This window comes from Arvicanthis niloticus, chromosome 6 (assembly GCF_011762505.2).
Source record: "Arvicanthis niloticus isolate mArvNil1 chromosome 6, mArvNil1.pat.X, whole genome shotgun sequence".
NCBI lineage: Eukaryota > Metazoa > Chordata > Mammalia > Rodentia > Muridae > Arvicanthis > Arvicanthis niloticus.
Window position 1 is genome coordinate 5,297,765 of NC_047663.1, and position 52,518 is coordinate 5,350,282.

The window sequence follows — 52,518 nt, forward strand, 5'->3', positions numbered from 1 at the left end:
CATACAATGCACATGGAGGTCAGAGGAGAGCCTGAGGTCCCCACTGTGGAACGCTGGTCCTTAGGCTTGGTGGTGAGCACCGGACCCACTGAGCCACCCTGCCAAAGCTGTCACTTTTCGAGCAGAATTGAGTCCAGTTGGTTTGCTTCATAAAATTGATGAGAACACCTCCCCTGGTACTTGAGAACTGCAGGTACCTCAAGATTTAGGTTTGGACAGAGTTCTCCAGGAATTTGGCATCAAAAAAAAAAACAAAAAACAAAAAAACAAAAAAACAAAAAAACCACATGGGGCTGGTTATGTTGGCACACACCTGTAATACCAGCACTTGGGAGGCAGAGGCAGGATAGTGAGTTTCAAGCCAGCCCAGCATGAGGAGTGAGTTCTAGGGTAGCCTGGGATACGTGCCAAAACCCTGTCAAAGAAAACATGGTGTCATTCGTGATGAACACGTTAGCAATCTGGCCTAGTTAGGGCATGCCACTCCAGGGTGGTCATATCTCAACAGTTGAGACAGAACTTTGGCTTAGATGCAATTAAGCCTTGCATGTTCTTAGGCTGTCTCTCATTTCCACAAAAATGTGACCCTGGAACCAAGGCTAGGAAAGACAGGTTTGCCTTGACCAACCTTAAGTCTTTCCTCAGGTTGCAAGTTCAGCAGGAAGTGTCAGATGGCCAGGCCGTTTCCCAGTCAACTGCTTGAGACAAAAGCCATCACCCAGCAGGGTTCACACACCAGGCAATGAGACACACTCAGGAGACTCAGACCCCCCCAGTTGTGCCCCACTAAAGACAAATCAAGGACGAAGATCACCCTTCCCTTTGAGGAGGTTCTGGCATTGAACCCTGGCAAGACTGTGATGACCCTCCTCCCAGACCTGTGCCCTGCTGTCCTGAGCTCTGCTGCTTTTGCAGACCCCAGAAATGAGAGCCAGGATAAGGCTCACTCTAGTCTCCCCAGGTCCACACCTGCCTATTGTCCCAAATTCCAGAGTCACCTGCTTGGAGAACTCTATTTTACTATTAAACAATACAATGATACCGAGAGCCAGGCTGTGAGGCAGGGTTTTGGCATGTAGCCCAGGCTATCCTAAAACTCACTCTGCAGCACATGTCTGATGTGCTGAACTGCACAGCAGGCCTTCGAGAGGCACAGGGTGACTGCACAGGGTGACTGCCGGCCGTCCACTCAGCCGCAGGCCTCCCCTGGCCTCCGAGCCCGAGCAGCTCCTCTCTTCAATCTCTATTTTTCCTAGAGGCCTCCCAAGAAGAAAAGGACACTCTTCTTAAACAGTTCACATTTATTATTGTAACAATAAAAAAATCTTTTAAAGACTATCAGTATTGTATTACCAAGAGTGAGGTAATATGTTTACAAAACATTTACAGAATTTGATATGCAAATAATGGATTCGGGAAGGAGAGTGACTTAAGACACTAGAAACAAGGAGAGCCCAGGGGGGCGGAGGGGAGCAGCATTTTAGGAAGGTGCTGGGCACTGGGGGAAGCAGCTCTCAGAGCTGCACGGTCATTTCACAGTCAGTCTCCCCTCACAAGGCAGCCAGTGCCCTGGGGCTCGGGAAGCTGAGGGCCTGTGAGCGTGGAGTTGTGTGCTGTGAGCACTTAAAGATGCTCTCAGCTCTGAGGGGCTACACAGTGCCACTTCTGAATGGACTTAGGGGACAGCTCTTCAGCCTGGGACATGGCTGCGACTCAGATAGGTCTACAAACATCTCTGGGCACATGTGGGCTGTCGAGTGAAGCGCTTTCTTGAAGGCTGTCAGCAAAATCGCCATCTGGGACATGGAGAAAGGGAGAGGAAAAGGGAGAGAGAAGAGAGAAAGAAAGAGCAGGGGGGCATCTTCAGGTCCCTTCGCTTGGAGCTGGGAAGCCCTGACTGGAAGCAGCATGGGCATAGCTACAGCCCTGCTGTGCTCTATGCAAGCAGCCCCCATGCACAGGAAGTGCGTGCCAGTAGGGCCAGAAAGACCAGCAACCAGAGGCCCAAGCATGGCTCAGGGTGCCAGGAGCCAGGGGGCTCATCGGCCAAGCCAGGCTGCTGTAACGCCTCTCCTCATGCTGCTGACATGCCGCAGCCTCTACAGAGCTCTCAAATCCCACAGCCAGGCAGCCAGTACCTCAGAGCAGTGTCTACACAGGAGTCTGCTCCCGTCATACACTCATGGCCATTCGCAGTTGGCACACATCCTCAGACACTGTTACCACACACACACACACACACACACACACACACACACACACACACACAGATCCTACATTCTTCTCTGGAAATCAGCTACCTGCAACTTCCAGACAACTCGATCAGAAGCATGCTGTCCCCAGAAAAGCTGAAAATCGAGGATCTGCTCTAACAGCAGGCTTTGGGAAGTCAGGATCAGAAAAAAGAAAAACAAAAAACCCCCAAACTAGCCCCAGCCTCAGACCCCCTTCTATGAAACACAGACAGAACAAGCGCAGCTCTACGGCCCTCTCCAGGAGCACCCCACTCCCCCGTGCACACACACAGCACCTACAAACATACATACCCACAACATCCACCCACATTCCCAAGGTCACTGCAAGCCATGCGCCACCCTGGAGAGCACTGCTAGAGTTTGCACTGCCACACTTCCAAAAGGCAAGTGTGACCTACTGCTTCCAAACACCCCGCTGAGAGCTGAGGACCCTGAGTGCTAAGAGGACTGAGGACCCTAAGTGTTGGGAGAACTGAGGACCCTGGGTGCTGGGAGGACTGAGAACCCTGGGTGCTGGGAGGACTGAGAACCCTGGGTGCTGGGAGGGCACAGGGCAGCCCACCTGCAGGGAGGAAAGGAAGCACTCAGCAGAGGGAAAGAATTCTCCCCTCTCCCCTTCCCCAAGCTCACGGACAGAAAAATTTTGCTCTGAAAAATATCAAAAGATTTGAAGAGGAGGAAAGAGAAAGCAATGTTTAATGATGGCGGTGCTGTCGGGAGTCAAGAGGAGGAGCCCGGCAACCGTCCTGGGCCGAGAGGCCTGCTCAGGAGTGGGCTGGCTCTGCCCCAGGACTGGGTGCTTCTGCAGGCTGCCAAGTCCTTAGAGGAAAGGGACCTCAAGAGCTGTCCTGGATCCATCGGCCACCTCCACTAACAGGGAGCCGAGAGGACTCCGCTGCAGCTTAAGGGATGCCAGCCGCAGCTTCGGTCGTGGAGGAGGAGGTGGCGAGTCTCTGGAGGGTGTCCCACAACTCATTCACTAGTGGACAAGGTGGAGTTTGTTGGAAACATTTTTTGCATCAACATTTGAGACCAGTCAGTCTCTTACTGTAGATAAACTACTTTTCTTTCGAGAGCCCTTGTGCTCCAGTTTGATTTTGTGCACACTGTATACAAAATCTATGGCTATTGAGTTAAAGTTAGGGGTAGAGTTAAAACTACCTGTCAGGATCGTCTGGGGACCAGGTGACTAGTGACCATCTGCTAGCTGCTATCTAGAGGGAGGAGTCTGCATCCTGGGGTGGGCGGAGACACAGCGAGGCTCCCTCCGCACTAGGCACAGGCTCGCAGCACTACCTGGAAACCATGGAACTGGAGTGCGACTGGCTGGAGGAGGTGGTGGCGGCGCTGAGCTGGGAGAACCCGCTGTGGCTGGACTCCAGGCTGCTCATGGAGCCTCTGCAGATGGAACCCATACAGAACCAGGAGTGAGGAGCTGCCCGAGCACCCACAATGCCTGCTGGCCTCTATTCCTCTCCCCCATCAGCTAACAGGACTTGAAGATGGATCCCACTGGAGGAATCCACTTCCTGTGGTTTGCCCCAGGTGACACTGCACTTAACAAACTAACTCAGCATGTGCCACACCCCCACTCCGATGGCCCTGAGAACTGCAGACAGTGAACAAGTAGCCCCCCCCCCCAACGCCAGACCCTCCCTTTCAGGCACGAACCTGAAATCCTCAGAGCCGATCACCTCTGTGTAGTACATCACTTTGCATTTGTGGGAGGACACTTGCAGGGAGGCCAGCACATCGTCCACCCGGGGCAGGTTGGTGGCAGCGCAGGCCGGCATGCTGTGGAATTTCCATTGTAGGATGTAGAAGCCCGGCCACCTGGTCACATGGGACCCCTGCAACAGTGAGCAGCAGCAACTCAGGACATGGTGCCAAGCTCCAAGGGGAAGAGTGTCCAGAGAGCCTGCCATGAACAAACAGCCTAACACCTTCCACCCACTGAGGCAGCCTGTGCTATCTATCATCTGTCTCCACCCACTGAGGCAGCCTGTGCTATCGTCTGTCAGGTGTTGAGAAGGCAGCAACCTGCAGCCTCTAGAGATCACCAGGCTGCAGGTGCTTGGCCAGGCAGGGTCTGTCAGGAGGGTCTGTCGGGAGGGTCTGTCTCTGTGACAAGGATGTGTAGGTCAGGGGACAGCTTCTCTGCCACTCTCCTGTCACCTCCCTAGCACAGCTTTTAAGATAGGAGACTCCCTTTACAGTGCATGTGTCACAAACCAGATGCAGTGGCAGCTGGCTTCTTTTGAAAACCTCAGCTGGAGGAGAGCAGGTGGCCACTGTACGGTCAGCGGCATTGCAGGAGAAAAGTAAGTATCTACTGCCAGAGGTGCTGCGGCAGCCAGCACACAGAGAGCCACAGGGGCCAACATAAACCAGGGAAGTATAGAGCTGTCACAGCTTTTAGCAAGAGCTGACAGTGCCCTCTGCACTTCTTCCTCTTGCTTCTGTCTGTGTGACTTTCCTCTGGAGGCAAAGCCATGCCTAGTCATAGCTCAGTCACCTGAAACCCAGATGTGTCTACAAAGCACGTCTTCCCTGTCACCTGGCACTTGGGTGCGTGTGCACTTCTGGGGAATCCACACTTTACTACTGGTCTCGGGCTTCTCCTTCCTCTGTGCCCTTGGACATCCTGAGTCTCTCTGGCACTAGGTGGTCCACCTGTGCAGAAGCCACATGGGCTAGAGAGGCAGATAGCAGGACAAAGTACGCAGTAGTGCTGGCCTGTGGGCTTACCTGCACACTCTCGCCTTCTTTGCAGATCAGAGGAGACTCCACCATGCTGTAGTCCCGGCCCAGCTGCCAGACTTTGTCTATGAGCTGCACGTTGTTCCCTCCTGGAGAAGTGATGCTGTGGGCCCCGAGTGAGTCCTTTTTGGGTGGCTGGGGAGACCTCTTGGAGTGATAAATATTAAAGACGATGTCCCCTTTGCACACATCAAAATCCCAGGTGATCACGGAGGCGGCGTCCACAATCTGAATGAGAATCTGGAGAAAAGAGATCCTGTCATCAACAAATCTGCAGCACAAGGCCTGGCCACAGCTGGGGCAGGAATGGGCTCTCTCCAGGGGCTCTATGGTTCATATGTGTGAGCTGGCAGAGGGGCAGGACAGATCAAATAGGCAGTTCTCTTTGCCACAGGTCACCCAACCATCTAGCTGCCCACCTGCCAACTTATCCAGGATTCTATCAGTGTTCCCGCAAGGCGTCACTGGTGAGCCAAACTGTTAGCAGCTTGAGAGCCTCACTTCCCAACAAGTGAGAAAAGCGCACACGCATGGACATGGGACTCAGTGGCCCACCTCAGGCAGGGGAGCACTGAGCAGGCACAAACAGGAGGGCGGGGCAGAGTGCAGAGCACCGCGCTGGCTGCAGCACAAGGTGCTGTTGAGAATGGAGGCCCATAAGCAGCTGGAGAGATCAGCCGTGTCCTTGGAGTGACGGCCAGGGATGCAGTGTCAATCCCAAACCTGATGTGTCCAAGAGGGAAGGAGCAGGTCTGTGAGGAGGGTGTGAGGCTGCACTGCGGGAATGTAGGAATGGTGGTGCCACCACTGCCTTGCTTCCTCCGACCCTTCCATGACCTCTGAAGGTCAGAACAGCAGATCCAAGAGGCACAATGGCCCCTCTCAAAGCAGGAGGTGACACTAAAGGATGCAGCTTGTCTGGCCAGCCCCTTGGCCCCTGTGCTCCCAGAGCCCCGGGACTCTGACATCAGCCTTTGCCTGGGCAACACTGCTTCTGATGTGTGCTTTACTTACACCCCAAGGCAGAGCGACGCTTTTACTGTCTCAACAGTGACAGGTGCTTTTACTGTCTCAACAGTGACAGGTGCTTGGTGACTCACAAGAAACACAACAAGTCCCTGAGCCTTGCAACAAGATAAAACTGACAGCTGGCTAAATAAATAGTAAACAAGGGCCCCTACATAAGGAATGAAGTCAAGTGATTCTTGGGACAGTCGAAGAGCCAAGGTTCCCTGCACTGGACTGGACAAGGGAGGGAGGGAGGGAAGGAGACAGACAGACACATAGGATCTGCACCTGCCTGTTCTTAGCACAGCCCCAGGCGCACCCTTCAGCCTGTCTCTATATGCCTGCAGCTCTTGGGGAAGACACACCAGTTATGGAAATTGCCAGGCGGCTGAAGCCGGGTTGCCACAGCTGAAAGGCATCGAGGAGGCAGCAGCACACTGCCGGGTGGGCCTGTGCTGTCTATAGCACTGCCTCCCACCAGGAACACTGAGCAACACACCTGCCCTAGAGCGAAGCAAAGGCTGAGCCAGCAATGTCACACCACATGGACAGGCTAGAGGGACATGTCAAACAGGACCACTGTAGCTTCTGCACCTGTCGCCACACCCGTGTCAGCAGAAGGGAAACAAGTGGACTCATCTCTCCTCATTTACCAGACTGACAAACGGCAGCAAAGACAGAAACACAGATGACGAGACGAGTGAGCAAAATGTGTTCTATAAAACCATCCAACTAAATGCAGGGGCTGGAAACAACCCTCCCCAGGCAAGCCACGCTCTGGATCGGGTCAAGGAGCCCCATGGAATAGTGTCAATGGGCAAGTCTGCTCTCAAAAGGCTCTGGTCAAACAGAAGTGTCCTTCCGAGGCAGCCGTACCCGTCAGTGTTGCCATTGAGTGAGTGAGTGACTGACTGGCTGGCTGGCTGGTGGCATCAGTACCAACTAAACCTAAAGAACAAGACTAGAAAAAGAAGCCAGGCACCGAGAGACGCTCTGCCCGCCAGGTGGGGGGGAGGGCCTCTCCCATGGAAGCGGCCGCAGGGTGAGCAAGCACCTCATGTGGGGCTCCTTTGAACACGCTGGCAGACTGGTAGATGGTCTCGGTCCAGAGCTTCAGGTCTTCATTTTCCAGCTCCTCTGCAGTCCTGTACAAGGACTTGGGGACCAGTCCTCCCTCTGGCACGTCACACTAGAAGGAAACACGGCAGTGAGCTGAGCAGAGGATAGGCCGCCTCTCACCCCACACCCACCTCCTGGAGTGGCTGAGAAAACAGAACACTGGCAACGCCAGACTATCAAATAGTCTGTAGTACTTAGCAAAATATTTGCAAAGCCCACTTAAACACACGTGGTTTTACTCTGAATAAATGAGAACAAGCTGAAGCTGGTTTACCACAAGATTCACACTAATATTCATGAGGTCCGGAGCTCAGTTACTAAGATGATCTACAAGAGAACTAACAGAACCCGGACTGCACTGCAGGACAGTCAGTCCGTTAGCTTTCCTCCTGAGCCACAGAAACCACAGTCCCTGTGGGTGCCGCTTAGCAGCACAGCGCTGCCCAACATGCACAAGACTCTTGGTTTCATTCTCAGCACCACAAAAAAGAAGGAAAAACTTATAACCAAGATAAAATAAAGCAAACTTCCTATGTAACCCAGGCCTAACAACGAATCAGCTCAAAGTTAACAAGGGACTACTTCTTTTGAATTTACTTGAAAAAGCTATGTTGAATTAGAATTTATTCTTACTATAAATTTTCTAATTGACCTTAATAAAACAGACTCACATTCAGGTGCATAAAATCTAAGTATTCTCTAGATTATCAACCCAGAAGTCACTGCACAGAAAGGAAGGTTGCAGCCCTCAGCCTGCAGCACAGCACATGCCCCTGCAGTCACTAAAGTCACACACGCCTGCATGGAACAGCCTTGCTAGTGAAGCCTGCAATCAGCACTGAGTGCTGAGACCCGAGGGCTGTGAGTTCAGGGCCTGCCTAGCTACATACTGAGACTGTGTCTCGAGGAAGACAGACCAACCAACACCAGCCTGACCCAGAAGTTCAATGGCCTCTGTCCACAGGGAAGTCAAGAGTTTATAAATGACCTCTCTGACAGCCAGGCTGAGAAGCCACTGTGGAAAGTTTAGAACAGGCTCGGAAGGCCTCAGTTTGACTCTGACAGCAGGCATGGGTGCCACAGCCGGCCTGCCCTCCATCCTTGCCCCTGATCACTTGCTCTCTGTACTGCAATGGCATCTTCAATCTCCCTCATGCAACTGAAGCTCACCTCTTCTGTTTTCTAAATCCCTCCAGCCATTTGGAAAAATCACACTGAAAGCTCAACTCTTCAGCCAACCCTATGTGCCAATCCCAGGGCTCACACCTCGAAGACCAACATTACTGTCAAGTGTGACTAGAGAGCCTGCTAAGGACCTTGATTCCCTGCTGCTTGCATTCCTACTGTGTGCTATGGAGCCAGTCACATAGCTCTGTGGGCTTCTGGTCCCTGAATCCTCCTGTCAAGTACTGGGCACGACCCTGCATGTCCTAGCATCAGACCCCTGCACCACAGCCCCAGGTCTGCAAGCAGAGAGCTCTGGCGATTTATCCATTCCCTCGTTTCTTAGAACCCCAAACCTACAAATGGAGAAGCAACGCCTGCACTTTCCAACTCTGACTACCCCATCTGTTTACTTGAGTCTAGGAGAAATCCACCTTCAAATACAATGCAACACCGTCCTGCAAGTGTTTTCAAAGAGGAGGTGTAGTCACATGACTGTGAGGCCCAGCATTTGGATCCCTAGCACCTCTGTAAACACTGAGTGGGCAGAGGAGCCGACCTGGGATTCTATTCATGAGAACTGGAGGGAGAGATCCTGGAGCAAGCTGGCTACCAGACTCACCTCATTAGTGAGGCCTGATTCAAATGAGGACTCTGGAGACCAACAGAGTCAACCTTGGGCCTATACACTTAAACTCATGCACGCATACACACATAGATGCACACACTCATGCATACAGACACACACACTCATACCACATGTGTGGAATTCATAAGCACACACACCCCACAGAATTATGTAAAAAGCCGTAGTTCTGAAATGTGCAGCTCCTGATGCAGTTGAGATGCGAGTCACACAATGCTGTGTGAATAAAGGAAGCTGTGCGGGGATCCTGAGTGTCAACGCAGTGTACAACACCAACACCAACCCGGTGGCTCAGGCCATGTCAGTCCTGGGCCCAACGACAGTAGTCAATGAAATAAAGCCAGCAGCCCAGCCAAAAGGTCAGAAAACCTTTAGTGCTACGGTGCAGCGGGTACCTTCTTCCATACGTACCATGCACTCCCCACTCAGGAAATCAGGAATAATCTCTTTATCGATGTAATCCAGCAGGCCTCCAGGGCCCTGGTAGTCATTTCCTGCATAAATGAGGAACTTCCTTCTGGTGTTGTCATCAATAAATGGACTAACCTGCAAGTGACAGACACAACAGCAACTTCATCGGCTGAGCCGTGCGCTTCAGAGACTAAGCCTGCATGTGACACCATGTGTGGGTGAGGTGACAGGTGGCAGCTTTCATACTCTGAGTCTCCTGGCGGAGCACTGGGGCCTCAGGAGAGCCCTGCTCTATTTCCCACTGTGTATCCACGTGTTTATATGTTTTCTCCTGCTCAGCTGAGACTTCAGTGGGAGACATGAACCGAGCATGCCCTGCTGGCTACAGAATAACATCTAAACCCACCAGTGTCCAGAGGACAGGGAAGACCCTGGGAGCTCGGAGAATGAGGAGGCGGCCCAGCGTCTCCGGGTAGTTGGCTTCCACCACCTCGATGATGCGCAGCAAGGCTTTGACCCCTGGTCGCCACAGGTGGCGCATGTTTAGTCCCTCAAGGTCCACCAAGCAGGTCCACGAGCTACGGGTCATATGAAAAAATGGTTTATTAATGGTTTTAATTTTCTTCTTTTGATATAAAAGTCATTTAGAGCCATTCCCAAATATATAATTCTATAAAATTAAAGTGCTATAGACCCTTATTTATATCTATGTATGAAACACAGAACTCAATGGGACAGGAACAACACCTTTACTACAAGATGAAGTCCAGACAGACTACAAACTGCTGAAATCCCAGTGCTAGGGGAGCAGAGGCAGGAGGATCAGGAGTTCAAGGACAGCCTGGGCTAATGAGACCCTAGCTCTGAAACTCCAACTAAACAACTAAAGAGCCCCCTCAGACCTGCTCAGTGCTGAGCAGACTGGTGCCACCTCCCTGGCCTGTTGCCAAAGCAGACGGGAGGCATTTGATAGACTGTGAGCTACAGTAACTGCACCATCCGCAGACGGGAGGCATTTGATAGACTGTGAGCTACAGTAACTGCACCATCCACAGCTCTAGAGCTGCTTCAGGAGCCAACACCGTTCAACCGAGTCATGGCCCAGATGTCTCTTGTGATTTAGGTGGGCCATATATGTAGTGAAGATGACCCTGAACTCTTAATCCTCCTGTCTCTGTCTCTCAAGTGATGGAATTGCAGGCGTGAGCCATCGTGCCTGGCTTTTCCTCTGGCCATTTCACAACAGTATCCCACATGAAACTGGGTCATGAAAAAGACCTGGGGGTTGGGGAGTGAAAACAAAACAAAAACCCAACAGGAATTCCCTTGCAGTCTGGCTCCTAGGACTGCGAAGCCTGGCACCTCAGGGGACGAATTCAAAGCTTAGCACTGACCTTCTCCCTCGCTTTTTTCAGCCTTCTAGGACATGTGGTAAACAGTAATTATCAGATTGTGGTGCCAAAGACCAACGAAAAGTAGTTAATTTAGTTCCTGTTCTTTATATGCTGAAGAGACAAGGCCCCACCCACCTGATTGGCCGGCCAAAGACTTTGGTATTTTCCTCACACCGTCTCAGACCTTCTTCATTTATGGACAGAACCTGGAAGCAGAGGCCCGTGATGGCAAGTCAGTCTCAGAAGGCAAAGGTGACATCGGACTCCAAAGAGGGGACTTAAGACAAGATGACACGTGCACGTGGGACCTCGGGGACTCTCCTCACACCCACATGGCGACAACAAACATTTCACTTGCAGAGAATAAACAGGAGTATCAACAGCAGAGAAAGCAGGCAGCCCACAGAAATGACAGTTCACGCTGTCACCTGAGCAGGGAGCACTCATGTGCAGGGGCATTTGCAGAACATGCTCGCCTGGGACACTAGGAGAGGAGGTATGAGGGAGAGAGGGAGAGACACTGTGCCTGCGTGTGAGGGCAGGGCTGAGGCACAGGTACCTACAAGTCTACTCAACAAAACAAGAGCTGCAGATACTGGGGAGATGAGATTTGCCTTTCTAATTCTTAGTTTTCAAACTGAAAGGACAGATGCTTCTCTGAGCCAGGTGGATAGTTTATAGTTGACTTAGGGAGACACAGGGGTGGGATGGAGTCAGACAGCTCAGCAGTCTAGGAAAGAGGCCATCAGCCTGTAATGAGGAAGGGTAAGCAGAAAGAGATCTGAAGAGCTGTGACATGGTGACCGCTGAGTTGGAGGTGGCAGGAACTATCTATCTCCTGAGGCTCGTGCTGTGTGTCCTCCTCAGAAGCCTTTATGTGAAGCACCACACACTTGTCCGAGTAGCCAGCTGTGGAGCCTAGTCCTGCTAGGCAGTTTGCTAGCAACAAAACTGAGGCCAGCATTGGGCCTTGCACTCCCAGCTGAGCACTTACGTATCGCAGTAGGGCCTCTTCTCCGAGAGCTCGCACCAAGCCCTTGGTGTCCATCTGGCCCAGCCTGAGCACATACAGCGGCCGTCCATCTGCAAGGGAAGGCAGGGAGGAGGCCGTGGTGAGTGAGCGGCAGGACACATCTCTCAGAGCCCTCACAAGGGGCTAAGGAGGCCCCTCGACTGTGACACCTTGGGTTTGGATGCCTCCCTGTGCTCAAGATACACAGAGAGTTCTGGCTGCTCTGGGAGGACTGGCTTCTGTGTCAGGATAGTATGGTAGGACAGCACCTAAACAGATACCGAAGGCTTAAACCTCAGCTGACAGCACACCACAGGCCCTGGGGCTCATGCTGCTGCGGGGCCAGGCCGAGGGAAACTGAGCTGGGGTGCAGCCTGTCTGGGTCCCCGACCTGTTTGACCATGGGTGCTGCTAAGCTCAGTGGTCACTACAGGTGACATTATTTCTATGAATACACAGTTGTGTTTTTTTTAATTCTAAAACAATTTTCCTACAAATTATTTAAAAATTGTCAAGGTTTTTTTAGAGCCAGCCTTCCTCCCTAAGGATGCACAGGTGAAAACCCTGAAGTTCCACAGCCGGCGCTGCCACCTCACTCACTGGAGAACCTGTTATGACCGGCCAGAGTAGAGAAGATCTCAGCTCAGAGCACATGGTGCAGAAGTGGCCCTGGCCCTCCATGCTGGAGGGGGTAGCACCGAGATCAGCCTCCTCAACATACTAACATGTGGTGCCTGGGGACTCACTCTGCCTCCCGCAGCCCAGGACCTCGGTGTGGAGTTCTGGCTGACTTAGAACTTGCTAGGTAGATGAAGCCAACCTTGACCTTACAGAAATCCCCTCCCTCTGCTGCTCAAGGGTTGGGGTTATAAACATTCACTACCACACCTAGCTCTTCTGACATTTAGTAAAGCCCACTAGTCAGTCTTATGTTTGACACACAGTCTCACTAGCTGCCCTAGAACTCGCTGTAGTGTCCACAATAGCTTCAAGATCCGCCTGTGTCTTAAATGCTGGGTTAGAGGAATGAGCGACTGCAGTTGGTCTGTCAATATTTCACTACAAACACTTTCTAATCTTCAATAAAACTTTTCAATAAAAATAAAGTCATGTGTGTTGTAGTGTCTTTAGCATGCCTCTGCATTCAAGAGCCTAAGGCAGAAGGATCGTGGGTTCAAGGTTAGCCTATGCGGCATAAAGAGCCCCTTTACCAAGCAGAAACCCTAAAGTTACCATCACCACTTAATTGTACACAATATTAAAGACAAAATCAACAGATTCAACAGATCAAAGCTCCTGTCAGCTACTTAAGAGATTTCAAGGCTAGCCTGGGCTACATAAAACTCTGTCTTATTTTTTTTTTTAACTCTGTCTTAAAAAAATTAAAACAAAAGCAAAATTTAATAAAGCTACAAGAGCCGCTGATCTGAAAGGACATGACTGAGGGGAGGGGGCACAGTTCCCAGTACCCCATCACAGCTGCAGGGCTGCACCTCCACTCTCCACAGCTGGCCAGCTTGGGTCAGCAGTGAAGACTTGTTAACAAGGTGCACCCTCCCCCAGGGCTGAGACAGGTGTGGAAGCTGAGGGAGCTTCCTGGAGCTGTTTCTTCCAGAGGTGGCCGACATGCACCTGGTTGTGTCTCAGCCCTCTACGGCAGAGACCAGGCCAGGCAGCTTTCAGCTACTATAAAGGTGGCGGTCACTGCCGTCCAGTCAGCACCGTGGGACTGAAGTATAGCACACAGTGTTTTCTCAGCTAGGCTTAGCACAGAAGACAAGGCACTTGTCCCCCTCCCCAGTGCCTGGCTGTTCAGGCTTAGGTGTGAATGGGCTTCAGGAAGGGTCTCACCAGCTAGTCATGTGGTGGGAAGGCCCTGCCCACTGTCACAGCCAGGCTACAGAATGCCATGTAGGTGGCACCTTAAGACAGCACAGAGCTGTGCTGTGAGCATGCTCCGGCTCACCTACCTTTGTCATGGTGATGCCAGCCCCCAGCGTAGTAGTCCTGAAGGACCTGGGGCGGAGTCCAAGTGTCCAGAATGTAATCCACCTGGTGCTGTTTCCTCCAAGTTAAGGACTGGCACATGATCTCTCTGGCCTTGTCAATATTAAAGTCTCGGGCACGCAGAAACCGGAGAATATGCTCGTCCTTTGGGATCTAGGAGAACAGAGGTTTTCAGGGACCTGGGAGTCTCTGGGCAAGAGGTCAAACCTTGACCTAACTCTCCCAACGCTGAGCTGCAGTGTTCACACTGCTGAGAGGCAGTGCTCCTAGGTTGGAGAACAGCAATCTCCCAGCATGCACTGTGAGGTACAGCGCTTTCCTAGGCACAAGACCCAGGGTCCATCCCTTGCCAGAAAACTCACCCCAGGCGTCATTTTAATAAAGTGACAATAATCTGGAGAACTACGTTCACAAAGTTGAAACCTAGGAGTAATGGATTGGTTAACAATCCCGACTGCTCTGTTTTCAGCCCGGCAAAGTCTGGTCTGGAGGAGGCAAACTGGTCTCTTTGTGTTTGTTTGTCCATTTTGGAGACAGGGTATCACTATGAAGCTCTGGAGAGAACTCACTAGGTATACCCGCCTGCCTCTGCCTTGATTAAGGGCAGACAGTCGCCACCACACCTGGCTGCAAACAGACTGTAAACTTCCAGCCTCAGTCCTACACTCTGGCAGCCAGATAGCTTTTCTGCACACAGTGCACTTCAGACGCTGGTGTGGACAGCATGGTGGAGCTACACACCAGAGCATTCTCCAGGATCCACTACTGTCAATCCACAGGGTGTTTGCCTAAGTAAAGAACAAGGATGGGGCTGTGTTCCCAGTGGGCTCTGGGCCAGGTATCTCCCTCATGCTCACACCCAGGAATAGGGCAGTGGGGGTAGCAGGAGAGGAGGGAATGAGTGGGAGCCATGCCTCTCAGGCTCCTCCTGGCCATCTGAGGTGAAGCAGTACTGATGACCTGGCATTGATCATTGGGAAGAACCAAAGTCACGCAGAAGTGACAGCATGCAGGAGGAAGGAGGGCATACATATAACCCCAGCACTTGGGTGGCTGACACAAAAGGAGCAAAAGTTTTCCAGTGTTCGGAGCTGAGATGCAGATCAGTAGTTAACTACGCTATGTAGATATACATGTAAGCAAAACATCCATAAACATAAAATAATTTAAAAACATTTTTTAAAGGTTTGCAGCTACAATAAGACTCTCCCAGAAAATAAAGAGGGAGCTGAAGAGAGGCCACAGGCTGCTCTTCCAGAGGACCCAGATTCAATTCCCAGCTCTCATAGGCCCACTCACAAGCATCTGTAACTCCAGTCCTGGGGAATATGACGCCCTCTTCTGGCGTCTGCAAAAACTGCATGCACATGATATGCATGTAGGAAACACACACACATAAAATAAAGAAAATAAATAATTTAGATATGTAAAGAAGAATTAACTCTCAGCCAGGCAGTGGTGGCACACACCTTTAATCCCAGCACTTGGGAGGCAGAGGCAGGCGGATTTCTGAGTTCGAGGCCAGCCTGGTCTACAGAGTGAGTTCCAGGACAGCCAGGGCTACACAGAGAAACCCAGTCTCGAAAAACAAAACAACAAAACAAAAAACAAAAGTATTAACTCTCACCCTAATAAACCAGTTAGCTATATTTCGTCTAGAAAGAAAAGGGAAAAAGGGAGCACCAGGGACTGTGGGTGCTGGGGCAGAGTGTAAGGCTCTATTCATCACACACCCGAGGCCTCTGCTACTTGCCTAACCCCTCCCTCACATTGCTTCCCACACTGCACTCACCCACAGAGCTGTAGGGACTGAAGGAGCTGGATAGCGTCCCTCGCTCACTCCCCAGCCACCACATAGGCGAGGCGGCTCTTCTGCGGCTGCTTGCCTAATGGCTGGCACTGTGTGCCTGCAAACCCAGGCAAGCAAGCCCTACAGATAAGGACAGCACACTCGACGCCCAGCTCCCTCTATCTGACAATGTCTACAGCTGGCCAGACATACCAAACAGCCTGTAAACCTCACACCTGTGGGGCTGGATCTCCCACAATGACAGAACCAAAGCCCCACTGGATGGGGAACGACAGTCTCCTGAATAACAAAGTTAATGACATGTATATAAAAATCTTTGCATACTAAGGATCACACTTTAAACATGCTCTCACACGTCTAGCCTCCAACTCCCCAGCACCAACAGACTCCAGGCTGTGGCTTGGCAGCTCATGGTAGCTAAGCTCGACCCCCCGTCCATGAAGTACAGCAATGGCTGCTCTGTGAGGATAGCATCCTAAACCTGTCCTGGGGATCTGGTGTCACAGCAGAGCAGGAGCAGGCACAGTGGGAGTGGTTGCTTAGTTCCTGCTCAGTTCTCAGCTTTGCTGAGACTGGAGAGTGATTCTGGGATTGGAGTTGAGGGGTTGACACTCACTTTGCCCTTGTGTGTCTCCTGAAGCCACTGGCGCAGTCTAATGAGGCAGCTCTCTTGGAGGGGGGTCAGGTCACCCAAGTATCTCTTGATGTAGTCGGCATCTAGTTTGTCTGGAATTGAATGTGCATGGCGTTATTTACCACAGAGAACCCTGAGCCCTTCTGTCAGCTGGTGTGGGCATGGTATGCTGGGAGTGGGGCAGTGGCGTTGGCTGCCGCCCTGAGTGCAGCATTTAGGGAGGTATCACTGATAAGCACAGGTAAGTAAGCAGTCTTTAAGATGAGATCCCGATAACCACAGGGAGGTTCCGAGCCTCCTTCCAGCCCTCTGCCTGTAATTCAGTGCTGCTCAGGACAGGCCAAACTCAGCAGAGCCAGCACTGTGTCTTCAACACATGGCCTGAGTTCACGACCATTGCCCTTTCCTCAGCGGATGCTCAAACATTTCCATACCGTCTCTTTTCTGATTTTCTGCACACAACCCTGGGCCCAGCCACTGTAAAGCACTCTCCACCCAGCCACTCACTAACTGTGTGACCACTGACAAGTCTCTCAACTGCTCTGTGCCTCGGTGGACCCAAATATGAACTGAAGGTTATTTCCAGCCTGAAGCAGCCATCACTAAAGGGTAAAACTTGTCACTGAGAGAAGCCATGTGATGGGAAAGCTGTAGACAGGACAGTGCCTTACAGTCACCATCGGTCAGCAATCAGGGTGTGGACATTAGAAATAGCTTCTGTTTAAAGAAGAGGAAAGTGAGTGTGCATTTTCTAAGTGGGAGGGTCAGAGGCAAGGCCAGAAGCAGACAGACTTTCTCTTCTGTGCAAGATGGACTGCTTGAGGAGACACAGCTGGGCAGAGCCATGGAGAGGGGAAAGGCCCATGGATTGTGCCAGGCTCACCATCAGGAGTTCCCACCACGGGCTCGGACGCTGTTCCTGGGCTCCCGAGGTTATCCCCGCTCAGCCCCTCCCTGCAGGCGGCAGCAGCTGGGACAAGGACCGCTGCTGATGTGGCTTGACTCTTGCTTGCTGAACACGTGTCTGATGAGGGCCCCAGGGGGGGCGGGCTCCAGCGGGGCACAAAGGTGATGCCTTCCTCCTCCAGCTGCCGCAGGTAGTACTCGATGATCTCTTTCCCCTTTAAAGGAGGACAGCGGGTGAGCATGCATCCAATAGCCAGACTTCTCTCCCTCACCAGTTTATAAGACATTACCCAAACAGGAATCTGGGGGCTGTGGATGAAGCTCTGTGGTGGAATGCTGGCTTCGCCCTGCCTACCCACGCATGCGCACGCGATGGCTCTCACTGCCTGCAGTGGCACACACTTGTAGCCCTATACTTGGGAGGCTGAAGCAGGAGGATTATGAGTTTGAGTAAATGTGGAAGTCTTGTCTCCACAGGTAAACAAGACTAAAGAAGGTACAAGCTGTGGTCATTCTCAGCCTCCTACCTCCCTTTTCCATAAAATCCCAAGAAAGATACTCACTTTTTTAATGTTGCTTGTATAATGTTTCATGGCAATTTTTTCCACTGTACTTTCAAAACCGAAGAAGGACTTGATATCTAAACTCGCAGACTGTTCAAAACAGGTCCAGTCTTCATTCTCTGGGTGAACCTGCAGGCGGAAAGAACACGTTCCTAGTAATGCTCGCCATGGAGACACCACTTGTCTGTGCCCTGGCTAGCTGACCAGTACCGAAGAGATGTGTTTAATGACATCACTGTCATGAGGAATGAGGAAATCAGGGAAAAAAATGATCCTGATACACAGGCTCCAAGTAGCCGTCTCTCATGCCTGTCCCTAAGTGGCTGACTGCAGCTTTTCATTTCTGGCGGTCTTGTCCACTCACCCAGCACCTGTGGGGGCTCCACACGGACAGAAGCGCCACACTCTGTGCTGCTCAGGCTCTGGGGACAGAGGCACCACAGATAGAGAGGTGAGAAAGTCACACGGCTGCTTGGGAGGCAGTGTTATGGAGAAAGGCCAAGCAGGGGGAAGGCCTGGCAAACTGGCATGGCTGGATGCCGGGCGCAGCAAGCAGTGGAGGGTTGGTATGCATGAGGAGGCAGGCAGAACTAAGTGTGACAAGGCTTCAATGTGTCACTTGGGGTCTCTGTGGAGAATGGTACAGGAGGCCAACGACTGAGGGACAGACTAGGAAGGGGTTACTCTCATGCTGGGGGGGGGGGGGAAGAAACACTCCTAAACCTTGGTCTATGCAGTGTAGACCAAGTCGGACGGGTGCTCAGAGCTCTACCTGCAAAGACACATAAGCCTTGGCTTCAAAACACACTTGTAAAGTGTCACAGCTAGCTCAGAAAAAAACCCTTCATATTTAAAAGCCAATCAGGAAGCTGGCCTTGGTACTACATGCCTTTAGTCTGAGCACTTGGGAAATAAAGGCAGCTGGACATCTGTAAGTTCCAGCCCAGCCTACTCTACATAGTGAATTCAGGCCAGCCTGAGCTACACAGTGAGACCCTGTTTCAAAACACAAAACTAATCAGGAGTGTAATGGTACACACTTGTAATTCAACGCTTAGGAGACAAGGCACAAAGACAGTGGCAAATTAAGGCTAGCCTGGTCTACATGGCAAATTACAAGACAGGGTACAGAATGAGTCCCTGCCTCAGAAACAAGAACAGCCACAGCATCAGCCGGCAGCCTTGACTGCCACACTGAGACAGCCCTCCCTCACGATGCCACACCGAGTCCCCACTGTTACCACTCGTCTCAAGTACAAAGCACCACCCTATGCTGTAGCCCGCACATGGCCTGGGAGCCCCAGTGAGCTGGTGCCACGACTCACTCACCGTATAGCAGCAGTGCTCGTGGATGATGACCCGGTTAGAAAACGTCTCATTGTGGGCCTCAATGTGCAAAGTGCGATCTCGAGAATTCAGCGAGTTTTTCTGGACAAAATAAACGTAATCTACTCCTGCAATCTTTGAAGACAAGATAAGGAGGGAAGTCGGTCAGCTCCACGGCTCATGGCGAGCATGAACTCACCTCACAGACTCCCACAGTGTCTTTCTCCAGCTACCTTCTTCAACAGCCTGGGCGCGTCTATGTCCAGCTTGCAGCGCCTCTCAATGACATGAATAGCCCCATCTTCACTCTTGAATTCGCTCACGGTGTCGCTGTCCACGAACATTGGAATCAAAGGACATGTGGGAAACCTCCTCTCATAGGCCTGAGGACAGATGACAGTGACAGAGAGAAAATGACAGCCATCACTGCTGCACCTCAGTCTGCAGTACAGCTGATCCTACGGAAGGGGGATGAGCCAGGTTCACGGACTGGACCCCTGACCTGCTGGAGAATGGCCATTCTACCCATGCAGGCATGCAAGCGCAACACAGTGCCACACCCCAGCAGGCTTCTCTTGTGGCTAAATGAAAGATGACCTTCAAATCTATTTGGCAAGGTAAAAGAGCCAAAATGGCTAATGTGACTTTGAAAGGCATCCAACAGGAAGGCTCCCTCAAGCTGGCACCATGCGGCCAGAGGCCAGCTGCAAAGTGTGGAGACGTAGACCAGTGGGCAAACAGACCCAGCTCACTGCTCCCTCTCCTCTCCGGAAATGCAGCTCAGTTGAATGTGTGCATGCTAAGAACCCATTCACTGAGCGGCAGCTTAGGTGCTTCCTAAATTGTTTTTGACAAATGTAGAAAGAATTAAATGGAAGAAAAAAATAAGATGGCCTTTTTTGTTGTTGTTAAATGTTAACCATGATCTAAAACAATCAAAGCCCTCTCAATAATTAAAATCCAATCTGAACACAAAGGAAAGCTAGACTATGGACATGTCCACAACTCTGACACCTGGAAGGTGGAGGCAGGAGGATTATGAGTTCAAGTCCAGAGTGCATGAAACATCGAGACCACTATGCAAAAAAGAGGGAAACAGGAACAAACAATTTCTCAAGGAACTCAGACATGGCAAACAGCTCCATACAGAAAGAGGCAGCAGAGAAAGCAGCCACTGGAAGACACAAAGAGAACCACACAGGCACAACTGTGCACCATCAAAATGGCAGAAACAACACATACTAAACACCTGGGGAGGATGTGGAGAGAAAAATACTTCAGACACTGCTGACAGGATTGTGAACAGATACAACTAATCTGGGAAGCAGACGACATGTTTCTCAAACCTGACCTCTGAACATGAAGTCACCAACAGCTCGGCAGCAGAGTGTATATAGAATCTTACAGCATGAACTCCACGTCCTTCAGAGCACACACAGATGAATGCAAAGGCTCCACCTTTGCACGTGGAGTGTCCACAGCCCAAACAGCCACACCTGCTGGAATCCACCGGTTCTGTTTTACTCTGAGATGGGGTTTCTTTCACCTGTCCCACACTGGCCTCAAACTCACTATGTAGCTAGGGATGACCCTGACCTTTATATACTACTCATGAAAAGACAGTGTTAGACATACTGAAAACCAGGGGCTACGAGCAGCCGTTGGTGCACATGGAGTGGCTGCCACCCCAACTCTGACGATGACAGACTTTTACAATGTGTTACCACTTTGGAAATGGGTTTAAAGAACTCATAGAAACTCACTATAGTTTTATTTTCAATTTTGATAATATATTATGAATCAACAATGATCTCAAAACAAAAATCAAGGGAGAAAAAGGCTTGTGATTTAATTCGTAAATTCTACAGAATGCACCTGAGCACCAGACTTAGCTGACTCTGCAGCAACTGAGAGGAGAATTGTGAACACTGCTGGGACATACTCACACCCAAGGCCTCTGTCCTGGGACACACTCACACCCAAGGCCTCTGTCCTGGGACACACTCACACCCAAGGCCTCTGTCCTGGGACACACTCACACCCAAGGCCTCTGTCCAGGCCCAGGAAACCCCGTACTTGTTCTGCTGAGTGCAACACCACACAAGACTGTCACTCCTCTGTAGGGTTTAACTAAAACTGGGGAGAGCATTTTATGGTGACATCTCATCTTAACTGCAACCAAAAGCAGATTTAAGGAGAAACGTGTGCCGTAGATCAAAACCACATTAGCTGTTTAGACGGTTCTGCACCAGCCCCAAAGCCAGCGGGCTGGAGAGCACAGCCTAGGCTGGAGAAGGCTGCTGCTCCCCCGCTAGGCCTGCCCATCTGACTGTAGGTATCCTCAGCCATGAGTGCAGCAGGACCACTCCATCTAGGACTCGATTCAGTCCTTGCTGTCCAAGACCATCATCACACTTGCTCTGAGAAACTGCAGGTCACACCCATCTGAGATACAGTTAGACAGCACCATAGTAGGCAGCTACAGGGCTCAAAGAGCAGGCAGGAAATGACCACCCACTGCAGAGGATCCAGGGAATGCAGAGGTGCTGCACAGAGAAAGATCTGCCAGCCTGGCTAGGCAGGAACCTGCGGACACACAGGACAGGTCTTGGGTTTTCACCTCAGATCCAGAGAGCTCTGATTACAGTCAGCAGTGAGGACAGGGGACTGCAGCTGCATCCCAAGATTCAGGCAATGGAGGAAGCAGGCAATGCAGCAGGAAGAACTGGGTCCTTATCTTCAAGCAAGGTCCTCTTTATGCAGCGGCAGCCCTGCCCTCTTCTTGGCAAGAGAAGAAACCGCCAATAGCAGTGAGACCTCACTTTCAGAGACTGGGGGAGCATATGAGGACGGCTTGGCAGGAAGGAGCCGGCACGTGGCACTGATGTGCATGCAGGGTTAGCTACACATGGGACTCTTCCTCTCCTCCACTCAAACATATCCTAATCTCCATGACTGACAGAATGTCACATGTCACACAGTAGGTGTCTCTCCATGTACAACCAGCATTTGGGATGTTCATTTACCTGCCAGGTCACTCCAAGGATAAGCCTCAGGAGGCCATGACTGACCAAGTCTTCCCAGGAAGAAGTGCCACATTCTGAAAACACTGCAGTAGGAAGGGGGCTGGGAGCCAGGTGCACCTCCTTTCACTGACACACCAAGAAATCAAGGACACAGGGGCTCCAGACCACAGCTCTTAAGAAAGAGCGACTAGGCATCTACCAAGAAATGGAAGTGGGAGGCTCTTCTCTCAATACCTAAAGGAGTCACTTTCAGAATACACCATTACATTGGGGGTGGGGTGGGGGTTAAGACAGGGTCCCCCTCTACATGGCCAAACTCAGAGACGCAACCTCTTCGGATCTGCTTCTGCCTTACAAGGGTTGGGATAAAGGTATGTGCCACCACGCCTGGCCTTGCCGTTCCCATCCACACAGCAGGGCCTGTAACTGAAACCCTTTCACTCCTAGGAAGTTACCACCCATGCAGTCTCTCACATGGCAGAGTCCCTCCCTTGTACCTCAAGGTAACCAGCCAGGTAGCACCTGAGCACCAGGCTCAGGAGAGGCTAAAGGGTGCAGAGGGCTTTGGTGCCCCTTCCTCTCTCCATGCCCCTTCCCGTCTGGCCAGCGGTACCAACCACAGGGCAGGGACCTAATCCCACTTCTCCATTTGCTCACAGGGAAGTAAGAACCTCAATGCCTGAAACAAGGTCTTTGTTAGTAAACATTTTTTTATATTATGGAAAAATCAGTTTCCTAAGCAAACCGAGGAATCCAGCCTCTGTTTCTCAGTCACCATGGCCAATGAGTCCTGCACATATATCAGCACAGGAGACTAAGCAAAGGGCAAGGGGAAGGAGCCTTCGGAGCCTTCTCCTTCTCTGGAGCTCACAGGCACCAGAGCCTCGTGTTCAACAGCAGCTACAACCCATGAGGCTCCTAGCAGGTGGTTAAGCAGCCCCTGAAGACAGAGGAGAGCATTGAAAACCTGTTTTCCCAGCTCTGTCCAAAGGAGGGCCGAGAAGCAATAGCAGGACACCAGAGTGGTGTGCAGACCCCAGGCTTACTCCACCACTACTTATGAGAAGACCTTCAGAAAAATCCTAATCCTATAAAATTCTATAGTTAAAATTGTTATTTTTTAAAAAATAAAAGGAAAAAAAAACAGGGCTGGATAGTGATGGTGCATGCTTTTGATCCCAGCACTTGGCAGGACCAGGGGCAGGGGCATCCTGTGAGTTTAAGGCCAGTCTGGTCTACATTGTGAGTTATAGGACAGACAGAACTACACAGAGAAACCCTGTCTTGCAAAACCAAAACAACCCTACCCCACCAGCAATAAATAAATAATAAAACACGGGGCTGGAGAGCTCAGTGGTCAAGAGCACCAGCTGCTCTTGCAAAGGACCTAGGTTTGGTTCCCAGCACCCACCTGGCAGCTCACAACCATCTGTAACTCCAGTTCCAGAAGATCCCATACCTTCTTCTGACCTTTGCAGACACTGCACACATGTGGTACACAGACATATTTGCAGGCCAAACACCAAGACACATAAAACAAAATTTATAAAAATGAAACAAAATGTCAAGGTCTCAACAGTCAACAGAAGCAGACATGGCTGAAAACGTTATAGTCTACAGGGGTGTAGGGGCAACATGGGGCTTTGGCCATATCCTGGAACAACGATGGCCAGCCACACACGAAGCCCGGGGACACCGAGGCAGCAGCCCACATGTTATCAACAGCCTCGCTACTATATTTCAAAGGCCTGGCTGGAATGCAATCTCAGTAATTCAGGGAATGGCCTCTCAGAAATCCCACCCTTCAGTAGTTAAAAGTGTCACGACATTGACATAACTTGTCCTCAAGTGTTCCCGCCACACAAGTGCCGTGTGTTTACTGTTCTGTACTCGAGTGTCCCGCCACAGAAGTGTGGAAGACTGCCGTGTGTTTACTGTTCCTCTCTAGTAACGTCTTACAAGTGGAAATTTCCCAAAACAAAAAGTTGGGAGAGTCAATAGCAAAACAATTGGAAAAAATATTGAAAGGAAAAGAAAAAGCTTTATGGGGGAAACTTCTTCCTCCTCCTCCTCCTCTTATTCTTCCTCTTCTTCTTCCTCTTCCTCCTCCTCCTCTTATTCTTCCTCTTCTTCTTCTTCCTCCTCCTCTTCCTCCTCTTCTGCTTTTGCTTTTTCCATACAGGATTTCTCTGTGTAGCCCTGGCTGTATTACACTGAGCCAGAATATACACATATGGATATGAAGTGGAAGCCAGGAGCCTGCCTAGGATGTAATGCCAGGGACTCAGGGGCAGAAGCAGGAGATCACAAGTCCAAGAGCTGCCCGGACAACTTAGTGAGACCCTAATTCAAAACGAAAAGTAAAACAAGGCTGAAGGGGCAGGTTGGGGCTCAGCCTTAGAGGAAAGCACCTTCATAGTGTACATGAGGGCCCAGGTTCCATGGGCCAGCATCTCAAATTTAAAAAGAAAAACAAAAAACAAAAAAACAAAAACCTAGAACTCAGGGCTTGGGTATCGCTCAATGGTTGTGCATGCACTCAGATGGATACAGCTACGGGCTCAAACCATGGTATTTCCTTTTTTTTCTTTCTTTTATGAGGGAGGGAAGGACGGGAAGACAGGGGAAGAAAGAACACCACTACAGGATGTACCACTGTCTTTCATGTGGCTGGTTAAATTCAACAATGCTATATTTTACACATGAAAACCCACATGGGTGTTGGTCAGAGCTGTACCCTAGTGTAGGGCTGCTGGGTGGCACCTCTTGCAGGGTCTTACTCAGCTCCAGTTCATAGGCTAGAGGTAGCACGGAGCCTCCTGTTTCCAAAGCTCTGGACAAACCCAAGGGCTGCCTCAGCTCTGCTGTGCACAGGAGATCCAGAGGGGCGGCAGCAGCCCCACCAAGCCCTCCTAGTCTGCAGTCTGTAGCACAGCCAGCTTCCTAAGCAGACCCAGCAGTCAGCAAATGAGTCAAGGGGCTGAACAGAGAGCACAGCTAGCACAGACCAGTTCTTCAGAGAAGAGTGTTCTCTTGAGACTCCCTTTTAAGGAGGGCTGGCTTTGGAAAGAGAAAGCTATTGTGATCGTTTGCACTGAGTTTAAAGCAGCAGCTGTCTGAATAATAAAAACAACACTAGGGCCTTATTAACTTGCCTCCCCCAGAAGGAAGCTGCCTCCTGGATAGCTCTTCCCCCCCTCCCCGTGTCCACACCCACTCTTCCCTTCACAGGGCTCTGAGCACGCAGTTTAGGAGGTGGCAGCGGAGCTTTCAGCTCTCAACCAACTTCTGGATGTGATGCTGACATACTAAAAGCGAGCACTGTGCTAAAGAAAACCGTATTAGCGAAGGCGGACTGACTTTGAATTAATGAGCTGAGTACTGCACGGTGCCAGGAAAACTTATTTAAAAGAAATTCTGTTTAAAGAACAACCCCTTCCAAACTGAACTGAGTTCACACCCAATTCTGCTAACAAACCAAGTCAGCTGTTTTCTGGAAAGTGAGATGTTCTGGAACACTAGATATGACCAAAAAAGTGCTTATCAGGCATAGGTTTACCCTGGAAAAGTCAGTGCGTACAGAAACTAAACCAGAACTACTCCACACCACAACAAAGAAACACTTATTCAATACAGTCAAGACGCAAGCTGACCAGTCCTCCAGTCCTAATGCCACTGCCTGAGGAAAAAACAACCCAGAGGCGGCCCAGAGGCAGGGTGCGAGTGCTCAGCTCTCCTTCCCACCCCCACTCCCCACCCCCTGCCTCAGAAAACAAACCAGGGTCTTTTGCAAAAGAGGAGGCTCCGGTGCAACTTTCTTCAGTCTTCCCAAATCCGGGTTCATCCTACACCAGCTGCCTCCACAACACCAGCCGCCTCCACCATGCCACCCAAGTTCAACCCCAACGAGATCAAAGTCTTGCATCTGAGGTGCACTGGAGGCGAGGTCAGTGCCACATCCACCTTGGCCCCCCAAATCATCCTCTAGGTCTGTCTCCCAAAAAAGTTGGTGATGACATTGCAAGGCCACCGGTGACTGGAAAGGTCTCAGGGTCACAGTGAAACTGACCATCCAGAACAGACAGGCCCAGACTGAGGTGCTGCCCTCTGCCTCTTGCCCTGGTCATCGAAGCCCTCAAGGAGTCACCAAGAGACAGAAAGAAGCAGAAGAACATTAAACACAACAGAAACATCATTTTTCAGGAGTCTGTCATCATTGCCCGGCAGATCCTGGGGTACTGAATGAAGTCTGTGGACTGCAATGCGGATGGCCGACACCCTCATGACGTCATAGATGGCATGAACAGTGGTACAGTGGAATGCACAACTAGTTAGGAGACAACAAGAAAATACTTTCAATAACAGACTATTTGATTTTAAAAACGGCTAGAGGTCATGGCACTAGTATGCAGGCCTGATGTCCTGAGTTTGACCCCCAGATTCTACAAGGGACCAGGAGAGATCCAACTCCCTGAGATCTGTCCTCTAACCTCCACATGTATACATACATACATACATACATACACACACAGAGGCACATGCCTGCACAGACACACATGTGCACACACACATCACATGTTCAACACACATCACACATGCAAGCATGCACGGTGTGTATATGCATACACACACATATCTCCCACTCACACACACCTGTGACACATAGGCCCTAAGCCAAGGATTCTGGAGGATGCAACAGAAGACTCTGGAGTATTAGGTAATTAGATAAGCCCGTGACCTATTTAACAACACTGTGAAAGACTCAGCTATAAGCTACAGCACACACTTGGGGCAAGGCTGGCTAAAGTCTTTCCGGAGGAAAAGCCCTGTGGAAATATCTAGAGAGGCCTGCAGAGGGTAGCTAGAAAGAGTCACCCAGACAAGAAACATTGATGGTCCAGGTCAACTCCAGAGGAGGCTTTCAGATTTCTGCACCAAACACAGTTTCCTAGGAGGGACCACAGATGCTTCAGGTACCCTGGTGTATTATTGCAACTGAAAAGCACAGGCTGCAGGGTAGCTCAGTGGTGGAGCACTTACCCATAAGAACAAGGCCTGCATTTGATCCCTTGTACCACGGGTCAGGGTGAAGACCTATGGACACCTGAGCCTAGACATTGATTGACAGCTCCCAGGAAAACTGCTTTAGCACACAGTTTAATCTTCTGTGGGTTTGTGTTCCTGACAGAAGGCCACTAGAAAAACCTGCCTCTGGCCAGGCTCGGTGGCCTAGATTAAGGGTGGCACACTTTTAATCCCAGCACTTGGGAGACAAAGGCAGGAGGATCTCTGTGTGTTTGAGGCCAATCTGTCTAGCCTTCATAGAATTCTGGGCCAGCCAGGACTACACAGTAAGATCTTCTCTGGGGGAAGAAAAAAAAAAAAAAAAAAAGGAAGAAAGAAACAAAGAAAGGAAGGGAAGGAGGGAGGGGAGAAAGGAACCGCTACTTGGCAGTCCCCAGTCCCAGGGTCACCCCAGTGCTCACACTGAGCTTTGGGTCTGAGATGGCATCTCACTCACCATGTAGCCCAAGATTGCTCAAACTCTTGCTCCTCTGCTGAGCCTGTACTCAGCTTTGTGTTAATACTTAATAAGATATTTAAGGAGACTAAAATGCTATAATCTAGGCAGTTAGGTGTGCAGCCTGATCAGAGCAACTGCTTCCAGGCTCAGCTCAACACTGCTGGCTTCGCCATTCTAAATACACTGGGAGTTGGCCAGGTGACTACAGTGTCCCCTCTCCCCGTCCTCAGTCCTAGGCTAAAAAAAGACATGCATGTAAAAACTGATAGACAACAAGCCATTACCACAAATTATTTCCTCTAAAATCAAACATATCTGAAATTTAAATATGAATTTCATCTTAGAGGAAAACCCCGAAGTCCATGGTGTTGATCAATGTACCTTCCAGGTGATTTCGTTCAGAAATTCCTGTTTTCTATCCTATAGGATAGAAAAGTCCTATCCCACAGGCTGCACAGGGTAAAGGAAGAACACACTAGGGCTTCCTGGTGCCCAGCACGTATCTCTCTGTTCCATTAAAATGTGAGTGTCAAGGCTGGAGAGATGGCTCAGTGGGTAGGAACACTGACTGCTCTTCCAGAGGTCCTGAGCTCAATCCCCACATGGTGCCTCACAACCATCTGTAATGGGATGATGCCCTCCCTCTGGTGTGTCTCTCTTTTTTTTAAGATTTATTTATTTATTTATTATATGTAAGTGAGTATACTGTAGCTGTCTTCAGACACGGCAGAAGAGGGCATTGGATCCCATTACAGATGGTTGTGAGCCACCAAGTGGTTGCTGGGGATTGAACTCAGGACCTCTGGCAGAGCAGCCAGTGCTCGTGACCACTGAGTCATCTCTCCAGCCCCTATGGTATGTCTTAGGACAGCTACAGTGTACATATATGCATAAAATAATTCTTTTAAAAAATGTGACTGTTACGCCGGGCAGTGGTGGCACACGCCTTTAATCCCAGCACCTGGGAGGCAGAGGCAGGCGGATTTCTGAGTTCGAGGCCAGCCTGGTCTACAGAGTGAGTTAGTTCCAGGACAGCCAGGGCTACACAGAGAAACCCTGTCTCGAAAATCCAAAATAAAAAAAAAAAAACAAAAACAACCCTGTGGCTGTTGGCAGGGTATCCTCCAGCAGCGGTGTCTTGCGTCTCATTGTGAAGCTCCGGCTTCGGCTAACACCGCATAAACCAGGTTGAGGACACGCACCATAAGCTTACCACTCAAGCAGTGGAGACAGAAGGATCAGAAATTGGAGGTGGTCCTCAGCTATACAACATGTTCAAGGCTAGCCTAGGATATGTGAAATCTTAGAGAGAAACGTGGTGTGGGGAGACATGGATGATCTAAGCTTGAATCCAGCAACAGACCTGACGGACACCCTAGGTCTCCACATCCCCTCTGACTAGGACACCCTTTCTGCATCCCCCCAGCACCCACTCAGTTATCATCCCATGAACACAGCAGCTCTAGTCCCAGCATGCATGCGGCACTCAAGGGAAAGGGGCTGGCAGACACCATCAGACCAGGACATTCCACGTCAACATGTCAGCATCTGTCGTATGCCTGCTCCTTTGTTCCAACATGATGCTCATCACAGAAAAGGAGAAAGGGAAATCTCAAATGCACCAGTGTTCTACGGAGAAAGAGCACTCTGACCCATGGTGGGGTGTGGGGTCTGCATAGCAGGTAGCATCCCCCTCCCCAGTACTACACAGCACTGGGGTAGCCCACCGGAGTCTACACAGCAGTGGAGTTCCCTGACCTCAGTCTACAACAGGAGCCGAAGCAAAGGATTGTGGAAGGGAAAAAATAAATCAACAAGTTTCCATTCAGTTAAACTTGCACACAGGTACATTAGTGGAGGGCCCGAGGAAAGTGTGACTCCAAGCAGATTATAAGTCACCAGTCCTCTCACACAGGACACTAGTGGGGAAAACCCAAGGCAGGAGGGACGCAGGGCCCAGCTGCTCAGTTTTCTTTGAATATAAAACTGCTCTTAAAAATAAAGCCTACTTGTACGCACATGGTCAGTTTACAAACTGACAGTCAGTTCTAAGACAGGGCTTCACTCTGTAGCCCAGCCTGGCTTCAGGTTTTCTGCAATCTTCCTGCCTCAGCCTCCCAAGTAAATGACAAAACCACTACACTTGGCTTTTTTTTTTTTAAGTCAGAGTCTCAATGCAACCAAGACTGGCCTTCTGCCCCTCCTGAGTCCTGGGTGACAGGCAGCGCTTAGATCTGCTTGGAGGCTGTATGGAGAAGTCTGGTCCATACTGCCTCTGCGACTTCTAGCTGAACCTAGTAAGGACCAACTAACAGCTGAACCCTTGATTTCACAAGGAGTCGTCTAGAATATTTTATCCTGAAATACTTCTCTTCTTGAGAGCTTGTCAGGAGGCTCTAGCAGGGGTCACAGCTACTCGACTGAAGACGAGTCCTCTTCAACACGGAGCAGCGAGGGAGGAGGGGCACCCAGGCTGCCGGGCAGATTGGACTGATCAACCCTGCTACCGATGGAGTGACAACGTCGCAGCCAGACGACCCTTGCATTCAGAAATGCTGATATTCCTCCTTCCTGGCAAGAGAGCTGGAGGGGCGGCTCCATGATGAAAAGCATACGCTGCTCTTGCAGAAACAAGGCCTGGGCTCAGTCCCCAGCAGCAGCATGGCCACGCACAGCCTCTGTAACTTCAGTTTCAGGGATCGGACACTCTCTTCTGGCCTCCGCTGGCACCAGGCTCATGAATGGTGTGTGTATACATTCATGTAGGTAATCACATATAGACATTTTTTTTTTATCTTATAAAAAAAAGAATTCCCAAGCAAGACCAGTAAGAAATGTTTATAACAGTAACAGGCTGATGCGAGCTACTGAGTCTTCAAATCAATCCAAAGTATAGGTAAGGGTTAACTGTACCTTCTGTTTTTTAATCAAGATTAGAAAACTCAGGCTTATCCTCACTGAAGCGCCAGATGGTCTCAACAGTTCAGGACGACATCCAGACCACAGCCTGAAGACACCACACCTTGCACCTGCATTAGTCCTGAGGCTAACCATTCTGGTTTCTGGCTGGCTTATCTGAGTTATCAACCTGAGCTATTCCGTGCAGCTCTGCAGTGGGATTCCCTGCACCCTTGTTACTGGGGGGATGGGGGGGCGCATACCATTTATTAAGTTATTTAAACAACAGTTCAAAAGTATACCTAGGTTGAAATGTTTCTATTTCATTCTTAAATAACCAGGATGGTTTGCCATGGAGGGTCCACAACAGCAAGCCTGTGTGTCTGGCCACAGGCACATGAGTGGAGCCGGAGGGCTCTGAGCAGAATGTAAGTCACCAGTACCAGCTCTTCAGTAGCAACGCTCAACACACAGGAAAACACAAGGCAGAAGGGAGGCGCCATGAAGGCTCTGGGCCTAGCAGCTCAGTTTTCTTTGAACATAAAACTGCTCTTAAAAATAAAGCCTACTTAGGAGGCTGGAGAGATGGCCCAGTGGTCACGAGCACTGACTGCTCTTCCAGAGGTCCTGAGTTCAATTCCCAGCAACCACATGGTGGCTCACAACCATCTGTAATGGGATCTGATGCCCTCTTCTGGTGTCTCTGAAGACAGCTACGGTGTACTCATATACATAAAATAAATAAATAAATCTAAAAAAAATATAACACCTACTTGTATTCACATAGCTTAAACACACACACACTGAGCACACACATACCCAAAGTGAGACAGCCACAGCCCCCATCCCCACACAAAGTGTCTGGGAAAGATGATCGCTCACAGCTGTATCATCTTCCTCAAGCCAAGCTGAAAGACTAAGAAAGAAAGGCCAGTGTTTCAGACCCTGCCCCAGGACAAGCCGATACACCATGACAGCACGCTGAGCTCCCGGAAGGTGAGTATGGGCGGGCGGAGGCACACTGCCAGGGGCCAGCTGAGCTCTGCAGATTTCTAAGTCTGTACATAGCTCACAAACCAAGCCCATGCTTTGGGGATCCTTCCGGATACACTGCATGTTGGGCAAGCTTCCCAAATGTTAGGCGAGCACAGCACCTCCTCGGTTCTGTATCCCAACTCTGCACTGTTTATTGTGAAACCAGGTCTCTTTAAGTTTCCTAGGATGGCCTGGAATTTGTAATCCTCCTGTCTCAGCCTCCAAAGCAGCTGAGATTTCAGACCACATGAAAGCTCATGTTCACCAAATAAACTGGCAATCATCTCCCAGGACCTAAAAGTGTCAAATGCAAAACCCATGAGGCTGTGTTGGGAAGCTGTTAGTTTGTAGTTCACCAACCATGAAAAAGGAAGCCAGATGTAAGCATCAGCACCCTGACCTCCCTCAGTCAGGAGAGGCCGACAGAAGACAGGGACAAGGCACACTATCTCATTTCACAAAGCATTTCCCTTATAACATGAAGGCAGGCAAGGCTTGGCTAAGGAGTGAGCATATCCCACCATAAGTAAGGCCAAAGGTGAGGATGACAAAAAGAGAAATTCATAATATACAGACCAGGTGTTCTCTGGAGTGTGTCCCACTGCAGGCTGCCTGGAAGCAGACACTGCTAATGGTACTAACACTCTCCACACAATGATGTCAGGAACTGTGGTGGCCTGAGTAAGTGTCCACACCAGCCTGCTTCCCTGTCCCACAGCCCAGGAAGCACACTGCTGTTCTCAGACAACACCCCTTCTAGGCAACCTTGCATAATAGGGCCCAACGGTGTGCCATGGGCATCATGATGACCCCCGTTGAGTTCCTGAATTCTACTTCCATGCCCTCCTCAGCCATCATGTGTGCCACTCAGTAGCCTTCCTCCGAGGCCTGTCATTTGAAGACTAACTGGCAGGCAATATGAGAGGGCAAATTAGGGCCTGAAACTCATGCATGGCAGACACCTGACTGACATATGTTGTGCCACCTAAAAGACAGAGACTGGGAAGGCCATGAAACACCAGGGAGGGACGCTGAAGAACGAGGAAGCTGACTGGCATAGCAGGGCACAGGTGAGAGCTGAGGGGTCTGAGGAGGAAAGAGACCAGGGGAAAGGTCTCTTAAAGCAAGACTCTAAACTGGCCCCTGGGCAACTGCTTTGCTGCCATTGCCCACTTGAGAATCAGCACAAAGGAAAGAGATGTGTCAACTCTCCAAAAAACCACCAGATTCTGGAAGGCGGTACACTGGGCTGTCTTAGAATTGTTTCCCACCCCCAGTGACATATGGCCCTCCTTTGCCTCACTGATACATAGTTAATATTCACTAAGTTTCTTCAGAGTTCTAAACCTTTAGGCCACAAGTGGTGGTTCACACCTGTAATCCCAACACTGAGGCAGGAGGATTACAAAATTGAAGCCTGCCTAGGCTTTGCTGTGAGAGGACAATTCCCCATGTCCAGCAACCTCTAAGGGCCACAGCACCCAAGTGCTAAACACAAAGGCCAGCTGTCTGTGTTTAACACTCCTCAGTCAACAAACTGCCACCTGGACACGAGCAGACCAATACAAGGACATGCCCCTCCCCTGCAACTGCCAATCGCTAGTTGGATTTCAAACAAAACTCAGTTTAATGGTCTGGTTGATGTGGACTCCTGAGAGAAACTCTCCAGTAGTTACTGACTGACTCACAGACTGTCTTCAGACTTTGCATGGTCACAGCCCAAGTGTTGGGGGCTAAGATTATAGTTGCTTGCCGCACTCACTCCCAGCTAAAAAACGAACCCCTGTCAAAAGAGAAAATATTCCTTCAATCCCAAGTATTGACAAGTTGCTTTTATTATAATGTTATTTAAGCGGGTACAGTAGAGTAGGCTCAGTGTGCTGGCACTGGTGCTCCCAGACACTCACGGAGACTGAGGTGGAAGGAGCTTGAGCCAGGCTGGCCTGCATCGCCCAGCAGGTAGCTCCTTCAACAGGCCCCTGGCTCCGGCTCTCTGCTAAGCAGGCTGCTGACAGCTCCTCCCACCACTTTTTCGAGTTTAAATCCTCATCCCACAGCTCAGGCCCACTAAGTAGCTTGTGCTATACTTGGCTCTAACACACCAGCAGTATGTTAATCCACTCTTTGTGTTTGCTTTCAACTATTAAAACAGCATTATCTGCTGTTCATAAAAATAAAGCAAACCACTGCTGCCCAGCAGTGCCTGGCCACAGACCCGTGGGAGACCACACATCTCTGCGTGCTGATGCACACTCCTCGGTTATCAAAATAAAAGGCCAGCTTCAGTTCCAGAGTTACAGGACACCAGGGCTGCAGGCAGCTCTCTCGTTAGGCACAACACTCTCCCAGCATCCTAGGACCTAGGAACCCCTGGACTCCACCACAGAGCCGCATGCCACAGGTGTGTGGCACACCCTACAACTTTAGTACTGGAGAGGTGGAGGCAGAAGGGTTAATACAGAGTCCAAGGTCACTGTCTCACACACAGGGATTTGGAGGCCAGCATGGGTTAAAGATCCTGACCTAAGAAGAAAAAAATATAAAAGATAAGATAAAGTCAGGCAGAACAGGCTGCATATGAACACACCTCCAACAGCTCTGCAGTCCTTCCAGTGACGCTCCACTTGGCAGAACTGTTTGCCTTTTCAGGGTAAAAGATAATCCGTGGCCTTCAGAAAAGCATTTGGTGTTCCGGGGAATTGCAGCTGTCAGCTTTAAAAATGCCATGTGCTTGCCCACATAAAAGAATGCAATGAGCTATGGAAATATTATCTAGTGTCGTGAACTAGAATCAAAGCCTTGTGGAGTCAGCAGCCAATGCCGGGAGCCAGCGGAGGCACCAGCAAAGCTCCCATAGTGCATTGCTATCAGGTCTGCAGCTTCGCAGAGCCTGAGGGGCTCAGGGGTAAGTCACACTCAGCAGAAGATAGAAAGTCAAGCGCAGTCCAGAATGGCACAGAACCCAGGGGGCAGGGCCACCTGTGGAAAGCTGTTCTCCCAAAATGGCAGGGCTCAGCAGTTCTCACCATGGAGGACTCTGTGTCATCCCACTTCCACAGTAGGCTACACTGGAAAGCCAATGCTACATGGACAAGGCCCTGAGCCCCGATACCACAGAAAGGAAAGATGGCATCTACTTCACACCAAAGTCTGAGGCTGTCGACATCAAGGGTGAGCTAGAGCTGGGCTAGCCTGCACAAGTCTCAACCCTAGCACGCAGGAAATGTGCATGAGTTTGAGGCCAGACTAGGCTACAGAGCCAGACCCTGTCCTCAAGCCAACAAGCTCAAGACAAAACACTCCTGGCTCACATGTAATTACTATCATTTATTTTTGGTTAATATTACAGTAGAAAGGTTTTTCTAGAATGTACAGTATGGTGCTGGAGAGATGGCTCAATGGTTAAGAGCACTTGCTGTCTTACAGAGGACCAAGATTTGGTTCCCAGCACCCACATGGTGGCTCATAACAGTATATATGAGATCCCTCCATTCCAAGGGATCTGATGCTCTCTGAACCCTGCAGGTACGAGGCACACACATGCTAGACAGACATACACACAGGCAAAACACACATACATATAAAATACAGATGAATCTTAACAAATTCAAAAGTCCAGCAGCACAGGGGTTGGCACAGTAACTCAGAAGGTAAAGGCATGTGAACACAGGTGTGCCCCCAAGAGCCTCAGAGGGAAAGAGTGAGTAAACCCTAGCAGGTGTCTGCTCACTTCCACACATGTGTACGCACATCAGACACACAGGATAACATCTTTAAAATATTTACAACGTGCATTATACCTCATAGTCAAAAGGTAGAAGCAACCAAAGTTTTCATCAATAAATGAACTGATGTGTGCACACACTGGACTACACTAGGAACGGATGTGCACACACAATGGACACACTATCCAGCTTTGAAAACGAATGGGATTCCAAGCATGGTGGTGACACCTCCCAACTCTTGGAAGGAAGAGGCTGTATCTCTGAGTTCTAGACTAACTTGGTCTACAGAGTTTTCAAGTCAGCTAGGGCTACACTGTAAGACCCTATATCAAAAACAAAGAGAAAAAGAAAACGGAAGGACGTTTGTACCAATGCAGACAAACCTTGAGAACATTAGGCCCAAAGGGTCAGACTTGCTTCCACTTCTTTGTGGCCCTTAGAGAAGACAGATTTACAGACACAGAAAACAGCATCAGAGCTGGGTAGCTCAGTGGAAGGACACTTGCCTAACACATACATGGCCCTGGATTCTATCCTAGCACTGACGAGACTAGAAGGATGGCCAGGGTGTGTGTCAGCATTTAATGGGTACAGTGTTGGTGGGAATGGTGGTTAAGACAGATGTACTTTAATTAATTACGTCTGTATTTAATACCTTAAGCTATACACTTAAAATACATTTAAATGACTTTATTATATATATGTTTACAACCATAAGAATTTAACATATAGTACAAATCTACTGAAAAATTAGCAAATAAAGCCATCCACACAGTTAAGACAGGAAAGCACCCATCTGTTAACATAACTTCGTGGTTACTAGCTACCCAAAAGAGCAGCACTGTGGAGAAGCCCACACAGCATGGAGACAATGCCCCAAGGTGTGCCCCACTCCGTACGAGAAGGCAGGCAGAAGAGCTGACTGCACAGCTGAAGGATCTATTCCTTTTACATTTTAAGTTGAGAATGTTACAATCTGAATCCACCTGCCTTCTCTTAACTCCCTGAGAAGTTCTAAGCTGGCTGCTTTCCAGCATGGGCAGGTTTCAGAAGCACAGCACCTGATGGTCACAGCGCAGACTGTATGCCTGCTCCGCAGACTGTCAGCACTGTAAGGTAAGAACTCGCATTCTAAGCAATGCTGTTAACCACTAATGCAGGGGTCAGGTTAGTGTCTGGGAGCATCCATACAACACCCCATTATCCATCCTTAAGTCAATTTGCTTCTAAATATAGTTACCTGCAACTTTCAGCTCTGGCCTTGGTTTTCAATATGTGCACAACAGGCAAGAAACACACACAAGAAAAGAAATGCATTTCTTGATTAGGACAAACAGACGTCACAGAATAACAGCTACCAAGAAAACTGACTCAGTTAAGAACAACTTCTCAGACTTAGACGTATTAAACAAAAACAAACAAACAAAAAAACAGATTACTCTCTGTGAATTGGGGACCTGCTGGTCAGAGGCAATTCCAGGTCAGCCAGGGCTACAAAGAGAAACCCTGTCTTGAGAAACAAAAGAAAATCTGATAACTACTCACTCAGAGTGAAGACTGTTACTTAAATGAACCCTGTGTTCGTCAGGAAACTGATGGAAGTGGTGTGCCGTGGGGCGGGCGAGCACCGTCAGGCAGCTCCAGTGACGATAAGCTGAGCCTGAACACAAACTCAACCTGACTCAGAAACTATGATCTGCATAGTCTCTTAGGACACCATCCAAGTGTAAGTCACAAACACACCCGATCAAAAGATGCTCCGTTGAGACCTGTCACACCCTTCAGGACCAATGGCTGGGATGTAGCTCAACCTCCAACAATCAATTGGATATAATCCAATCCCCACCACAAAACAAAAAATAAAGTTGTCATTACCAGAAGCAGAGGGGATGCAGAGACCCGAGCATCCTTCCCAAACTGACCATTCTTGAGACAAATCCATTCAGTGCATATTCAGGATATAGAGCAAGACAGACCTTAGGAACTATCTAACCACTGGGTGCAAAACAGGGCAGCATACATCTGTGAAAGACAGACAGACAGACAGCTTTCTTCCTTCTCTCCCTTCCTCCAAGTGAGCTCTCACCATGTTGCCCAGTCTGTACTCAAATTCTAGGCTCAAGTGACTCTCCTGCATCAACTTCCTCGTAGCTAGAACTTGGAGAAACTGCATACAATCTTCCTTAAACAAAAAAACTGTCAACAAAACCTCCAAACACACCCTCTCCAAAGATAACAAGCAGTACCCGATGTCATATTTACTACAGCATCAGTAGAAAACACACACAGCTTTCATTCCCGTGCAGTTCAAGACAGAGATACAGGCCAACTGTAAGAGCTGCCAAACTACCATAACCTGTCTCTCTACAGTGGCCATCTCCAGGAGGGGCTGGAATGACCTGTCTCTCTACAGTGGCCGTCTCCAGGAGGGGCTGGGATGAAAGAGTGTGGGAAAGGACAGAGCCCAAGCAGACACCTGGTCACATCCCACCTCCCATGGACCAGCCTTCTGTTCTGCCTAGGGCTTCCTGCACACACTCCACAGAACCCTGCCAATAAAGCCATGGCATGCAGCACAGGCATGCCACCCTAGTCACCGGGTTAAAAAGGAACTATAAATAGGCCAGCCGGCCCATTTACCCTGAAGAGACCGGGCACTCAGCGAGCACGTCCACAGCATCAGCGCTCATCAAGGGAGCGGAAGGGGACCAGTGGTTTTAGCCATGTATTAGCCTCCACCTGCAGGCCTCCGCAAGATGGAGAGAGCAGTTAGGTGACTGTACTCAGGCTGGGCCTCTCGCCTCCTGGCTTAAGATAACAATTGAATCAGCAAAGGCTGCAGTGGAAACACACAGGACAAATGACCTCGTTTCACTAACAAATCAGAGGCAGGATGCAAACAAGGAGGAAGGCAGCTCAGAATAGGAACCAGAAGACAGGCACCCAAATGCAAGCGCTTTACTGGAAGCAGAAGCCAAGAAAGCCAGTGGTTCTCAACCTTCCCGATGCTGACCCCTGACCACTTTCATTAACTGTAGTTATGTTACTACTGTGAATCATAATGTAAATATCCGATGTGCAGGATGTCTGACATGTGACCCCCCCCAAAGGGATGGAGACCCACAAATTGAGAACTACTTAAGTCAGTGATAAAACCATTTTCTTTTTAGGTTTCGTTTGTTTGTTTGTTTGTTTGTTTGTTTTTCAAGAAGTCTGAGCACACCAGGCACGCATATGATGCACATACATTTTCTCTGTGTAGCCCTGGCTGTCCTGGAGCTCACTCTGTAGACCAGGCTGGCCTCGAACTCAGAAATCCGCCTGCCTCTGCCTCCCAAGTGCTGGGATTAAAGGTGTGCGCCACCACCGCCCAGCTCTTTTTAGGTTTCTAATAAGAAGACAGCATGAGAGCAATGAAGTATGACTGTCGACTGCAGTGGTAACACAGAGAGCAAACTACAAGGGCCCATTTTCGACAGCAAGTCAGCCAGCCCAGTCACCTCAGCTTCTGTTGAACAGGGTCTGGTACTCAACCTCGTCAGAGAGCAGAACACATCATGTGTGTCTCAGCCCCTTAGTTAGCACCACACACTCATACATGCCCATACACCACGACCCTCAGAGCCCTGAGACAACAGCACACCACCCAAATACCTACCAGACCCTTAGTTAGCATCAGAGGAAACGGACCACACTCTGCCGCCACGCTTTACCACAGTCTCCTCTGGAGCAACGTGCTTATTCGGGAAGGGAGAAATTAACTCCACCTAGGCACAGTGGTGCTGCCCTATAGTCTCAGCTACTCGGGAGATGGAGGCAGAGGAGCAAACAGCTAAGGCCTAAACCACGTGCCCATGGGAAAAGGAGCTCACCACACACCAGGCTGACTCAGGATCGAACAACAGGTAGGGCAGTATCATGTCTAACTAACACAAAACTGGAACCAGGTCAGAAAGAGAAAAAGACCCAGAGTTTAGACCTAAGGCAAAGGGAAGAAAATACAGTTCAAGAAGATAAAGGGGACCAGACGGATGGTCCAGCGGTTAGAGCACTGGCTGCTCTCGCAGAGGACCCAGGTTCAATTCCCAGCAGCCACATGGCAGCTCACAACTAATTGTAACTCAAGATCTAGAGCAGATCTGATGCCATTCCTGAAGTCTGAGCACACCAGGCACGCATATGATGCACATACATACATGTAGGCAAAACACTCACAGACAAAAATGAAATAAATAGAAAAACAGTAAAAGGCTGGATGACAATATTGCAGCCAACACTGCTGATCTGTGGATCCAGCAGGCAATCCAGCCTGCCCATCCTCAGGGGAGGAGCCACCCCTTCAGGACACACTCCAGGATTCTGCCCAGCACCCTACAGAGGCCAGAGGGGCTCACAGGAAACAGTAGGCGCCCTTCCCTCTTCTTTACCCATGGCTGTAATAATAAAGTTTAACTATGAATGCCCATTTGATGTACAAGATTCACAGCACAGCCGTGTGTGTGTGTGTGTGTGTGTGTGTGTGTGTGTGTGTGTGTGTACAAAGGAACTTGATTTTGTCTGGTACTTGGAGGTGAGCAAAAAGCTACCAGAAAAGGGCAGAGGAGGGCATGGCTGTGCACCACTGGCTAGTCAGTGGGGGAGGGGCGCAGGTGGAATTAACATCTCTGAGCAAATCTCTCTTTTCCTCCTTTTAGCTGTGTTAGAGAAAGGCTGTGAGACAGAAAATGGGAAATGGGAAAAGTCCACAGAAGGAACAGGGAGAAAGGCTACAGCACATTTGTGCAGTTGGCTACTTAATCAGCAGCCACGCGGCAAGTAGGGCTTCTGGTTCTTCAACTGCACGGCAACCATTTCCACTGCTACTGCAGTGTGTGCCAACAGCTCTCCATACCTCACCGGATAAAGAAGCACTGGGTTTCATCAGCACAGAGGGGCCTTCTTTGGGGGAGGCCCTGGATAACCTAAGGACCCAAGAAAACACAAAGCCCCATGAGAGCGAAGTCCCCACCAAATCCAAGCAAGGGTTCAGGTGAATAGCAGAGTCCCGCTGCTCAGGCCTGAGCGCCTCTGTGCTTTTGGGACCCAGGGAAGGGAGGCAACAGCACTGCTGGACCACACAGGACCTTGGGGAAGAGAAGCAAATAGTCATAAGCCAAAGACCTAACACTGACAAAGTACTACGGACAAGTCCAAGAGTGGCTGAGCCCAGCAGTGGCCATGTGCCCAGGGGGCATGAGGCCATGGGTTCATACCGGCCCCCTAGCAGAGAAAGGGAAAGAAAAGAAACGAGGGAAGGGAGGAAAACATGAGGCGTGCCTCCAGAGGTACCAAAGAAGCAGGGTAGGACACACTGAACAAGATCTGAAAGGACAGATGGGAAAGGCAGGCACATGAGGCAAAGGAGTATAAAAAGACATGGGGGTGCAGGGAGGGCCGGCTCACACTGACAACAGTGATTTAAAGGGCCAGGAGCAGGCAGGGAGGGCCCCATAGGGACAGCAGGTAGCAGGAAATTGTCTCTAGAACCAAGAGGGGGGTGGGGGACCACAGGTGCCCTGAGGGGCTCAAAGACTGAGGGGGAAATAAACAAGGAACTGGATTGCTATGCTTACAGGAGGACAAGGGCTCAGGGTGAGAGACTGAGGGGGACAGACTGCATGACCTAAAGGCACAATCTTCAGGGTGTCTGACTACAGCAGCCAGGAAGAAGAAGAGGAAGAGGAAGAGGAAGAGGAGGAGAAGGAGGAGGAGGCGAAGGAAGAGGAGGAGGCTCTGTGGCAAGCACAGAGACAGAGAAACCAGGATGTAGACAGGAGGGAGAGTGATGCCGGGGCAAAAGCAGGACAGAAACAGTTCCCATGAGTGCTGGGGGCAGGGCGACGCTCTCAAAGCCCTTCCATCACACATCTCCCTTGTCCACAGGGACAGCTGTCCTTGACAGAAAAATGCCACAGCTCTCCCGACATGGCCTCTCAGCTCTCCTCACACCATGTCCAGAGTGTCTTTAACATACCTAAAATTCTCTCTGCTGTTTTGTTTTGAGTCAGGGTCCACCCTGGTCTGAGTTTGAGTCTCCCTTGCAGCCACACGCATGGCTACACCTGCCTGGGTTTTATCCTAGACTTTTCAAAAGGGAACAGTGCCACCCCAGCGTGGCCACCTTTGCCTGGCCCTGAACCCTGATCTGTGGAGCACACTGGGTATTCCCAGGAGACCATAAACCCTTTGAGTAGAGAAGGCAGTGAAAGCAAACAGAAGGAAGCCATTCAGGAAATGTGCCAGGCTGATTCCTGAAGACGTGGACATCACCGTGGACCAGAACCTTCACAAAATATGTTGGAACGCACATTATCAGAAGCATGGGTGACAAAAAGAACACTGACCCAAGAATATCATTGTCCCAAATTTTGTTCTCACACCACCAACTTCTCTCATCCACCGCAGGGCAAGGAGCTGCCACCTTCTCCATTTCCACAGGTGTTTCTAGATTAGCCTCCCTCTCACTCGGAATGTCACAAATCCCTGTTCAAAACCGTCACTTCAGCTGTTTGCTTAAATGCCATTTTTTTATTCAAATGAGCTAAAGAAACCTTTAACATTTTTTAAATGTTGTTGATGTCCAAGCCAACATTTTATTTGTCCAGGCCATTGCATTTTATTCAATCAAAATGCAAGTAAAATGTGACCCCACTGTCTGTACTAGGGAATGCTCAGCTGACAATGTCCTACAATCCACAGTCACAAAACCTGGCTTCATAGGAACACAGGGGTAAGCCACAGGAGTCCTTTCCTCCTAGCTGTCTCCCCAGGACTAAAAGGAACCTGTTTGGTGCCCTCTCCCCCTCCCCTCCCCCTCCCCATCCTCCCCCTGGGAGGATGAGCTACCATCCTGCTCTCAGAACTGGTTACACAACACACACTACACTACTGTTCGCCTTAATAAAAACATAAACAAAGCAGAGCAAACGCTGATCTTTCGTCTCAAACTCAGAGTCAGGAAGAGGTGTGCGGTGCTGTGCAGTGTGCGGTGCTGTGCAGTGTGCGGTGCTGTACAGGACAGAAGCAACTGACCATGCTAGTTCTGAAAGGAGGAAGGAAATAGATTTTATTTTCAGACCTAAGGGAAAAAAATTAACAATCCAAGGGGAAGCTAGCCAGTGCCAAAAAGAAAAGCAGTTTACAAGTTTTGTAAAACTAGGGGTGGCTAAGAATTTGAATTTACACAAAGTTTGCATAAAATTTGCAAAGCAAACTTCCTAATTTTGAAAACAGTAAAGGACATCAACAAGTCTGAAGGCTAAGCAGCCCAGACCTTTTCATGAAACCCAGGGCTAGCACAGGCTAATCTCTGCCTCCTACCACAGATCACAGCAAGAGGTTTTGTTTTTTTTTGGTTTTTTTTTTTTTTTTTTTTTTTGGGGGGGGGGATCCCATTTCTTCTGGAGAGGGTAAGCATATCAGAATGCAAGTACAAGTCAGTTCTCTCTCTGCTTCCTGGGCCTCAGGATCAAACTCAGAACACAGGTTGGCAGCACATGTCTTCACCAGCTAATCCACTCAGCAGCCCACATCAAGCTTTTAAAACACTTTTGGCAAACCTAACTTGCCAGCTCCATCCTGTGCCTCCACACACATCTCCTCCCTGACTCCAGCAGCCCTGCAAACTGAAGAAAGGTCAGGTGACTCCCCAGTGGACACGCTGAGCCTCAGTCCAAGGAAGAAGGCAGGTCCAGTCTCTCTCTCTAGAATGTGAAGTAGGCCATGTGACAAGAACTGGCCACTCAAAAACTCAAAGATGCAACCAGAAATGCCACCGAGTTGACCTGGAACCACAGGAGACAGTGTAAGCTAAGCCAGTGTGGAGCAGGACAGAGGGGACTATGCAGGGGCCCATGGGGTGCCAGTCCAGGCACAGCTAACCGATTCCAGGAGCCACCCTCCACCAGCAGGCTCCAGCCTGTCCCAGTGGGAATTCCTCAACTTCTGTGTGACTCCTATCACACCACACGTGTGTCCCTGTAACAACGACCCCTCGGAGCTGGCTGGGGTGGGAGGTGCACGAGAGAGAAGGTGGGATGTTCCACACAATCAAAAGTCAAGCCAGCATGCAAACCAAAAAGCATCTTTCTCACAAATCATTCACATAAAATATTTAAGGGAAATACAAACCTATTTTAGGATACAAAGGCCCCACTGTAACAACAAACAAGCCTCACACCTGACAGAGAGCTGTCTGTGGTAAAGGGTGCAAGTGTCCTGCCCTGACAGAGGTGGGCGACTATTATTAAAACTGACTGAGCTGCACGGGTATATGAGGCTTTCTCACTGTAAGTAACACTTCAGTCAGGAAAAAAGCAAGCAACCTTCCCTTGAAAGGATTTAAGTTTTATTTTGCTTTTCAAGACTATTGATCTAACTAATCTCAAAGCATAGTGCTAAGCAGAAGTTCCAAGAACAGGCAAACCTCAGCTTCTCTACACAGAGAAGCGAAACAGGGTAGGAAATGAGGGTAGAAACCATGCAGCCGCCAGGCACAATGGCATGTAACTGTGATCCCCAGCACTTGGAAGCCTGAGGCAGGAAGACCGTGAGTTCCAGGCCAGCCTGGGATCCTCATTCTGACAGGACTGGGCACAGGATCCCAGATGCAGCAAAGTTCATCTCCCTACTGGACTATGCATGTTCTGAGCTTGGTGCCAGTGGCACGGGTGTATCCTGGGTGTGTATCTCTTAAGACAGATGCACTCTTCCTGTGTGTCACACATTTCCACATGGGCCTCATGCCATCACAGTGACACAGACACAAAGATACAGGATGCTGGGCAGGAGTTCACAAGTCACTGGAATAGCCCTTGGCTTGTTTTTAATCCAGTAAAATGATTGTTAGACCAACCCAGGCAGATAAACAACAAACACTTCAGCTACACTACTTATGGAATTCTGGTTTGAATCATGGATTTGCTATTTGTTGGAAAAACTTACTAAACAAAACTACTTACTAACATGCAGGGGGGAACTCCATTCCACAGTGCTCAGTCCTGGGACCAACAAGATGAGCTCCCTCAAGAATAGAGAGCTCTCCCAAACACACAGCGTGCGGAAGGAGCAGCCCTGGGACAGCAGCATTTCCTGTCCAGCAGCCACTTGAACAAAGAAAACCATCAAAATTCCTAAGAAACGCTTGGTCAGGATCCTACTTCTGCATTCTCCAAGGGTGAATGATGCAAGCTCCCATCACCCCAGATACATTGCAAAAACACAATCGTACAGATTTGTGGCTTCAGAGGCTTGTTTAAACCGCCAGACTCTGGTCACGAGTCACAGTCACTGTCACATAAGGGAGCACAGCTCATGAGGCAATGATAACAATAAGCGGAGTCTGCAGATCATCCAAGTTTAATCTTAAAGAGAAGCCAGAGTAAACTGAAATGTGAGGTACTTACAGCCATAATCAACTCAAAGGGATGTTTATACACCCGCACTGGGGACTGGTATTTTTGCACCATGGTTGTAATTCAATAGCAATCTTCTTACTCCTGAAAAACAAAAATACGTGTAATAAATAACCACATTACAGAAAAACAGTTAGTCTGGATTCTCGTATGGTACCACATCCTAGAGACCACGACAGTCATAATCCCAAACGTACAAACAAAAGAGGATTCGCTCAAACAGTCTGACAGAGGAAGCAACAGGGCATTAAGAACAAGCAAAGATGGCCCACATGGAAGGAGGGGCCACACTACTGATCAGGGGGAGGCCCTCTGCCCCCTGTATGGGCATCCCTGAGTCTCTGGCCTAGGTTAGGAGATCTAGCCCTCGGCAGCCAGGAAATCCTAGGATTCAGTGGTGTTCTCTTGAACAACGTCTACAAGGAGTCAAATAAAACTGTACCATGTCAAGGCAAATGCTCTGGGGATGACAGAAAAAGCTGGGGGGACCCTTACTCTCTTCTTAAATGATGGAATACTCCTTAACTTCAAAAGGACCTTTGTTGTTTCCCCGTTTTCTAATTGCTCGCTCCAGTTTCAGAGACTGTCTATCAACAGCAGGGAGGCTGCCCAGCTCCAGCTAAGGGGTTCCAAAAACCTCCAGCCTGAAGCTGTGATCCTGCAAAGCAATCAATTACATACTCAAGCCAGAGGTCAAGGAACCCTCCTTTACATACAGAATCACTCCAGTGCTGGCAAGGGCGGCTCTCTCTGCAAACACCCTTGTGTGTTCAGAGTCATCTAGAACGTTTTGCTTACCTACTTCAAAGAGGAGAAAATCAAACGGAAATATGAAAAGGAAGGAAAGTTCGGTGAGCCCAGTCGTCCCGCCGAGGCTCAATCGATAAGGATATTATTTTATCTGAATACAGCCAAAAGATATTCAAAAGTTCAAAACCCGGTATCTAGGTATCCTAAATTACAGCTGTCTTCAAAATCCAAACCAAAAACCCTATGCTGATATAGTTCAGAGGATGCTATCTACAGCTGTACTTCGACAGTGTTTACACTGCTTTAAACAGGTCTGGAACTTTCTCTGGTATGTTTGCTTGGCATAGCACTCGGAAGGAGCAGGTTATGTTCGAAAACCACCCTCCAACAGTTGGAAAACTACAAAGGCTAGTAACTCTGGGTGACCTCAAGCATGCCATCCGACTTTCCTGATTCCATCTCTGTGAGACGATCTTACACACACTCCCAGCTCTCAAACCGTGAGGCCGGGAGCCAGACTCAAGCTTTCATTAATCTCGATTCAGGCGCTGACGCGTCCTGGAGCGCAGAGACCGCGTTCCATTCACTCTCGTAAACCTTACAACGCTGGTGCGCGGTGGGGAAATCTAATAATCATTTCTATTTTTTAATTGAGAAAATTAGTTTTCAGATATCTCCCAAATAAAAGGAAGATGATTACCGGGTGCTGACGGGTAGAAGACGCAAGCACTGCGTGATGCCTGTATTAAAAACTCTTACCCAAAGTGACTACACTGAAGGGCAAGCTTGCTCGCCAGCCCCCTAAACTTGGGCCAGATCTCGGCTTTAGGAGGTCTGGTCCAGATCCACGCCCTGCGCGGGCATCCGGAGTGACCACCGCCAAATGGCACCGGAGGCCCCGGCTGCCTCTGTTGCATGATAATTGATGTTTGAAAAGCAGCCCAGGGTCGGCCCCGGAGGAGCGCCTCCCTGCAGGCCCGGGCTGGACGGAGTGGGGGCGGCGGCGGCGGGACCCGGCTGGCTCCGCAGTCCCGGAGATAGCGAGCGCCCCGGGCCGTCCAGGCAAAGGGACTCAGCCGGGGGCGGGGACCCGGGCGCGCTCCTACCCTCCACGACGACGCGCGCTTACCTCTTGTCAGAAGGACCGGGTCGGGGACGCGGGGCGGCGGGATGCGTTCATGCCGGCGGCTCCGTGAGGAGAGCTGCCGCCGCTCGACCGCCGGTTCCGGGGACAGGGGCCGGGGCGGGAGGGCCGAGGGGCGCGGCGAGGGCTCGAGTGGTTGTTACGGGTGACGGAGAGGGAGGGGCCAGGCCGGAAGGGGCGCGCGTGCGCACACCAGGCCGAGGGGGCGGGGGAAGGAGCGGGAGGCGGTTGCTAGGGAGGGGGAGGGGCGGCCGCCCGGCTGGCTAGGGGCCGTACTGCGCCGGCGCGAGTTGCCAATCTGCGCGTGCGTAGGAGGAGCTCAGGACGTGGTCTCGGAGCGAGCCCCGGAGGCTCCTTCTCTTGGCGTCAGGGGGAGGGGGAAGGGCCACGGCGGCGGGCGGGGCTTCGCAATTAGCGGCCACTGACCCAGAAAAAGTTTAAATGCACAGTCCAGCCGGGGTCCTTCCGCGGAGCGGGAACTGGGACCTCAATGGAATGATGTCAGCTAAGCCAGCCCTCCAGCTTGAGTTTGGGCGCCTGCGCCGTCTGAGCTTCCTCGTGGGCTTTTTTTTTTTTTTTTGCTTGAGGATTTAGAAGCATCCTGCACTCATTCCTATAGTGTCCTGACTGCATTCTGTCCTAGTAATGGAGATGGAGCGAACAGGGCGGGGAGGAGTTGGGTGTAACCCAAGCACCCTTGTCAACACATCCAGATGGCTGGGGAATGCCAGGCTGTGGGATGGCGCTAAAGCGAGGGGCCCTCAGTGGGGTGCTAGGTGTGCCTACATTTCAACATCTCCAACTTTAAAACTTAAGAGCGACACTCCAGACAGTTAGGGGTCCTGAAGACAGGCGGGTGACTATAAGCGGACACCTGGCTCATCCACCCACACAGCAAAACTAGTTTTAGAAGCAACACACATTTTCTCCATCAATGTCACTGTTGTTCCGCCACATTAGTCACCCTGGGTGGCTGTGCTTTGTGCCTTGCACAAAAGAGTTTGAGAATTTCCTTCAGGACCTGTTTACCCACTACACAAACATGTCATTCATTGCTCGATCACACTTTATTTCCAACTCAAACCATCGTTTTCCAGCACCGCTACCCGCATTACTCAGGCTGACGATGACGACGACTTGTGTCCACGTGTAAGGATCACATTCACCTTTAAAAGATGCTTTGGAAGAGAGAGATGGGTGGAACTGAAAGGCAGCACCTATGCAGATGGTTTTTTCCAGAGCATACCATTCTGACCAACCCACAGATGCAATCACAAATTTACAAGAAATAAGAGACTAGAGGCTGGTGCTAGATTACAGCACAGACCTGAGGGGTACAAAGTACACATAGTCTTCATCAAACAAATTCTAAAGAAAGTTGAGGGAAGTCTAATTGATAGATTAAGAGGAGTTGGGAAATTGACATAGACACCTGTGCTCTTTACTGACTGCTCTTCCAGAGGACCAGGATCTGATTCCCAGTACCTACATGGCAGCTCACAACAGGCTTTAATTCCAGTCCCGAGAGATCCATCGCCCTCTTCTGGCCTCCTCTGGTATTACATGCCAGGAGCGCACAAGCATACAGGAGGCAAAACCATCCATGTACATAGAAAGAAGGAAAAAAAATTAACAACATGCCTTCTGAGGTACACACTGAAATTTATTTTTATCTGAAATAATACAATACCTAGGAGTAGCTACAAAATAATCCTGTGGTGGGGCTTTTAATCCCATCACCAGGCAGGAGCTGTGAATTAGAGGCCAGCCTGGTCTTCACAGCAAGTTCCAGGGCAGCCCAGTCTACCTAGTGAGACCCTGTCTCAAAAACAAAGCTCCAAAGTACAAACAAAACAAAGCTGCTCAGCTATCTCACCAAACCCACTAAAGTAACAAGTTTAAATAAAAACAATTTGTTTAGATGTATAATGTGATATATTTGAGAGAGGGTGTGATTTAGTGTAGTGAGAGTTTGGGTTTCATTTATTTATTTATTTATTTATTTATTTATTTATTTATTTATTTATTTATTTGGTTTTTCGAGACAGGGTTTCTCTGTGTAGCCCTGGCTGTCCTGGAACTCACTCTGTAGACCAGGCTGGCCTCGAACTCAGAAATCCACCTGCCTCTGCCTCCCAAGTTCTGGGATTAAAGGCATGTGCCACCACTGCCTGGCTGAGTTTGGGTTTATTACAGAACCCACTTATGTTTTGTGAATATGTTTTTGTTTTAATCTCAGGTATGGGATAAGAGGCTGCTTCACAGCAGGTGATTGTGGTTTGCCGGAGCACTAGCAGGGGTGTGATTTTTTGCCAGCTGCAGACAGCTTAAATTCTGGGAAGTATGGAGAGGGAATAAATGGGAGAGCCTGGGGCAGCTGGTGCTCCCCCTGCTGCTGCTGTGGTTTGTCAAGTGGCTGTGAGCAAAGAGACTTGAAGTTTGAGATATCCCAACTGTGAAGATTGGACTTGGTCCAAGGAACCCAACACAACTAATCAGCAGGAAGTAGTCTAGTTTGTAGGCTGAAAAAGGTCTACGCCCCTTTCTCCTTTAACCTTCTTTCTCTTCTACGTAGTGTCAGGGGTTGGAAGGGATCTGGGTAGAACAGGGTTGGAAGGGAGGTAGAGATATAAGAACCCAACAAAATAGAAAAAAACAAAACCATAATGTCAACAGTTTGTTTGGTTTTTTTTGTTTGCTTTGTGGTACTGATGTTGAACCCAAGGTTTACATGGGCCAAGCAGATATTTTGCCATTTAGCTTACACATACCATTTGATTATTTTGAAATTCATGTTGTTGACGGGGTGCCAAAAATCTACAAGGACCTCTGCATAGCTAGAGTTAATGAATGGCCCCAGGACTTGTGATTATCTGCTTGTGTGCAGAGTACTTGTTCCCCCCGTCCATTCAGAGAGGCACATAGGAATTGGGGAAGTGTGCTGTGACCCCATCTGGCTGCCTGTGATCAAAAGCCAACAGCAAAAGCATTGTGATCAGAGACACTGTGGTCTCTGCTTACGTGAATGAGGTCCACAGATGGCAGGGTGTCTACCTCCATGATCAATCAACTGTGAACACTTCAGACAACTGCCCAAGTAACCTGCAAATGGACCAAAGGCAACAAAACCTCCTGGGCACCTATAGCCAGGCACACTGAATGGGCACCTAAGAGCTCCACTCAAAGTCTCAAGGTGTATCTCAGTGACTAGCTTCTGATCAATTGGACAGAGTGTGTGATGTAATGGTTAAGCCACTGTGGACACGATGAGGTCCCAAGTCTTGCTGAATAAAACTGAAAACAGTTGTTTAATAGCTGAACTGCAGTCTGATGTCCTTGGAACGGAGCTGAAAGGAATTATTTGCTAAAATGAGAACCTTGTGCTAGAGTGAGTTCTATGCCAACCTCATGAGGTCAACACTGACTCTCAGTATATTAAATAGCAACAATTCCCACGATAGAATAGGAAGCCTTAGATCTCAGTCCTGAGGGTTAATCCTTGTGGATCCAAAGCATTAGGGTCATTTGTCCCCACTGCCTTGCTACTTGCAAGGCATCTCCTGCCTCTAACGTTCTCTTGAAATATGCTTCCTTGGAGGAGGGGGATAGGGAGGCTTCCTTTATATCCACTGGCCAGAATCTATTCACATGAGCATGCTCAACACAGGAAGGCTGGACATGCAAAGTAACCTACATTCCAGTTGCTACATATCCAAGTAAAAATTAATAGTTCTGTTAGCTAGAAATCGCGGAGGATAAATGCTGAGGGTGACTAACAGTCAGTCCCCTCACTAAAACTAAGGACAAAAGCAAACCAGTCTGTTCAGTGTGAATGCATGCTTGAAGATGTTCAGTATACAAGGAAGGGAAGACCAAGGGGATGTAGCCCAGTAGGTAGAGTACCTGCCTGGGCCTAGGTTTCATCCCTGGCATTGCATAAACATGATGTGATGGCATCTCTAGTCTCAGGATATGGGAGGTGGAGGCTGGAGGAGCAGGAGTTTCTAGTTACCCTTAACTACATAGTAAGTTCAAGGCTGGCATGGGCTACTTAAGACATTTTCAAAAAGAAAATGAGAAATATGTCATAGGAAAAATAGCCCCCGGGAGTATGCTTGGTAAGCTGCAGAAGGCCTCACAGAGGAAACATGGTGAAATACGGGCTATCCACCTCTATTTCTAGATGAAGTCGGTGCTGGGCCTGTTTTACCCATAAGAGCAGGTGTGCACACACATATGCACACACAGAAGCAAAGAGAAGGCCAAGGGCAGAATTCTAAAGAACTCAAGCACATGCCTTTAACCCCAGTACTTGGGAGGCTGAGGCAGAAGGATCTCTGTGAGTTTGGGGCCAGTCTGATCTATACAGCGAGTTCCATGACAGCTAAAACTGCATAGAAAGACAATCTCAAAACAAACAAAGAAAAAAGAGTTGGATCATGGGGCCTGGGGAGATGGCTCAATGGTTAGATCATGGAGCCTGGAGAGATGGTTCAACAGTTAAGGGTACCCACCACTCGGGCAGAAGACAAGAAGGGTTCTCAGCACTTACAGCGTCCTAGGAATCTAATATCTCTTCCCCCATGGGCATCTGCATCCAGATGCACATACCCACACATAGACACACATAATTAAAAGATAAACCTTTCAAGAAGGAGTTGGATCATGGGTAAGAACCAGAGAAAAGACTATGAAGCTGCTCGAGAAGTGAAATAAGAACAAAGAGAATGAAAATGTCTCCTGGTCAAGAAGGAGGAGAGGAAAGTCCTGTGTCATCAGCACAGCCAACCCCAAGATGCTGATTAGAACAGCACATGATGCAGACTCAAGTCATGTGATGAAACCTCATCTTCTTACAAAAACAAAACCTGAAAGAACCTCCCAAACTATTTACAGGTTACCAGGATTGCTCAAGTGGCACTTCCCCTTTCTTTAGGTTCCCTGAGTGAATTGTGTCACCTGTGGGCTGACAAGGGCAGTGTCAAAGCTGCCCGAGTCCCTCCATGCAATCTGTGAGTTCCACCCGGTAGCAAGCACAGGGAGGGTGGCTGCTGCCATGCTTTTGTCTGTACACAACTCCTCTCTTCCTCTCAGCAGAGTCTTGTCATCACGCAGGGATGGCTGAACACCTCAGACATCCTGAGGTGTTCAGGCATCTGACAGGTACCCGTGGGACAAAGGTTGAGAAGACCCAAGTCCCAGCATCCATAGCAAGACTCTTGCTCTCTTGAGCTGCTGGGTTGAGCTAACCTCCTGCCCGATTAGAAGCCTGGGCATGAGGCTACCATTCCTTGGCTCCTCTGGCTCATATCCTGGGTACAGCATCAATAGCCACTCGCACCCTCATGGCCTTCAACATCTCAGTACTGTGGCAAGTAATGCCCTCCCTAACCAGAGGTAAGGATGCTATCGCTGTTTCTAGACTACATCTTCTCCATGAGTCTCATGAGGGTTCTTCTCAATGGAAGAAAGCATGGAGAGTTGGTGGCTCAAGAAGACTGGAGATACTGAATAGAAAAGTGTCACCACAGGAAAAGACACTGGGTCAGCCTCCAGAACCTAACCTTTTCACAGCCCAAAGAAGGAGATAAGCACAGTTGTTCCATAGTGGGATGCTAAGAGCCAAGGTTACCTAGTGATCTGGACTCCACAGAGAGGCCCGGGATAATTATTTCACACTCTGGTGTCTTTACACATAGGACGAACATTTTGGTTTGCATCTGTGTTGATCATGGACCCACTTTTGGGAGACAGAGTCCCTATTCCCACCTGATGGTAAAGGAGTTAAAGGTAGCCTTGCAAGGCGTGACAGAGTCTCCAGACATGGGCCTTCTGGCAAAGTTTCCAGCCTGGAAAAATACTGTGAGTGTAGGTTATCCTGCAGGCACGGTTTCCTAATTGAGCCCTGGCAGGTACCCAGCCGCCTTGAGCTAATGCATTGCATCATCC

At 49.7% G+C, this 52,518-nt stretch overlaps 1 protein-coding gene and 1 pseudogene across 3 annotated transcripts; one reads left to right on the forward strand and one right to left on the reverse strand.

Annotated features, from left to right (window-relative positions):
• Window positions 1-1,283: 1,283 nt before the first annotated feature.
• Sec14l1 (SEC14 like lipid binding 1) lies at window positions 1,284-46,768 on the reverse strand. 3 transcript variants are annotated; one of them, XM_034504533.2, is made up of 17 exons: window positions 46,555-46,768; window positions 44,667-44,759; window positions 19,249-19,398; window positions 19,019-19,150; window positions 17,690-17,818; window positions 17,104-17,341; window positions 16,203-16,312; window positions 13,740-13,929; window positions 11,752-11,840; window positions 10,893-10,963; window positions 9,770-9,941; window positions 9,364-9,498; window positions 7,078-7,212; window positions 5,004-5,255; window positions 3,927-4,105; window positions 3,552-3,653; window positions 1,284-1,796 (listed from the first exon to the last, which is right to left on the reverse strand). In XM_034504533.2, the coding sequence occupies exons 2-17, from the start codon at window positions 44,727-44,729 to the stop codon at window positions 1,781-1,783; spliced, it is 2,163 nt and encodes a 720-aa protein (XP_034360424.1). In that variant the 5' UTR covers window positions 44,730-44,759; window positions 46,555-46,768; the 3' UTR covers window positions 1,284-1,780. The 3 variants fall into 3 exon arrangements, with proteins under 3 accessions (XP_034360424.1, XP_076791527.1, XP_034360425.1); XM_034504534.2 differs by lacking the exon at window positions 1,284-1,796 and adding an exon at window positions 2,922-3,234; XM_076935412.1 differs by lacking the exons at window positions 44,667-44,759; window positions 46,555-46,768 and adding an exon at window positions 37,864-37,880 and having other exon boundaries at window positions 1,636-1,796.
• LOC117710034 (large ribosomal subunit protein uL11 pseudogene) lies at window positions 25,925-26,376 on the forward strand (annotated as a pseudogene).
• Window positions 46,769-52,518: the final 5,750 nt, after the last annotated feature.

Excerpts from the sequence above, each read along its gene's own strand:
- Sec14l1 (XM_034504533.2), bottom strand. The coding sequence starts at position 44,729 with ATGGTGCAAAAATACCAGTCCCCAGTGCGGGTGTATAAACATCCCTTT. Across the intron at positions 19,399-44,666 it reads CCTTTGAGTTGATTATGGCT|GCCTATGAGAGGAGGTTTCC; the intron begins GTAAGTACCTCA and ends ATCTGTCCTCAG. Across the intron at positions 11,841-13,739 it reads CTGGCATCACCATGACAAAG|ATGGACGGCCGCTGTATGTG; the intron begins GTAGGTGAGCCG and ends CTTCCCTTGCAG.